This window comes from Diadema antillarum, unplaced genomic scaffold, assembly GCF_040938485.1.
Source record: "Diadema antillarum isolate AM-2024a unplaced genomic scaffold, OU_Dant_1.0 seq00000085_RagTag, whole genome shotgun sequence".
NCBI classification, from domain to species: Eukaryota; Metazoa; Echinodermata; class Echinoidea; order Diadematoida; family Diadematidae; genus Diadema; species Diadema antillarum.
The window spans coordinates 1,531,310-1,592,257 of NW_027271177.1; the positions used below are offsets into that span (position 1 = coordinate 1,531,310).

Sequence of the window (60,948 nt, forward strand, 5' to 3'; positions counted from 1 at the left end):
CCGCAATTGCGGTGCTAGCACCGCAATTTCGGTGCTAACCCCTGCTATTTTGCAGGGCCAGATAGTACCGTACTATTGGTGGGGCTAGCCCACTTTGGCAAAAACGAGTGTAAACAGAAAGTGGGCTAAGGATAGTCCCGTACCAACGGTGGGGCTAAGGCCCCCCCCCCCCCCTTAGCCCCACCGTTGGTCCGGGGCTAAGCAAAAATTTACAAGTGTAAAAAGCCCTTTGAAAGCCTCTTTTCTCAGCAAGCACTTTTCCAGGGTTTGTATATTCTTTCCCTTATTGAGATTAAGTAAGAGTCCTTGTCTGGCGACTTTTTGTTTGTTTTGTAATGCATGGTCACATAATGAATATCACATACAGGAAAGGTGAGAGGGGAAGTGAAATGAAGAGAGAGAACCCCCCCCCCCCCTCCCCCCGAAGAATCATAGTTATTGGGAAACAAGAGTCTTTGAATTGATGCATTAATGTTGCGTTGTCTTCTGTAAACTGCTCTTAGGATGAAAGCGTCCATAAGACACCGGGGGCTGAAGCACTTTCTCTGCTGAGAGGAAGTAGTAAGGTCATTTGGCACTGGGAACCGTAGTTCGCACGCCATGCTTCTCATTAAAGACGGAATGAGTTCTGGAATATGACATGAAAGGGGTTTGTTCACTGCTACACACACGAAGAGTAGGGACCAGCAACTTGTTATTTTTCAACCCGGTGATGGTGTTATAAATACAATAATATCAGTTATCACTACTAAAAACAAAGCGTCCTTCAGACAGTGTAAAAACAATTCCATTCCTCTATAAGACTTACAAGAATGATATACATGAAAAGTATAATTGTATGCCTAGTTTAACGCATCGTTTGCATAGGACATCTTATTATGAGTAAAGGGGAGGGAATGTTACGTCATAGAGTTGTCACGGACTGTCTCACTCTAGGATGCACACAAACACACACAAACATAATATATATACACACACACACACACATATATATATATATATATATATATATATATATATGCGCATGCGTAATTATACATAAAAGACATACACATATTGTTATACAGAGAAATAGATGGACCTTCAATTTACCCGATGATCACTTACTGCATTGGCCTTAATCTGTTAATTATAATTGTCCCTTCCAATCAACTGCACATAGTTTTAGCCCTTCCGTGCCCATTCTGAGAACAATAACTGTTCTTGAAGCTATCTGGTCTGCCTAGAGAGAAGGACAGATCGTCATTGCCTACACATGTAGTTTGCCTTGTCTCTTCATCATTGGTAACAAGACACGTGCGTCCTTCACCTATCTTGCGCTATATGAGAAAACGAGAAAACTGTTTGGGGATCAACTAATCAATAATAATTGAGAACCAGGGCCCCATTTCATAAATTAATATACAAGGATATAGTAGCTCTTGATGGAATGGCAACTTCCAATAGCAACAGCTAATCAGGAAGCTGGATTCTAGTCATTACTATGACCATTACCATTCCGGCAGTTGCTATTATTATCAACTTTTTAAGAAATAGGGCGCAGAACTCATTGTGTAATAATAGCAAAGTGGTACGAATGATGATGTTAGGCTTGTTATTTTTTTTAAATAGAATTCCCCAGTCATGTTTGAGACAACCATTAAAATGTATTGGCCAAATTACCCTCTGACGGATGATGTCCTTTGTCATAAGGACATTCGTGAAAACCAGAACAAATGACAGGAGAAAATCACAATGCGTAGGCCATAGTAAAATTATTGTCTTTCATTTTCCATTTGATTCTTCCTTTGTTCTTCTTTTGAGTCCATAGCATGTTAGTAATCCCTACCAATTCAAACGGGGCAATACCATGGAAATATTAACCACATTGTAATCGAAAATACACCAAGAAACTCATCAAACATATACGTGTATAAGATGTCAAGAAAAAATAAACCCAAGCTCAATAAAATTCTATCTGATCTAAATAGAAACATGCATGATCAGAGATTCATGCAAAGTTACTGACACTCATGTTTAAGGTAAATGTATATTTTTCCCCTGATGGAAAACTTTCGATTATGAATCTATAAGTTGATTTCTCCCTGTTACCGTATAAATTACACTACACAAATTGTCTCGAGCAAGTTAACAAAACTGTTAATACACATGGGAAGTCATTGTGTTCTCGCCTATTCTATTTCTTTTTCATACGGTTGAAATATGCAAAACATAACATCCACTTCGATTCCAGAAGCACATAAATAGCTCAAAAGATAAAGATCTATTTCTGTTTAGTCTTGCTAATTTGGCAATTGGCAATTAATCAAAAAATACATCCCAAGCGATTGCATCCATTGTCAATGAAAAATGTCCCCGCCGACGTGTGACAGGGAAATGCGAATACTAATTTATCTTTATCGGCACATTTGTATTAACCCTTCGAGCTGTTGGTGTGTTATTCTATATTTGTACAATAAACCATATTGAATTGAATTGAATTGAATTGAATTGAATTGTGCGAATTTTCATTCAGTTATTCAGGCGATACGGTTCTTTTTAGATTTAAGAGTCAAATAGGTCTAAATGTATTCCATCATTTTGTTTCTTTGGCATTCTTCATACACTTTTATGCACACTAATCTGCCTAGTACGAGAACCACCAGAGAGATTTTGGACGAGGATTTGTAAAAATAAAAACATGCAGAATAGCAGACTGTATATTGCTCTTACAATAGTAACTGTGGCAGAAGACTTGGAATTATGAATGCAGATAATGTTTGCGAATTGACTACAATGATACATATCAATTATCTATCTATATATATATATATATATATATACAGTTAAACTCGCCTAAGTCGACATCGCATATGTCGAATAATCGCGCAAGTCGATGATTTTAAAAAGTCCCGATTTTTCCCCATTGACTTACGTGTAATAATTCACTCACAAGTCGAATTTTGTAAGTCGAATACTCGCCTAAGTCGATGAAATTCCAAGAACACTTTCACGGAAAAACCATTAAATTCACTGTGCCTAAGTCGAATAAGATTTTATTGTGCAATAAATTACTGTTTTTGTTTACATAAGAACTAGCCCGACCAGACAGGTGACAAAAAATGATCTAAAGTTACGTATCAAAATTCAAAGCGATCGCATGCGATTGTTCAACTCTCTTCGTGTTTGGAGGTCCGCTGGTACAGCCCTGTCGCGCTAGCGCTACGTACGTACAGCGACTGGGCTGTGTATAATATTGTGCGTACAGCGACTGGGCTGTGTATAGTCTGTGTATGTTTGCAGTCTGCGCTGTGCAGTGGATGGATGAAGCTGCTGAGTTTTCAAAGCGGAAAGTAGGGGGAAAGTTCCGGCACGGGTAAATCAGAAGTACACCTCTACACGCATTTCAAGCCACGGTATGGTAAACTGGAATCAATCACTGCTCAAATATCGTTCATATTCACTTCCCCAAGGTTTAACAAGGGTGTAAAGTAATCGGACCTGTGCCAATGCTAATGCACTGCCCATGCAAAGTTAGCCGCGGCCCTGCCGGGCGACCCGTGCTGCGGCACACCTCTCCAGCTCTCGGCTCCAGAGTAGACAACATACATGTACATTATACATAATGTACGTGTGGTGTGACTGTTGTTAAGTCGATTTTTTTCGACTTACGCACAAGTCGAAACTCGCCTAAGTCGATGTGTTTTGCTCAGTCCCGAGAAGATCGACTTATGCGAGTTTAACTGTGTATATATATATCCAAGGCTTCGCGGGATAGCAATGAAGTATACTAGTACAAGTGTAAGTGCAAGGCTGAATCAGAAAAAAATATATAAAATGGATGCTGAAAGATACGTATCCGGTACCACCAACAAATGGCTTTATATTTTGTATTAATTAATTTGCTCTAATTATCAGTCTATTCATTCGTTTTGATATTCGAAGTCGTGGGAGCTGGAGGCACTGAAGTAGAACAGCCATGGAACAAAGCGAAACATTGCTTGTTTCTGGATTTTCATTTTCAGAGGGTTTGTCATATGATCTAGACACATGACACCATGGAAGGATATAAATGTTATATTGACTCAAACATTAAATTTCAGAGGGTTTGTCATGATAGACATAATGACACCAGGGAAGTATATAAATGCTTTATTAGCTCAGATCATAAAATGAAGTTCAAGTATTATGATACCTCGTTGATAGGTTTCCTTTTACACAAAATCTCCTGGTTGGAACATCTTTGGTAGGCTCTATATAGGATGTATCAACTACAAGAGAAAGAATTTCCAACCGTTATTGATAACATATTTATGGAGTGCATATATATATACAGTTAAACTCGCCTAAGTCGACATCGCATATGTCGAATAATCGCGCAAGTCGATGATTTTAAAAAGTCCCGATTTTTCCCCATTGACTTACGTGTAATAATTCACTCACAAGTCGAATTTTGTAAGTCGAATACTCGCCTAAGTCGATGAAATTCCAAGAACACTTTCACGGAAAAACCATTAAATTCACTGTGCCTAAGTCGAATAAGATTTTATTGTGCAATAAATTACTGTGTTTGTTTACATAAGAACTAGCCCGACCAGACAGGTGACAAAAAATGATCTAAAGTATCAAAATTCAAAGCGATCGCATGCGATTGTTCAACTCTCTTCGTGTTTGGAGGTCCGCTGGCACAGCCCTGTCGCGCTAGCGCTACGTACGTACAGCGACTGGGCTGTGTATAATATTGTGCGTACAGCGACTGGGCTGTGTACAGTCTGTGTATGTTTGCAGTCTGCGCTGTGCAGTGGATGGATGAAGCTGCTGAGTTTTCAAAGCGGAAAGTAGGGGGAAAGTTACGGGCACGGGTAAATCAGAAGTACACCTCTACACGCATTTCAAGCCACGGTATGGTAAACTGGAATCAATCACTGCTCAAATATCGTTCATATTCACTTCCCCAAGGTTTAACAAGGTTGTAAAGTAATCGGACCTGTGCCAATGCTAATGCACTGTCCATGCAAAGTTAGCCGCGGCCCTGCCGGGCGACCCGTGCTGCGGCACACCTCTCCAGCTCTCGGCTCCAGAGTAGACAACATACATGTACATTATACATAATGTACGTGTGGTGTGACTGTTGTTAAGTCGATTTTTTTTCGACTTACGCACAAGTCGAAACTCGCCTAAGTCGATGTGTTTTGCTCAGTCCCGAGAAGATCGACTTATGCGAGTTTAACTGTAGTCTGTATATTTCACATAGGACTTATTTATTACTCTTTAGACGTCTAATTTCTTTTGATATATTTTTGCCATCCGTGCAGGCACAGTGACACAAAATGGAACATAGAAATAGTCTTACATAATATTCACACAACAGCACAAAGCTCTCTGAGCAATGTCAGGTATAATGTTCTCACAACTTTCCCGCTTTCTGAAATCACACACGCGGTCATACGCATATATACAATTTAATGTACACACACATAAAGATAGAAACCAATTTTCCCCTCTAACATGTCTAAAGAATGACGCATGAGAGAAATTAGATTGATAGCGTTACCTTGGCAACTTCTTTTTCTCTCATCTTGAAAATTTTACCTGAAATTTGATACCAACTGGAATGATTTCAAGTGCAGATGACTTCAGTGACAATTCTATGCTTTAGATTAATTGTTTCACATTTTCTTTGAAATCATGAAATGTGAAAATGATAGATGAGGCCATGCAACTTTGTTCCCTTCTTTAACGTAGACAGGGAGGTAAAAAAAGAATGTGATTAGATATGAAAAGGAGCAACTTTGGAAAGGATGTCGATCCGTTCACAATGAATTCAATATTCACTTTACAGAGCGCCAAAACAGCGGGTCAGCCGGTCATATTGAAGAAACACTTTCTGCCCGCGAACAGAAACTCACCACTTCGTAGACAGAAACCGGATTTGATTACAAGCAGCTCGCTCAACGTCTTCTCGGTGATGCAACAGGGCGTGTGTCAGGGAACCGTCCGTATCTGTCGACAGAAACCCGATTTGGCGTCGTCTGCTGGTTTCTTCCTCCGCCACTCCGCGCCAGCCCCATATACATTGCTGAATTCAAGGTCAATGCGCGCACATACCGTTCATACCATGCTCTACCTTTACGCTGTGCATGGAAGCGTGGTCCATTTCGTTGCTGGCACGCGCGTGTATATTTAGTCCTGGAGATTCATCATCGAAACTCAACTCTTCTGATGCTACAATGTCATACTAATGGTTTCAAATACTGAACCCGAGGAGAAGGAACTGCAGCCACGCAATGTGTAGCGACTTGCCTCAGTTTAGACAGCCCTATTCGGTCGATAACCTCCGTGGTTTTTTCAAGTGTTCGAATAACATTCTATAGGATTCATAAAACTAGGCTTCATTAAAAATAGAACGGAAAAAGGAAATTGAATTACAAAAGATTAGAGACTGCATTACCCCAAGCATTATTTGTCAGGATTTTTTAAGGTATTGTTTAGAATTGACAAAGTTGTACAGAATTATCAAAATCTGCATGCCATTAGTGAGAAAACACTTCTGTGAATACAAGTTTACGACAATTAAGGTAACATTTACCATTTGAGGTAGTCGGATTTAAAAAAAAACAATGTTCGAGATATCACATTTGATGCATATGTGTAGGCGAATTAGTGGTATCACAAAACATCCTACTATGTAAAAAAAATCTGTAATAAAGCCTAAAATACAAAGAGATATCACTATTTTCTCACTAAATCATACCTCTAGACGGTTTAATCAAGAAATTTTTTTTATTGAAACTTGTTCATATTTGTATATTTAACAATACTTAACATTAGTTATACTGATTCAAATTTTTACATTGGTTGTTTCTATCCCTAACTCACATTTTAGAACTACTTTGAAGTTGTTTCATCTGCAAATGGTGAATTAGGGCTTGGCGTGCTGAGAAAAGAAAAATCCTCATACTCTTACAAACAAAACCCCAACATGTTTCAAACAGAAAAACAAGAGGAGATTAAGTCATCAAAGTTCCCTAGGCGATCTTACTTGCAAAATTTGAAGACACTATTGGTTGGACAAAAGGACTTTCTTTGATATCAAGCCTTTGATTGGTAAAAGCAGAAAAAAATGAGACAATATTCTTTGCTTGGAACAAAATGAAAGTAAAAATCACTCTGTGGATTTCTTTTGGTTATTGCTTAATTGTTCTCCGTTAATTTTGCCTATTTTATACGATTTTTTTAATATGAGTTCGGTATTGTCTCCCGGCAGAGACCTAGAGACCTGCCAAGAAAATGCATAATGATGTTATGGTTAGAAAGATGTACAGGTGTCACATGAAGTTACTTGACTCTGCAGCGTAAAATCAGGGCTCGGCATTGGTCTATTCTTTCGGGGCCACTATAAAAAAAAAATAAAATAAAAAAGATTGATGGCGGGCCACCAAATTTTCAAAAAGCATATCTTCTGGTGGCCTGATCAGGCAACTAAGATTCAAAATAGACTGCTTTATGCTCCATTTTATTCAGCGCGACTACACTACTTTAAAGGACAAGTTCACCTTCATAAACATAAGGATTGAGAGAATGCAGCAATATTAGTATAACACATCAGTGAAAGTTTGAGGAAAATTGGACAATCGATGCAAAAGTTATGAATTTTTAAAATTTTTGTGTTGGAACCGCTGGATGAGGAGACTACTACAGCTTGTGAGTCATATGCGTACAACAGTGTAAAGAAAATGTAAAGAAAATTCAACATATTTTCACTTTTTTCGCACAATAAAAGAGCACTTGACTTGCCTCTTCCTAAAGGCAGGGGGAATAATATTACCCATAACATTTGTCGGTAACGAGTCGGGGGAATGTGTACTTTATTCAAAACATGACATTTTGTGAAATTCTCTTTATATTTTCCTTATATTGTTGTACGCATGTGACATCTAAGTTATTCACAGACTGCAGTAGTCTTCTCATCCAGCGGTTACTGCACAAAAACTTCAAAAATTCATAACTTTTGAACGGATTGTCCGATTTTCCTCAAACTTTCAATGATGTGGTCTACTGATATTGCTACATTCTCTCAATCCTTATGTTTATGAAGGTGAACTTGTCCTTTAAAGAGCCACCAACATTTTGTATGTAATGATTTTAATTGCCCGACCTGGCCACCCGATGAATAGTAAGCGATTTTCCAGTAAATATGAGAGATAAGGAAACCACCATCGCGAGCGATTAAAGGACAAGTAACTTTCACCTTCATAGACATGTGGGTTGAGTGAATACAGCAATATCAATCAGTGAGAGTTTGAGGAAAATTGGACAACCCGTTAAAAAGTTATGAATATTCGAAGTTTCTGCTCAGTCACGGCTGGATGAAAAGACTACTATAGCTTGTGATGTCACATGAGTTTCTCGATATAAAGAAAGAATAAAGAAAATTCAACATATTTCCATTTTTCTCGCATAACAAAAGAACATACCACTTCTCTCTTTCAGAAGGCAGGGGGAATAATATTACCCTTAACATACGTCAGTACCAAGTCGAAAAAATGTGCACTTTATTCAAAAAGTAAAGTTTTGTGAAATTCTCTTTTTATTTTCCTGATATAGTTGTACGCATGTGACATCAAACACTGTAGTAGTCTCCTCTTCCAGTAGTGACTGCGCAGATACTTAAAATATTTGTAACTTTTGAACGGATTGTCCAATTTTCCTCAAACTTTCACTGATGTGTTCCACTAATTTTGCTGCATCCTCTCAATCCTTATGTATATGAAGGTGGACATGTCTTTTAAGCTTGTAATGGATGGGGCCTCCTAACTGTACTGTATATTTCCCACCCGAGGAATAGTAACTGTTAATGTCGAGATCAATTACAATCATGTAACAAGGGGGAGGGGGAATGAGAATGATGGAAATTTCAAAAACACTTTCATCGCACCTTATCATAACAAAGAAATTGGATTACAGAGCAGACTCTTGTTTGGGGAGACTAAGTAAATCAGGCCCGCCTTAATTCCTAAAGCGGTTTCAACAAATTGTACACAGATAAGATCCATTTATGTAAATGGATAGTGTAGAGACCGTTCATTTGCAAATTGACACTGTTGATGGAATTCGACAGAAATTATTGTCGGTGTTTGCTTATGTCCTTTGTCTCGGGCACTCAACTTAATTGCTCTTGCTGAGTGTTCCATATCTTAACTCACTGAGTCCCGGCACCCATATTTTTCATGATTTAGCAGCGTAATTTCTTTTATGATATGATATCAATATTCATTGCTATAGTGTATTAGAAGGTATGGATAGTTTTATGTTAGTCTCTTCTTTGGTCATGTAAAATGTTTGTCGTAAAACTTTTTTTCAAGCCTCTTATCGAATATTATAACTAAGTCTTATATGTTAGATTGGAAATAAATCTTTGAAGATTGATAGTAACGTTTCTGTCTCGAACTGGCAATTTCAAATTTAGTCATGGTTGCGTGCAGATTTGACAAATATAATCAGTTCAATACATTTGAGAAATGCACTGTAATCAGCTGCCTCCATATTAAAGATGACTGGAGGTATACTCTACCAGGGCTTGCGGGGTTAGAATTGTTGTAAGGTATTTGCACACAAAAAGTATGCAACACCTAAAGAATAATGATTGTATTATGATAGTGTTGACAGCCATTATAGACTCTAAAATCTTCCGCTCCATAATTGTTTAGATGTATTAAAGTTAGAAATTACAAACATTAATTGCCTCTCCTTTGCTATAACGTTCATACTCATAATAATGCTCGACTGTTCCTACTCATGATCATGATCTTGAACGGGTGTTGAAATTTCTCATTCGCAGGAAGACGCCTTTTCGCTGTAGGGTCAACCTAAATTTCTTTCGTACAGAACCATAATTGCTTTTGGCTGCTCAGAGGAATATTCCCGCTGGCTTTTCCTTGAGTACTTGCAGATGTGTGTGTGTGTGTGTGTGTGTGTGTGTGTGTGTGTGTTTTGTTGTTGTTATTATGATTATTTAATATGTGTGTTTTATAGCCGACAATATGCGTTTGATTTTATGCTGATACAAATTATGCTTGTTAATAAATACTTTCGAGGTGTATGTTTCAGCATTATTGGGTGTGTAAAATACTCTATGTTTATAAAAATCCATCAACGACGTGTTTTGTGTGTGTGTGTGTGTGTGTGTGTGTGTGTGTGTTTGTTTGTAATGTACATGTGTGCATGTACTTTTATGTATGTGAATTGCGTGTGCGCGTTGGGGCTCATCCGTCTAGCAATTGTAGAGATTGTCTGAGGAACTATATGTTTTCCATACAGCTTACATCAATCGGGCTCAACATCCAATATTATGTTGATACCATGGTAACGCTTACAGGGTTGTGAAATTCTGAATCGATGTAAGACTATGTCGTACTAGTTTCATTCAGACTGGCAAAAGGTTCTGTTTTCCTTTGAAACTCAACATTATTGATCGTATTCTGATTATGATGACGCTCACTCGAAATTCAAACGAAGACAGACTGCCCCTGTCAGTTGCCCGTTACTTATACGTGCTTTGATACCGTTTTGTCAAGGCAATACTTGATTACGTCTGTTCGGGCATGCTTTCAACAAACTTGTTGCTTCGAAGTAGATACTGCATGTACTTTATACAGATCTAATACAATTTACCTCGCATATCATTATGGTCATCAATGCTTTCCTATTCTTCTCTCTCAATGTCTTTGTTGCCTATGATTACTTTCTTTTGTTCCTATCGCGTATACCAGTAGAGTTATTAGTAGTACTTAGCATGCTAAAGGTCAAGTCACGTGAGTGAATCAATAATCAATGCTAACTTGTCAATCATAATCAATAACGAACGGGAAACATGCCAATACAATGTACAAACTCTGATGGAACTCAAGGTATTTCGAGGGTAACATGTTCATATCTGTTTGAAGCTGTTTTCCAAGGTGGTAGCGCATTCGGAGAAAACCGTAACATCCGGGTCAGCTGGAAATCGATAGTTTATGACATTATCCAAAATCAGAAGTGGATCATTAAATCTGTAAGTATCGAAAAGGTAAGGTGTTCGCATTTCTGAACTTCTGAAGAGTCTAGATTGGACCTTAAGTTTCAGCCTGGTCCTTATAAGGCTTTCTCACCATTGATTATAACAGGACTGACCAGGTGATGATGCACAGGATAGAGTGCGGGTACTCTCGGGTATTTACAATGTAGTGCAACATGCACTCGGCTTCGCCTCGTACATGTTTCACAATTGTAAATACCCTCGAGTGTGCTACATCTCCACTAACGCCACGAAATAATCCTGTGCATCATTTGTTTTATAAAATGGGTCGAAAACTAACAGCATTTTCACGTACCTTTGTGGTCAATACCAGTCAGCTACATGTAGCACTAGCTCAAGTCAAAAAGTCAAGATGTCCGAAGATGTTCGTCCCAAACATATTACGCACGTCGCACTCGGAAATCCCGCACATATAAGTACTGTGAGCATGTACGTATGAGAGTATACGTACGCCACATGTATGCACAAGAAAGGCCGGCTGGCAGCCCGAACTAGAAGTTGTTTACAGGATTGACAGCGCGTATAGCAGCGCGCGACGCATTTGTAACAACTGATTTAGTGCGCAATGCTCGTGTAAACATTGTGACGTCAGGCCGTGCATGTTAGTGAGAAATTAATGCACGCACACGTGACTCATTTCAGCGCTTCCAATTGGCTACATACTTGAACCCATTTTATAAAATGGTTTATTGTAACTTATTGCCTGTCAATAAGATTTTTCATTACTATTCCAATACTATGATCACCTACTTTAATAGCTATTTAATATACTCTTCATGAGAGAAATGCATATAACATAGGCTACTACTCTTTTGCACGGATACGCACGAAAGGAAGCAATATGCAAATGCATGAGGAAAAAATAAACATAACTATAAATAGACGATATATTGTATCTATAGTGGGAATTCAAATTACAATTTCATCTTTATATCTAGAGCGCATCTTTATCGGTTTCGCATCATCACGTAGTGAGTTTTGTGTGTGTGTGTGTGTGTGTGTTTGTTTGTTTTTTATTTTTTTTTTGCTCGCTTGTTTGCTTGTTTTGTTCTCTCTGTTCATTTTCTTAATTGCTGTAATTATTTATAGTTTGATTTCACAAGTAGACCTGTCGATGATTAAAAAGAGCAATGGAGTGTCTAACCGGGCGTATAGGCAACTGCGCACCTAGAATACGGTCTTCTTTGAAATCCCTTCAATGTAAGCTCGTGCCACTCCCTAATCAAAATTTCTCACCCACGTGCTATTTTCTTCATAGAGGAGCTGGCAAGCATATCAATTATTTTTACATGACAAAAAAAAAAACTGCGCACGTACCACGTGCCTATAGACTAAGGTCTGCTTTGAAATCCCTCCAACGTAAGCTCGTACCACTCCCTAATCAAAATTTCTCACCCACACGCAATTTTCCTCATAGAGGGGCAGGCAAGCATATCAATTATTTTTACAAGACAAAAAAAAAAAAAAACCCCTGTGCACGTATCACGTGCCTACAGACTACGGTCTGCTTTGAAATCCCTCCAATGTAAGCTCGTGCCACTGCCTAATCAAAATTTCTCGCCCACATGCAATTTTCTAGCATATAAATCATTTCTAACAGACAAAAGCAGCAAGAAGTGAACACCAAAGATCTTTCATGAACACACATGAACTCACGCGAGTGTGCACGCGCGCGCACACACACACGCACCCACCCACGCACACATATTCCCCTTTCGAACAATTTTTATTTGCGTCCATTCAAATAATACCAGAAACATCAGTTCCCTTTGGCATCACTGTACAACGATACAGAATAAATCCTTTTAAAATAGTTTAGCAATTGAAACAAACATCATACATTAAATACTTTTTTTCAATATAACAGACCAGGCGTCCACTAGGGCGCGGACAAGACGCGGACAAGACCCGTAAATGCAAATTTGGTATTCCGCACTCCTTCGGCAACCTGTCCGCACGTTCCTGAACGTGTCCGCTCACTGTCCTAAACATGTCCGGGCGTTTCCGCACCTTCGGGAGAGAGAAAAATTTCCGCGTCCAAATTTTGATCGAGACCAAAATTTGGACGCGGAAATGAACTTCCTGACACCTTCGGCGACTTGTCCTGACGATGTCCTGAGGATGTCCCGCTTGTCCGGAACCCTTCCGCTCCTTCCGCACACGCTCCGGAAAGAATCCCGCGGTGTAGGGAAGCTTCGCGAATGAAAGCGGAAGACACCAGGAATGTTTTAGGACAGCGCGGAGCCGATGCGGATCTATATGCAAGTGTCCGGAACCGATGCGGAAATTTTGTGATCCAGACACGAAAATGTCGACACTTTCCGCGAGCGTCATGCCAATGAAACGCAAAATGAGCAAGAAGGGAGGCGAGGCCCCCATGCAAATATCCCCATCACAGGCACACCTTTCGTCTAGTGATGAAGATCAGGTAAATCTAAGGGAATTTCCGGTCCCAGAAGGCAAAGAAGAAGGTAGTAGAGACTGTGCCAAAAGCAACCAGAAAGAAGTGAAATCAGCCCCCTAACTTCCTAGTAAGTTTATGTTGATTTGATCTTTTCAGAAATTATTTTTAATCTGAGTGACTTTTCTGGTTCCTATTACTTACTATCACATTTTCCTTTATGTTGTTTTCGTATTTTATTTGCAAACAAACTAGGTTGTCCCATGTGACAGCCCAGCAGCTGAAAAATCACAGAAGTAGGTGGAAGTATACACTCAGAAAAAAAGCATAGAATTTTTGGCTAAATGTTAATGTATTATATGAATATGAACAAGTTGTTATTCATACGTGAATGCTTTCTAATGATACAACATTTTAGAACAAAAGACAAATTCATCACATTAAAAAGCATGAATTCAATTGCAAAGATATACCTGTGGTCTCATTACAATGTAATATCTTTGAAGCCCAAAATAACAATGAAAGCTAAAGATGATGGAGGAAAATGAAAAATTTTCTGTCAATTCAAAATCCAAGTGAAATGAGAGAAAAAGCAATAAATTATGAACTCGAAAAAGTGTTACATTTCTCTTTCTTTTTTTTTTCCTTTTTTTGCTGAGTGTATATATTTAAGTACACATTAAACATCACAAATCATTTCAGAAATATTCTTTACCTGAATGATTTTCGTAGATGTTATTACCTAATAATTTTATCTTCTCTTTTTGTTTTAGTTGGAAATTAAATCGATTGTCCAATTTGACAGCCCAGCTGAACCCCCCCCCCCCAAAAAAAAAAAAGAAGGAAATCAGACAAAGTATCAGACAAAAACATGTATACAATACTTCACGATGGATAAAGCACAGGTCTAAAAAAGGGAATAAAGAATACATATACTCTGTAAAAAAAAAATTCGAGTGAAAATATTCACTCTTGAAGGAGTGAATACAAGAAAAGAGTGAATTTAGAGTGAAATTGGAGTGAATTTCGAGTGAAAATGTTCATTTTCACTCATTTTCACTTTATCTCCTTCACTTTCTCTTCCTTCCGCGCCAATAGCACTCTGCAGAGTGGATTTGGCGCTATATAAATCATATCAATTATTATTATTATTATTATTATTTTGGAGTGACCTCAGGGATCACTCGAAGATTTGGGAGTGATCCCTGACAACAAGAAGCATCAATGACGGCTAGCAGTCAAATGAGGAAAAGTCAAAGTCAGCGCCAAATTTATACCTTTCCATTTTCCTGGTATTGTCCGCAGTTTGTCCGCATGCCTAACTTGTGTTGTCCGGAAGGCATCCTGATTGTCCGCGTTCATTCCTGGTGTAATCCTAGATGTTTCCGCGCTGCCCGGCTACGATTAGCATATTCCGAGGTATTTCGCGCTCTTCCGGAGTGATTCCTAGGAATGTCCGCAGTCAGTCCGCGGACAGTCCGCGGACAGTCCGCGGACAGTCCTAGGAATGTCCCAGGACAAGCCGATTCACAAAGTTATTCCGCGTCTGTCGCGGACAGGATGCCGAAATGACACAATTTTCTTCCGCAACCCTTCCGGGGCTTGTCCGCGCCCAAGTGGACGTCCGCCCTATAGCCTTTTACAATGCTAACAGCTTGCTTTTTACCTAAATTTTCAACGTCCAATAGCAGTAGTCCGATGTCCTGGTAATGAAATAAAAATGACTGGATAGAGCAATCCAGATTTCATTTATTTGAAATCTTGAAAAATTACAAGGATTAAAAGATTACTGCAACTCACAACAATAAACGCATACTTACAATCTTTCTCCGGCCATTTCTGCTACGATGTATGAGGGAACAACTTCAAGTTTATAAATGTGTTTGCTGGCCTAAGAGCTAAGTTGAAGAGAACAATTAATCTTCAAGTGACGTCACAAAAGGCGTAACTTCCGACGGTCTCGTATGTCTCTGTTTTTTTAAACCTGTTTTTCCTCGCCAACGCAGAAGGTTTGAATAACTCAATGGGAGGTAGCACTTTTACACCCCTTGCATTTCTCTTCCTCTTCAAAACTGGCGGAGCATCTCTCCCCTGTGTCATCATCAGGGAAAATTCCATCGTATTTATATCTTTTTCGCCTTCGAAGGCAACTGCCTCTCTGACATTGAGCTACAATACAAATGGAGTATATAATTAGCGGAGGCCTATAAGATGGACTGAGAGATGGTGGGAAAAATCAATGAGGGTCATGGGAGAAACGTCATATTTTATACAATATGTCAGTGTTCAGGGAAAGAAGCAGAGTGGTATGTTGGCTGGAGGGATGGTGTAAACAAAAGACGGCTATATGTTACGGAAACATTGTTTCAAAATTAACATGTGTTGGAAAAGTCCTTGGTGCATTCATTTTATATTCATGTATTATCGGGGGCCTATTTGATACGCAACGGCGTGCGAGATTGGCTGGCATCCTATAGTATAATTATGTGATTTCTCTGGATCTTTTTCGAAGATGTTAGGCTCCTTTTCTTTTAAAATCTTCAGACCAATCAGGTATTTCATACTATAAACTTTAATACGAGAGGTCAAGGAGCTAGTCAAGTGTGTCTCTATAATTCCTTCCTCCCATTTACCAACATTGGTGTCACGTAATCCAGAATAAGTTCATATACATGAAAAAAAAAATCGTATACATAGCTGTGAAAATTGCAAAAGCTTTTTCAAACAAATTAGATTACTGGCAATTACCATTAATTATTTTATGTTATTGATGTTGATAAAACAATGCTGTTGTATTTTTTTTAAGAAATAGCATCGTATCTGATGCTGACACCAAAGACACCAAAGTGCTTGTCACAATGTGTTACATGTGAACGAGATTATTGGTCTAGATGAGGTAGTTTGATCACCCGAAATGAAATATATGAACAGATAAGGTACCGTTAAAATCATGTGTGCGTTTATTAAAGTGGAATCACGTCCTCAAATCATACATCCGGTCATACGATATAATAATCTTCTAACATGAGCTCCGAGCTCAGGAGATTATTTTATGTGTAACCATCTTCTAAGCTGCAGTTAGCAGAAGGGCTCTTGCAAGTACAGCTGGCCTAACGGAACCACGGACACGCCAGTGCACCATCACTGCTAGCATCCGGCACGCGCGGCAAGGACACGCGCAAGCAATTAGCCCACTTCTGTTATTGGTGAGTTACCAAATCACGCAAGAATTGCTCACAATTGCGTAAGTAAACATAGGTTTCTAACATCTGATTGTGGGACACCCAGGGTAAAAGTGAGACACTGATAATCTAACTGGTATAAGTGTAATTTGTACTCTCTAAAAAAAAATCGAGTGAAAATATTCACTCTTAAAGGAGTGAATACAAAAAAGAGTGAATTTAGAGTGACTTTGGTGTGAAATTTGAGTGAAAATGTTCATTTTCACTCGTTTTAGAGTGACCTAAGGGATCACTCCAAAATCTTCGAGTGATCCCTGAGGTCACTCCAAAATGAGTGAAAATGAACATTTTCACTCAAAATTCACTCCAATTTCACTCTAAATTCACTCTTTTTCATATTCACTCCTTTAAAAGTGAATATTTTCACTCGATTTTTTTAGAGAGTAGGGTTCATCATAGGTACTAGATGGTTTGATATTGGAAAGGAACTGGGTATGTAAGGAGACCTTCAAAAATTTGTGTAGACATTAGGGAGAAGTTAGAAAGAGACGAACGTCAGGCAAATAGGGAAGATAGAAAGCAGGAGGAGAGGATCCTAGAAAAAAAAAAACTTGAGCTGCCACGCGTACAAAATCAGAGACTTTCTGAGAGTACGGATGGCACGGAGCAGGACAACAGCCGTCGTTGGGCACCATACCCTAAAATCCCCCTTTTTCAGAAGGGAAAGATAATAATTGTGGATGCGTATTTAAGCCGATTTGAGAAATACGCAGAAAGTCAGTCCTGGCCGAGGACTAGTTGGGCAATCAGTCTTAGTGCACTGTTGCAGTGCAAGGCCCTTGATGTGTATAGTAGGCTTCCATTTGATAAAGCCGATGATTATGATGCTCTAAAAGAGGCATTGTTGAGGAGGTTTGAACTTACCGGCGATGATTTCCGCAAAAAGTTTCGGTATACTCTAACCCAGAGCAGGGGGAGACACCCAGCCAGCTTGTAGTTCGATTAGAACATCACTTGAGTTTTGGATAGAATTGTCTGAGACAAAGCAGGCATATATATGAAGGCTTAGTCGACATGTTGTTGCGACAGCAGTTTCTTGATAGGGGGGAACCCCTTTGACATTGTTTCTTAAGGAGAGGAAACCCAAGACTCTTTCCGAGATGAGTAACCTAGTAGACACGTACGTACAGGTGCATGGTGGTCATTTTGGTGTCGCTAAGTTGAGCAAGGGTGACAAGAAGGCTAAACCAGTAGCAAGTAGACCCCCTAATCAGCCTAGTGAAGGGCAAAGTCGTACAGAGAATCCCAGTCAGAGTCCGCCTACGAATAGGCTTAGAGTCGGTCCATGCTTTATCTGTGATAAGATGGGTCATGTAGCTTCTAGGTTTAGACTGAAGCCTCAAGCTGCTAGTCTTGTGAGTACGCAAGGTCATAGAGGTCGCAAGCAGAGCCCGGCTGGGCAGTCAGATAACCCCCCTACGGAGGATACACCCCCCAAAGTTGAGAGTGCTCAGGCGTCGTGTCCGACTTGTTCCCATGCTATGCAATACATGTATAGTAGTCATAGGCGCGAGACAGGCGGGTTGTTGTTGACTTCATTTGATAGCCAGGAAGTGAAGGGAGAACCAGCTCCCAGGGAAAGGATTAAAGAAATCCCATTGATGTGTGTTGCATGTCAGCGTCATTGGCGGAGTCAGTTACCTGTAGTAGATGAATTGGATCCAGGAAGGTAGCTGTGCTTCGTGATACGGGCTGTTCGGGCGTAGTAGTGAGGAAATCTCTCGTGACTTCAGATCAGTTCACAAGCAAACATAGACAATGTCTTTTGATTGACGGAACTGTGCGTCAATTCCCAGTGGCTCGCGACCACATTAGTTCCAGGCTGTTCGTTATGCATGGAGACGCCGGTCTTCGACGTCATAATAGGTAACATTGAGAATGTTCATTCTATTAGTGATCCCCATCCAGGTTAGAAGGATGATGACGTCAAACGTGATGATGGTGCTAGTGTAGGCATGGCTGTGCAGACAAGGTCTCAGAGTCGGGAATCAAAGCGCCCGCAACGCCCTCTTGTTGTTCCATCAGAAATCCCTAACGTATCCCCGGAACAAATCAAACAGGAAACGGCAACCGATCCCACTTTGAAAAAAGCAAGGGAGCTTGCTCAGGTTAGGTTGTCGGATGAAGAGAGGAGAGATACACACTTCGTCTTCGAAGACGGCCAGACTGTTGTACAGGATATTCAAGCCTAAAAGCCAGACTAGTAATTCGGTGAAACAGTTGGTAGTGCCGAGGCCATTTCGAAAGGCAGTGTTGTCCCTTGCTCATGAAGGTATCATGAGTGGTCACCAAGGCATAGGTAAGACTACAGAGAAGGTCTTGTCTTGTTTTTTCTGGCCTGGCATTTATGCTGATGTTGCTCGTTTCTGTCGCTCTTGCGATATTTGTCAAAGGACGGTGCCAAAGGGAAGAGTTCCCAAGTTATTGACACACCTTTTCTCCAAGTAGCTATCGACATAGTAGGTCCTATCCACCCCACGACGACCAGGAAGAACCGATACATCCTGACGATCGTCGACTATACATCTCGATATCCGGAGGCTGTTGCACTACCCAACATCGAAAGTACCACAGTAGTAGAGGCCATGGTCGAGGTGTTTTGCCGGGTAGGTGCGCCTCATGAGATACTAACAGATCGAGGTAGTCAATTCACGTCTGACATGATGCGAGAAGTTAGTAGGTTACTGTCTAGTCGACAACTAACCACCACCCCATACCATCCGATGTGCAACGGATTAGTTGAAAGATTTAACCAGACACTGAAACAAATCTTGAAGAGAGTCTGTGCTGATCGTCCTCACGATTGGGACAGATACTTTGGACCAGTGTTGTTTGCGTACCGGCCCGCCCCCAGGCTTCGCTTATAGTAACTCGCCATTTGAGTTGATCTATGGTTGGCAGGTGAGAGGTCCCCTAGAGATTCTGAAGGACTTGTGGAGTGGTCAGACTCGTGACCCAGAGCTGAAGACCACGTACCAGTCCGTAGTCGATCTCAAAGAGAGGCTGAAGAGTACGCGAGCAGCGGCCCACGAGGAACTACGTATGGCAACATCCAGGAATGCAAAACACTACAATTCTCGGAGTAGGCAGCGTAGATTTAACCCGGAGGACAAAGTACTAATCCTCCTACCCACTGATCACAATAAGCTTCTCTTACAGTGGAAAGGCCCATTTGGAGTCGCACACAGACTTGGTGACAGTAATTATTGTCCTGATGTGAATGGAAGGATGAAGACTTTCCACGCCAACCTGTTGAAGAAATACAGAGAGAGAGTAGACAAGAGTGAAGTAACCTCTAATCATGTGAATGAAGGTTCTGATGTGTATGCTGCAGGGATGTTGGAAGTCATCGCTCAGGCCACGATCGTCGACCAGGATGACGACGACGACGAGGAGGAGGAGGTAGTCGGACCTCCAACCCCCAGCCCCATGACCGTACAAGTCCCAGTCCTAGAGGCAAACGAGACTGTAGAGGACGTAAAGTTCGGACCAGACGTGGAGGCTAAGCAGCAAGGCCAGATAAAGAGGTTGATGGGTGCGTATAGGGACGTCATGACTGACCTCCCGCGTAAGACACACCTAGGCAGCCACTCGATCCGGCTGACATCAGATGACCCGGTCAGACAGAAACCATATCCTGTCCCTTATACCCTCCTCGGCGTGATTGAAGTGGAAGTTGAGAAGATGGTCGAGTTGGGAGTTATAGAAAAATCTAACTCCCCATACTCTTCCTCAATTGTGATCGTGAAGAAATCTGACGGCAGTAATCGCTTCTGCATCGATTTTTGACGGCTACATCGCGTCACTGTCTTTGACGCCGAACCTCTTCCCAACGCAGAAGAAATATTCGCCGGACTGTCAGGATCACACTACTTCTCCAAAGTGGATTTGAGTAAGGGATACTGGTAGATCCCTCTCTCAGATGACGCAAAGAAGAAGACAGCATTTCAGACTACAGTTGGGCTGCACCATTTCCGCGTAATGCCTTTTGGGCTAGTCAACGCTCCGGCCACATTCAGCCGAGTGATGAGGAAATTGCTGGCAGGCATGAAGCACGTGACAAACTACTTGGATGACATCCTCATAGACACACGGACATGGGAGGAGCACCTCGATACACTACGCGAGTTGCTTCGACGACTGAGAGCAGCAGGACTGACTGCTCGCCCCAGCAAGTGTCAACTTGGGTGCAAACAAGTAGAGTTCTTGGGGCACCTCGTGCAACACGGAAAAGTCCAGCCCATGCTAGACAAAGTGGAGAAAATCCAGAACGCGACTAGGCCAGAAACCAAGAAACAGCTGCGAGCTTTCATAGGTCTGGCTAGTTACTACAGACGCTGCAGAGCCTTGTCTAGCAGTGATGCCTCAACTGGGGTGTCTACGGCTGTTAAGGGTATAGTGGAGCTTCGTCCACATGGATAAAGTCTTGAAGCTCGCACAATCACCGGGTCGAGACTCCACAGGTGTCTCCTGTCCAGCCGCTGCCTGATCCGTTTGCCCGGATTTCCCTCGCCGAGTTCGAGACACACCCCCTCCACAATAACGCTGGTTACACGGGGCTGGATCCGTCGCCTTCGCTGAACCGCGGTCGACCGGTCGAAGGACTTCGTTGTCGCCCCGACGCATTCCCCAAACGCTCCGCGTTCGCCGTCTTCAAGGACACGAGGCTGTCGTCACATATATGGAGAACGCCGATTCGCGAAGCAAAATCAGTATAATAACATTCCCCATTAATTGATAAACCGGAACCACAAGTTTGGACTGAACCGAATTGAACGCTGAACCGACATTATATGGTCAGGGATATGATTTGTTTAGGCAAGCCACATCCCCACGCCGTCTCATAGGTCAATATTGTGAGAAGTATTGTGTCACTTGGTTACTTAGTTAGTTTAAAAGTTATAAAGATTGATATTGAGAGTATTAGTCCTGGAGTTAGAAGGTTGTTAGTGTTCGACGCATGGAAGAACAGTCATTTGATTTGGAAGATATGTGTAAGCTCTGAGCTCAAATGATTATCATATTGTATGACCGGATGTATGATTTGAGGACGTGATTCAAGTTTCAAGTTTCAAGTTTATTTCATATTTCCACTTTCTCAGTGATGGGATTACAAAATGGTTGACAATAAAACAAAAGTACAAAACATATACAACCATATCTTATGTTTGAAGAAAAAAAGACAAACAAACATTACACACAAATATAAATGGTCATTTTCACCTGAGGATATCATAAATAAATATCAGAAATATGATGGGGCCTACATAAAAGCAATGATGCTTGTAAAAACTGTAGGTTCCCGAATTTATAGGCGTGAAATTATACGGAGAACGGACATGTTTATCTCGACCAACTTAAATTGTACCAGTGCAAAATCAGTATCAAAAACGGTCTATCGAACCACATGAATACTTTAGTACCGCTTAAACGAGACTGTACATATTTCGCCGTGTTTACACACACATACACACACACACAAAAGTGCTATAACGGTATCGTCAAATAACTTGGAGCTGCAGACAAAGACAAAAGACTGGGGGTATTAAAAAAAAAAATGTTGCTAAGAGCCGGGTAGTGTGTATCCACTAAGTAATAGCCGTTTTAGTTTGCGTTTGAAGGTGAATAAGGATAAGGAAGAAGTAATATCTTGAGGGAGGTCATTCCAGTATCTGGGTCCAGTAAACATAATTGTTTTCTTTGCAAAAATAGTGCGAGTACGGGGAAGGTGATAAGCGTCACTCTGACGAGTGGGGTAGCAATGAATAGAGCGATTTCTTTTGAACATGTGAATAAAAACGGATGGTAATTCATTAGTTGTTAGTTTATACATGAAAATTCCAAGATTATAATAAAATAGGTCTGGAATTTTCAGAATTCTGAATTCCACTTTAATAAACGCACACATAATTTTAACGGTACCCCCATCTCTTCATATATTTCATTTCGGGTGATCAAACTGCCTATCTAGACCAATAAGCTAGTTCACGTGTCACACACTGTGACAGTGCTGTCTTGTACCTTGATATTCCAGACTTGACTCTCTTACAGAAATGTACATATAGATATAGAATTTATAGATTAAATTGCAATATCTTTGATAGTATTTTCATTTTACACTGGATGATTTTCAGAAGAAGAGTGTCTTGAAACCTGAGCGGGTTTATTTCAAATTCAAATTCTACAGAAATGTTTATTTCGAAAAGCACACATCTGTGCTGTCTGTGAGATATGAATTGTAATAGTTCTGTCTTGATTTTGCGTATTTCTTCAACGTGACAATGGTTTGAAACACATTTTGAAGTGACCAACTGATAACTATTTTAGTAACGACAAGCAAATTTCTATTGCAAAATAATACAGGCGATGGCAGGGAGATGATGGGTTGAACGAACATTTCTAGATTCATGTAGATAGTTTGATGATACACTGTACTGCTATCTGTAGCGACTATACCACAAGTATCCAGCGAGGATATTAATTTCTGGTTTATGATATTGATATTAATTGGGAAAACATGTTGAACAGTTAGCTCGTTTAACGACCGGGTATCGTAAATAATCTATGCACGTAAGTTCAAAAGTTTATAGGCATTTGAGTATATGAATATAAGAACGACCCAAGTCCAATTTTTGGCCAAATTCAGTTTGATATGGGAAATTATAGCTTATGCAAGGACTCATCTTGTGTATAAATGATAAATCCTAATTACCCCCGGAAATGCCTGAAATGAATGAGTTAAATCTTATATTAATGTAAGAATGAAGGACTTGGGTCATTCTTACATTCATATAATAGCGCCCTCTCTCATCCTTCTCCCATCTCTATAGCAGAATATCATGTATATGAATCAAAGAACGACCCAAGTCCATATGAATCAAAGAACGACCCAAGTCCACCACACAAAATGGCCTCTCCACAATTAATGTAAATGTTAATTGTCATTATAATATATGTTCTAATTTGTATATACAATGTTGCCTTCCCATCAATGTTAAATAGAATGTTATTGGACAAATAAAAAAGATATGACTTTTTTTTAGTTTACTCGAAATGATCTTCCATGGACTTGGGTCGTTCTTATATTCATATACTCATTTACATGTTTCAGTCGATTTTGCTTTGTGCGATGATATTTCATTACTGAAGGCCATGATGAATTAGAAATAGACGAAACAAGGCATGTTTTGCAATATTAAACTAATTTTGAACAAATAGCGCTCATATGAGATAAGTAATATGCAGCTGACTATTTCATTCGAAACAGCAGACTGTAAAGGAATAGAAAAAACAAGCATGCGGATCAATACAAGGAACGTATAATCTGTACAGTAATAAACTGATGAAATCAATTTCCTTTGTCATGTTTGTGGCAATAAAGATGGTTGCTCTTCACCGGATTAAAATCAAACATCAAAAGCGATTTTCGTGTAATTGCGCACCAGCAGATCGTTGAACTTGTCCAAATATCAATAGTGGTAGCAATATTGAATGTTTGGCGAACATTTCAAAGTGCAGAGTATTTATATAATAATTATTATGATGATCAAATTAGGCGCTTCATAGATGTTATCAAAGGCACGTTACCATGGTGATTCGATGCATCCAGCCAGTTTTCAACACGAATCTCCATCCATCCTGCTTTCCATCTCTCCCTCTGTCTTTCTGTCTTTCTCCCATTACTATACAAGTTTGTATATATTTTTTTTTTCTGGTCTATCTATCTGTCCTTCTCTACTCTCCACCTCTATCTTCCCATCCATCTCGCTCGAGCTCCTTCCCCCACCCCCCCCCCCCTCCCTTTCTCTCCCTCTCTGATTACACTGATCTGATGAGGAACCACTTCAACTAATGAGTGATTAATCCTTATTTCAGGGGCCCAGAGTTTGCGAATATATGGAGACAATGTATCCTGCTGATAAAAGTATATAATACCTATCCCTAACAGAGGGTGCTCCTTTGTGCGTGGGTGTGGGTGTGGGTGTGTGGGTGTGTGTTTGTGTGTCAGTCATTATGAGTCATGACACATGTCATTTTTTTTTATCAGAATTAAAAGGTTTATTTATCAAAGCCATATTTTTAACCCAGAAGCTATTGCATATAACTTCATCACTTCAAATTGTACCATAAAATAGACTGCACACAAAATGACAAAATGAATAAATACATAATAAATATTCATACAAAATATCATGGAATAATCAAATGGGAACACAGTTTAATATTCAAAACAGGTGGAAATCAGAAAAAACTTACTTGTTGCGTTTTTAATGTAGAAATAAATACAAACTTTTATATGATTATAAATCATTAGACATACAAGTACAGTCAAACCTGTCTATAGCGGCCACCCATGGGAAACGGAAAAAGTGGCCGTTATAGACAGGTGGCCGCTATAGACAGGTAATCCATCTTTGTGTACATTGCCTAAATGCACATGTATTATCGTTGTATACATCTATAAACACTTACATGTACATGTATGTGTGTACGTATGCACACGTGTGTATCATGCATAAAACAATGTCGGTGTTTATGAAATTGTTGACAGTAACCGTAGCATGTGCACAGTCATGAAGAAAACTTAACACTAGTGCATTATTGGGACTGAATAAGTGATGAATGCAACGGTGGCGATTACTGAACGTTGCCGAGGAATGACTGGCACGGCTAAAAAGCAAAAAAAAAACACACTGAATTATCGGCTCGGCTACGGCTCCATCAGGTTTTTGGCCGCTATAGACAGGTTAAAATCTACCACGGGAAACAAAATTTGTGGCCGCTGGCCGCGTTAGACAGGTGGCCGCTATACACAGGGTCTTTAACATGGCTTTTCTCTCGGGGGGATTTTTCAGTGGCCGCTATAGAGAGGTGTGGCCGCTAAGGCAGGTTTGACTGTATTCAGTTGATGCGACTGCTTGAATTTAATTAAAAAAAAAAGAAATTCAAATTGAGCTGAATGATATTACTGATCTTGTACAATAAGAAACATTAAGTTACAATGTGCCAGAAGGATGACCTATGAGGAAAAGGAAGAAAGGTAATGAGGTAGCTAAAGGTCATCATGATTATGTTGAAAGAAAAAAGTCTTAAGTGGCAGACAAGAGGATATGATGACCAACTCACGAATAGCATATACGTTATTGTCTGATCGGTAATTAAGAGACTACAATCCCTGTCCCTTTGTACTCGCATTGCAATGTTTATCTTAAGTTTAGTCTTGTGTACAAGTCAACGGGGACATGTAAGGCTATGACATCACTCCTCTTCTATAAATAACTGTCACATTCAAAATCGTAAACTTCCGAATTTGTTGAAAAGTTCAAAAGTCTAAGTTGCTTGATTTCACTCCGTTTACTCTTAACGCAGAACTCTAATGTTACGTTTACACAGAGAAAGCATAATAGGTCTAATACACTTTTCATTATGACTATTATACATCAAGGGTTTAATTCCACTTTACCGTTGTTCTTACCTTGTTGGTTAAAAAGCCGTTTGCTCTGAAGTCTCATTCAAAACACTCCCCTCTGCTGAACGTTAATCTCCTAGGCGGGCGCCATTCAAACTGAAATACTACATGTATTATAACATTGCTTAGGACTCGAGTCCGGCACTGATAATCAGCTGATGTATACCAACTATCTCACTACTATCATTATCGCGCGTTTATGGTGTATTTTTCTTTAAAATTCTTTACTTTTTTTTAAATAGGTCAATCAAACAAGATCTTTCAAAGCAAATTGCTCATACATGTAGTTTGCGAGTTAGGAAGATGTTTAGCTTTTCATTTTTCTTTCTTCTTTGTAGGCCTATATGTATTTGCTTATTAGTGTTTGTGGTTGTCATGGCATCTGATCGCGGCTATTGACTTTCTTTCTGATATGCATAAAGCATTGTTATATCAACATCACTGTAAAGTAGCACATTGGCAAGAACACACACTACGTAAATTCACAGGCAAAAAAAAAAGAATAAAAGGTAAGCACAAAGAAGAGAAAAAAACAAAACAAAAAAAAAACAAAAGAAAACAAAACAAAGCAAAACAAAAGAAATACACACAAAAAATACTACAGCCGTACTGAATTGAAGTCGACGGTATTATGACTATTATTGGACAAAAGCTGTAGTGTGCATTACCTGTGGTGGGGGGGGGGGGGGGGGAATGCACCCTATACAAGAACGGCTTTTAGTTTTAGCATTCCCCTCTACCTCCAGCATTCTGCATACTTAGAATATTCTGTAAACCTATCCTTTGTTATAAATTTTGATGAAATGTATGTACTGTATTCAATTTCTGTAAAATATTTCTATGAATGTATGATTGATTGAATGAATGAACGAATGAATGAATGAATGAATGAATGAATGAATGCATGCATGAATGAATGAATGAATGAATGAATGAATGAATGAACAGATATACAGAGAGAGAGGGAGATAAAGAGAGATAATGTGATAGAAGGAATCAAGCTAACATGGGGGGGGGGAACATTGCAAGAAATACCACAGATTTTATATGCAGAGCAAGATGACTAATCTTGTAATGTAACTCTGCGTGCAGGGCTTGCGACTACATGTATATAGACAGCTGCAGCGATGCAGTACATTGTATACAGCCACCTTTCTTCTATATGGCAACGCGACATCACGGGCATCTCGTTTCGGACGTGATAGATGGCTCACTGTATGTGATCCATAGATTTTCCGCGCAAAGTGACATGCGTAATGTACTTGACATTAACGGCTTCAATCAAGCATTAGATGGTCGAATTTATCCATGAGACCACTTTGAGAGGGCTGTAATTTTGTGCTCCAAAATAATGCAGCCTATACCTGAGTGAACATCAAAAAAGCGTGATGGGGTAGATTACCTTGGATTTTAAGAGTAGGAGGTATCCGGGATGATGGTTCTGAATGATGCGTTTTAAATTGGTTATGGAATTTGGCGATCCTCCTCAACTGCGACCTACAAAGTAACTCCCCACTGGCGATTACTTTACAAAGCGCTTAATCGAAACTGCAAAATTAAGTGCAGTGTTCACGGTGTTTGGGGTATAAACAATAGGCAGACTGAAAGAGAGAGATAGAGAGAGAGAGAGAGTCACAGTATGTTTGGAAAGATACAGATCTTTGTTTCGGAGGATAAACAAATCAATGAAACAAAGCAAAATGCATCACATTAAAAAGTCATGACATTCCTACCTTGCAACCCTCCTATTGGTTTGTACACTAATGATAATGGTTAAAATCAAGTATTACCTTTGATTGATGAACATCGCTGAAGTCACGCTACTGAAATAGAACCTCTACTAAAATAATCTGACAAGTAAGCTGCCATATTCTTATGAAAACAATAAAAAAGAAAGGGTTGGCGTGTAGTTTAGCGATAGACATGTGAGGTGATTACCATCACCATCACCGGAATTCTGCATCCGTGTGATATTTCCACATCTGTCGCTGCACTTACTCTGTATAAGCTGTTATTTTCGCGTACAGATATTTTTGGCAAATGAGGAGGTAATACACATTTTCGCGAGATGTTGTTTTCGCGAATTGACACCGAGACAATATTGTATATGCGCTATTAGTCTAACGCATGGCAACATTTTCGCGTGTTGTTAAATTCGCGGTCCAACTGTGCTTCGCGAAATTCGCGAAAATGAAACCCTCGCGAAAATAAAAGCTTATACAGGCAATATATTCAAACACCTAGCCCTGGCACCGTTTCATGAAAGTTGTCAGCCCTGACAAATTTTAGGTCGCTGACAATCACCATGGTAACAGTCAGTGACCAGAGCTTCTCAGCCAATCAAAATCAAGGAATTCATTGAAATTGGCAGAGACTGACAACTTGTCAGGGCTGAAAACTTTCATGACACCGTGCTCTGTCTCTCTTGTGTATTAAGAATGACCTCAGACTGCCTGTTTTAATAGTACGCCATTTTTGTAGCCACCTCCAGGAATCCCCTTTCATGTCCCGGATGAACACGTTTCGTTGCAGTCCTTGCCTTGCTGTCGTTTCTCACTGCAGCATCTTCTAAAATTCAGAAGCTATAAGCCATGGAGTTATAGGCTACTGGCGTATTCTAATCGGCCAAGCCCAAACTTGGGGATGAGATGCAAGCGCAATAACCAGACTGTGAGAATGGCAGGGCGCCGTCTACGTGTGATTATGAAACAGCGTGAAATCGGACTGACGAATTTTTTCGACAGAGGTAAGACAGCGACAATACAACGGGTAACAATCGAACATCACGACAACTTGAATCAAGCGGGCGTGTAACACATCATCATCTTTTGCTTCTTTGAAAAAAAAAAAGTAATGTCAGAGTTTGGTGTCGTTCTCTTCGAGATTGACGTGCGCAGCGAAAGGAAGTGTATCCTTGTCCATTGAACCACTCCTGCGGTGCAAGTCCTCCGCGTCCTGCACGGTCTGCGGCTGAGTTCGGCCGAGAGTCTCCGGGAGAGGGAGCACGCTCAGTCCGGCGAGGACGGAGAGAATGCCAAATATTGACATCGGCAGCCACAACGCCACGGATTCATCCTGCAGGAAAGGGTACAAATAATGCAGAAAGAAATAAAGAATGAAAGTCTTCCATGATCAAGACGATATCGTTTTATGTAGCTTGTTTGAAGTAAGCTTTTAGTCTCTAACCCTTCCTATCTGCCTCTCCCTTCTCTCTCAATATACTCCCTCCCTCCCTCCCTCCCTCACCCCTTTCTCTCCCCTCTTTCTTTTTCTTTTAACTCCTTCCACGATCCCAAGAGGGGACCAAAAAAAAAAAAGCTGTGTTAATCAGAGACACGGCTGGAATGGAGTGACTCATTGTTCAGTCTCGTAAAGAGTACATTAATGATGTTTGTCAATATTTTAAGTTAATGATCAACTTCATGGTCTTTAACTTTGTTTCCCGAATTGGATGGAAATGAATGTATATAAAGTTAGAAACATACAAAGCATACACCAAGATCTGATGGTTTGCCTGTCTTCAATCACCTTGAGTGCACCATCTTCTGATGTTTTATTTTTGTTTTTTCCACTTACATGTATAACGCCCTTTATCATAAGTCTCACCTATTCACACATTCTCAGGTTTAAGTGTAACTGGCAACTGGTACTAAACAAGTTAATGTTCTCATCTTAGTTTTCACTGACTATTGTGGAGTGGGAGTTATCGACAGTAATTCTGTACACATCTACCAAAGGCGCCATGTAATTTTCTGAATCAACCAAACTGTGCATACGCTTTCACTTGCATACAAACTTCGCGTATGAAATTTGCACACGAATTGAAAAGTCACTGATACTGTTATTACATAGCCACAACTTGTCGTCAAAAATAGGGCAACATAATCAAAAACCTATTTCAGTGTTATCCGTTTCTTGGCTATTTCTTAAATTTGCTACATGTCGTAGTAATGATATTGACAATGCGACTTATGTTTACTGGACCCAGATACTGGAATGACCTCCCTCAAGATAATACTTCTTCCTTATCCTCATTCACCTTCAAACGCAAACTAAAACGGCTATTACTTAGTGGATACACACTACCCGGCTCTTAGCAACATTTTTTTTTTAAACCCCCAGTCTTTTGTCTTTGTCTGCAGCTCCAAGTTATTTAACGATACCGTTATAGCACTTTTTGTGTGTGTTTGTGTGTAAACACGGCGAAATATGTACAGTCTCGTTTAAGTGATACTAAAGTATTCATGTGATTCGATAGTTCGTTTTTAATACTGATTTTGCACTGGTACAATTTGAGTTGGTCGAGATAAACATGTCCGTTCTCCGTATAATTTCACGCCTATAAATTCGGGAACCTACAGTTTTTACAAGCATCATTGCTTTTATGTAGGCCCCATCATATTTCTGACATTTATTTGTGATATCCTCAGATGATAACGACCATTTATATTTGTGTGTAATGTTTGTTTGTCTTTTTTTTCCAACATAAGATATGGTTGTATATATTTTGTACTTTTGTTTTATTGTCAATCATTTTGTAATCCCATCACTGAGAAAGTGGAAAAATATGAAATAAACTTGAAACTTGAAACTTACAAGTAGAAGTATGAGAGGCGCAACAATCCCTCCAACTCGGGATGAAAACGAAGAAACGCCTAAGCCGAGATTTCTAGAAAACAATGAGAAAGATAACACAAATCTATGACATAACATCACATGTGAAGCTACACTGAGCTGCTTTTTTTTTTGTTTAAAGATAATAACGTTAGAAATCATTTCAAAGATTTCTGCTTTACTGTCGCACATAAGAAACAAAACAGACAAAAAGGAGTCAACAGATAGGCAGTGCAAAGTTCGCTATAGTACATGCTTAATAAGGAGATACGCGCCATCTTGTTCATAATTGCTGTTTTGCTGTCTTTGGAGATAATCTGCAGCTCGGTCTCAAACTGATGATTTTCATTCAGATAAGACTGTAATCTATTCAAGAAAGGAATAAAAATATTCTAGTGTTCTCTGTCGAACTCTTACCGCACAACGGTTGGAAACAATTCGGATGCGTAAAGGAAGACAATTGCGTAAGAGGCAGATATGCAGAATTTCCCGACCATCGCTATGGTAACGATGAGCGCGGACAGGTCATTCCCGCTTTCTGAAATGAAGAGAGAGAGAGAGAGAGAGAGAGAGAGAGAGGGAGGGGAGAGAGAGAGAGAGAGAGGGGGGGGGGTTAATAACATGAATGGAAATTGTTTCGTTGCAACCAATCAGGCACTGCAAAGTGCCTTTAGCCTGAAAAGTATGATGTCACAACCATAACCGAATGAATGTTTATCTCGTGAAGGAAATTACGCTCTTCTCGTATACCCATTATGTAGATGTCAGTCTGGCAAAGAACACTTTTCATCGTTGATAATCATAATCATGTCAACTCGTTTTCACTTTCCCGCCTTTGTGACACTTTCTTCAAAGGCAGATCGTGCTTAGTTTTGTGACCTTTATCCATCATTCCATTTTCCTCTTTCTGGATTATCTAGATTCTTCTCTCAACCCCCCCCCCCCCAAAAAAAAAAAAAAAATCTTTTTGCTCTTAACCATCTCTTCTTTCGGCACCTCATCAAGACGTGTGCTACTTCAACCCAAATAATGTCGCCGGTGAGTCTTTTAAAATGTCGTAGGTAATGACTTCCTTTTATAGCTGTTGTCGTTTGTCTCTCTTTAAACTTTGTCAAGCCATCCCCGTCTATTCTATCACTTGAGTCTTTTAGCCCATACGCTTCCTATATAAAACCATCTTTCAAAAATCGTCGGCAGTGCAATATCACAGTTTTAAATCATTATGTAAGAGAGAATGCTCTTGGTTAATTGAGGCCACTGTCATAAACGGATCAACAACTAATGACCCTTATTTAACTACAAGAACCAAAAAAATTAATCGTCACCATTCTTATCATGAGAAAAGGAGAAGGGGGAGAGCAGTGGAAAGAATGGATGGAAAATACACTACGTGTAACAGTAAAGTGCAGAAGTGCAAATATCAACTAATGAATAAATACGGTACTTGTTTTATCTGGTATGAAGACAGTAGTAACGCAGGCTACGCCCCCAACGATATGGAATACGCACAGTGGTAGTCTTCGTCCAAGCCTTAGAGAGAGCAAAGATAGATGGAGGAGAACAAAGTATAACTGCATAAAAAATGGAAAGAAAGTCATTGCCACTCCATTGCTTCGACAAATAAAAGAAACTGCCTGATTGATACAATTGTGAAAATAAACAAATACCTGACAGGGAAATTGTCAAAAATATGACGACATATTATTGTAATGCTGATGTCGTTGGTCAAGGTATATAACATCCACGAAGGATAATTATTGTTTTGCACGCGTTGTTTGATTGCCTGTTTGTTTGATTTATGGGAAGTTTACGAAAAAGGAAAGAAATTGTGAAGGAATTAGAAGTAAAAGAGAAAGTCTCTCTCTCTCTTTCTCTCTCCCTTTGTCTCTCTGTCTCTCTGTCTCTCTCTCTGTCTCTCTCTCTCTCTCTTTTCTTCTTTTGATGAATGTTAAGACAAAGGAAAAATACTCACCACCTGACAACCAGCACAGCGAGAATGTAAGCTGGTACCTCCACGGCACCACTGATGAAAAAGTTTAGATAAGGATTCCCAACCAAGCTATCCGTGTTTAGCGACAGCCCGTAGTATATAACGCTATTCACAAACCTTACATGAGAGTGCAAAAGAATAATAAAGATAATCAAAATGTGATTTCATCTTTGATGAAAGCATCAGTACCAAGTACGAATGATATAGGGGCAATTCATTAAAGCAGACCTTGCAGTTTTATTGTTCAATCTTGCTATATCCAATCGATTTCACCTACAAACACACACAATAATAATTATGAAAACCCAAATCTAGCATCAATGATGTGAATACTATCACAATCATGTGAAAAAAGCAATACAATTGCATCTATAGTACATTACATCATATGCACGTAACCTAGTGCACTAGATTACTTAAATACAAAGTGTAGTTCAAAAATATAAAGCATATATACATTTAGAGGACTATCATTATCAGTTCAGTGACTTTATCATGATTCGACTTCTATTGTTTCCCCTTTTGTTTGTAAAAATTCTTATACCGGTCGAAAATCATCAGACCCATTTCAGAGAGAGAAAGAGAGAGAGAGAGAGTGGGAAATATGTACCCTCATTTCGTCATGCGAAACCATAACATCAGGTTATTGTTTTGTTTTTGTGAGAGAAATATGATCGGAAGCGTGGCAAATTATTTTCGCAAATATGGTTGTTTATTGTTTATTATGCCGAGGTGTTTGCTTACAAGAAAGGCTGATATTACTGACCAGACAAAAATCATGATGATGGTCAATTTTCTCATCAGTGTGGTCCGAAACAAATCTATGAGAGTATGATGCCTTTCTTCGAAATGACCATCGCTGTCCGCCGTCGACTGTAGAGTATCGATACTGTATTCCTCAACAAGAGTCAATGTCTTGGTATCGCCATTCGGTTTATCGTATTGATCCGGGTCCGATGTCACCGACACCTGACGCAGCTTGGCGTTAACCTTTGTGGGCCTCCAACCATTCCATACGTTGTTGTCAGACGACTTTGCGATATTACCGTTTGTCGTGTCTTTCGATAGCACAGGTTGAGGTAGCTCCTTGCCGTTAAATTTGGCAAACTTCTGCAGGATTTGCTCAGCCTCGTCCGCCCTCCCTTGCGATAGCAGCCACCTCATCGACTCGGGTATTATTCTGTGGAATGAAGTAAAATACATGTATGCCTGCAAATCATGATCGATCTGATAAAGAGAAGAGAACGACAATTAGAAAACATAATCACTTGGTCTCAAAACACCATGTAAACCGAAATTATGTTTACAAATTGCCTCGGCTTGGTTTGTTATCTATGAGTCTTGGGCACGTATCGTAATGACTAACATTCTAGCCGAATAGATATCGACATTTTTAATCTTTTATTATCAAAAAAGGTGATTTGATAGAATGACGTAATGAGGAAATTAAAGCGAATTATTTAGAATTATTTAGTGGACCCCTATGGAAACCAGCTCTGCTGATCAGGGTGTTCCACCCCATGAAGTGGCAATAAATTCAAATCAAATCAAATCAGAATGCATAATATTGTAACTATAATTGTCTGCAATAAACACAGCGGATTCTTAATTTCTTGACTGATCTCGACTGAAAAAAAAAACATCATGAACTACTATAATCATTGACTTAAATGAAAGGCGTAGCAACATTCATTAGCCAACAGACGCGCGATTGATTACAATAATATTTCAGTAAGTCTGTGCATTCAAGAATGTCATCATAATTTCTGTATCATTTCAAAGTTCAATAAGCAATGATTATCGAGGTTTCTTTTCATGTTTTTTTCTGTGGTTTGGATTGTTGGTTTCTTTTCCTTATTTTTCCAGCCCCCCCCCCCCCCCCCCCATCTTCGCCTTTCTTATCATGTTTTTCCTCTTCTGTTCCAAGGAATTGCCCATATCCTTTATATAGTTTGCTTTCAAGTTCCCTTTCGGAATTTAGCTACACAAGCTTCGCTTTTGAGTAAATTTACATCAATAAGTCATAATTTTTGAAATAATTTGCCGTTTTGTATGATGGTAACTTACTAGTATTTCGTAATTCATTTGTGTATAATGGGACAATAGAATATTATGTTTCAACGACTGTTTACTTCATTTGAAAGGACTGAGAGAGAAAACAACAATGGTAACGTAGTAAAATAAAAATCACGACACAATTAATCATTACGTCACAATGAGGAGTGTGAGGACGTTCGGAAGGGTAATGGCTAACTGGAGGTAGCTCCAGTCCTTGATGAGATATGCTAGGCCGGGAAGAGACATGATTCCCGCTGCCCAGAACATCGTCAGCAGAATCCCGGCGGGACCACGACGGCCGGGCGAGAACATCTCCGTCACCATGACGTAAGAAGTCAGGTCAACGCCCTACATGATATAAAATGATGTAATGATAAAAAAAATTCAGAGAATGACGTTTTATCACCAATCCAAGCAGATTTTCTTTTCTAAACAAATGGTATAATAGCAACAACGACTACTACAAGCACTATCAGCGGGAAAACTAATAGCGGAATAAGAAGAAAAGAATCACTCATTTTTTTAAAATAATAATAATAATAATAATTATAATGATAAATATCATTTATAGAGCGCTTATTACAATGTTTCTAAGCGCTGAGCGTCTCGAAAAAAAAAGAGAAAAGATAAATCCAGTCATGGAGTAGATACAAATTGTAGTACCATGAAACACTATACAAAATACATAGAATACACATTGTAAATTATAACTTAAAGAACGAACGTAACATATACAAGTGTATATATATATATATATATATATATATATATATATATAATAAATCAATACAAATTAATTTTTAACTTCATTATGTTAGCATATGGCAGGGTTGGTCAAGTTTTGTTTCCTGCGAAGAACTTCTCTCTTTTAGCAAAATATAAGGGAGACAAACATTAATTAGTTCGTGAATAACTTGCTCATGAATTTCCAAAAAGAAATAGATATTGCTCGTGCAAGAAAACTTGTAAGAAGGAAAAGCTCGCAAAGAAACAGGAAGTGCACTGTATTAGCTTCGAGATGACGTGAAATTAATGATATTACTGTATTCAGAAAACTAAAAGCCTTGCCCCTATAGCCAAATCATACACATAACAGATACTACACCGTCTTTCAGTCCTTTACCCCAGCCATACACATAATTCCATTTCATAATTCCAACTATGAACTGCTCTGCGCCCCATCCCGATTCCCCAATACGTACGCATACACGCACACGTATCATGCAAATTCATCCATTAATCATGAAACCTTTCCTCACACACACAAACACACACACGCATACACATTATACTTTGTATAGGCCTACATAGTATCATAACATTGAGTATGTATGTAAAAGAAATTTATACGGATACACTGCTATTGGCGGAGTCGTATACAATTACCACTATCACATTCTACCGTTGTGCCTCACTTGTTCAAAGACCCCGACGACGAAGCGCAATGCCACGAACGTCCAGTAGTTCGGCGAGAATGCCACGCCCACTCCGAATAGGACCTGGGCCCAGATGGATGCAAACCAGATGGGTTTCCGTCCGAAGCGGTCCGAGAGCTGTCCGAAGAGGAGCGAACCCACCATAACTCCGGCCATGAAAATGGACGTGGACAGATCAACCCGATTAGCGTCATCGCAAACAAGATCCCACTAACATAGTGGGGGGGGGGGGGGGGGAGAGAATATAAAAAGAAGAGAATCAAACAAGGGACACATAAGGGAAAGGAAGGGAAAGCAAATATAATGGGATAATCACAACATAGCAAACTGCACATTGATGACAAATGTGACAATATCTTAAAAACAGTATAGCCTTATTTTCGTAAAAGTAATGATTTTACAGACAGCTGGGGTTGGTTTTTTTTTTTTTTTTTTTTTTTTTTTTGGGGGGGGGGGGGGGTTGGTGATTTTTATCTAACCACTATCATCTAACCAACGTGTTTAAATCAATTTCCTTTATCATAGGTATGCTTTAAAAAGACCTAAAATGTAATGTTATAGTCCCAAAATCTCGATACTCGAATCTTTTTCATCATCTATGTAAGTTAGAACAGTGTTAAGAGGTCATTGATTACAAAGATCATAATCATTATTATTACATGTATATGAATTACCAAACATCGGCCATTACAAAGGAACCATTATCACGTTCATCTCCTACCACCCATCCCCCCCCCCCCCAGTTTTGAATTATACTTTAACAGCGACTCGTCGAACTACTCATTAAGTAGTCAAATCCAGTGTTTCACAATCCCTAATAAGCCTAGCCTGTAGAAACATTAAGCTTAACCAAGTAGGTTAACGAATCTCCTTTCTACCTCCCTGGCAGAACACTTTTCAGCGACGCCCAATGTTAAAGATTACGTATAGACACATTATTACGATTGAATTTTCTTTCCTTCCTGCCTCTGATTTTCTTCCCTGTAGCTTATAATATAACAATAATTTTCAAAATAAAAACATAGTGGAACGGGCAATTAACCAAGAGAATTCAACACGACATTCTCGGCGTTGACTACACTGGTATGTTATTATCACGTCGCGGGAGATAAATTCGCATACATTGACACCAGCTGTGTTGACCTTTATACGCACTTTACTTCTGTGTTGTGTTCATTACGTACACCGTGGGACAAAGATGTGCGGTACGGTTTCCTTGTGTGAAGAACAATTAGGCACACAATTAGTATACCTGCCCTCAATTAACATAGCTTACATCATGTGAGCGTGAGGTGTGAAACTCATTGATGAGATGAAAGAGTTGTTTGAGATTTACTAATTACTCATTGACTCTAATTGCCATGATCATGATGGCATAATGCATTGAAATTTACACTGTTTTCCCATTCCATACTTAGTTCTGAAATCCCCATAGACTTAAATACACAGGCCACCAGGTTCCCGTATTGAACGGGTTAAGTGCATTTCGTAATCATAGTAATTTTAGCCTTATATCCATATGTGAAGTCCATTCAGCACACATAGGATTTTCAGTTCTTAAACGTACTGTTATTCGATCTGCCGATGTATATTACGACTTTTGTGAAATATTAATAATATGAAAATAAATGAAATGATCTGCCATTCCATCATTTTATTTTAGACATATAGCATTGGGGTTTCACTTCTGATTCTGGGTGTAAATGGAGGCTTACGGAGCACATGTAAAGTCCGACTGTTGCGATCAAATGTTGATGAATTATGGTATTTCCCTAGAACTATTGTTTGCATTATTTCTGTTGATTAATGGTGAAAATGTTGATTGTTAAAAGCCGATTAGATTGAGTTGCTGACAAGTCACAACGTGACGACTTATTGAATGAAGTTGCAAAATACAAGAAAGTCAGTTTGGGAAAATATTAAGGTTCTTCCATGTTTCATACATGAACAAATTCTGTCAATTTTTAGTTTGCGATCGATGGAAAATGAAAATACAAAATAATTTATATCATATTGAGCTTTCCGAGGGTATACTTTCAAATTACAGCTGAAGCATTAATTCCATATTAAATCAAAAGGTTGAGATTTTTTTTCTTTGAGCTTTGCGTGACTATGGACAGGGAAAAAGGTGACAGTTAGTAAAAAGGGATTACTTTGTCTTGAATTATACTTATAGATTGTGAATCAATGTTGCATATTCATCTCATTTAACAAAAAAAAAATAGCAATTTGAACTTATTCTTACGATCGCACCGAGGTGACCAATCATAACAGTTAAGATTGGCCCCAACGTTGAACTTGAAAGTCACGTCCAATCACCCAGGAATGTGATGAATGTGATGAATTGATGAATATGATGAATTTTTACCAGGCTGCCCCCTATACAGTGTACCTTACCTCGGTTGCGATGGTAGTGCCGTATTCGCTATTGTTGTAAGTCCAATCACTGCATTTCTCTGTCGCATTGCTCACGGAGTAGTTGGTAAACAGCTCACAACTGGAGTACACCGGAGTATCCTCCTCACCCCCATCCCCGAGAGAGTCGGGTTCGACCGGGTAGAGTTCCCATGGCTCCCCGTCGAGGTCGTCGCTCGAGCAGCGGTGGTCCGGCACCGCCCCCAAGAAGCTGATGGCGAGCATGTGCCATGACTGCGTCCACTGGCCGACGAGGCAAATGAGCACGTACACGATCGACTGGTAGCAACCGAAGTCGCCAAGAAGTTGCAACGCCTCGTCCAGCTCCATGACATACTACGATTTCGAACACATATCGCTGCAATTAACACACTACTACTACACTGCAGGCAGGTGTACAGTATAGTTATGTTGACAAGCAAGACAAGACAGAATGGACTGTGTACACAAGTGGTACACAGATTTATTACATGTACATGTACTATCAAACTAACTATTCTTATCATAATTGTGTGTGAGGCCAGCACACCGCGAACGTACACACGTATACTAGTAAACACTGTACTCTGCTCAAACACTACTGGGCAAAGTCCTGAAGACTGTCAGAAGAAATTTCGGTCTCTCACCTGCTCTCTCCTTCTGTCTCTCTCCTTCTCCCTGTCACGTAAATTCACGTGAACCATTTCTTAACCAGGTCAGTTAAAGAAAGGTTCCACCTCCATGACATCACGGTTGTGTCATAATGATCAAGTTCCTTCGACGTTCAATTATTATTAAAATACGCGATTATCAATCATATACAGCGTTTGAATATCCATTGATGTTATTAAAGCTTAACATTCTTAATCGTAACATTATGTTATCATGTATACCTTGAATGTTTCAACTTCCAACTCATACCAAACTTTTTTTCTCTCTCTCACGTTCGAATTATGGATGAAGTAAACTAAAGCAGACAGACAGAGCACGGACGTCTAACCTTGATGTGATCATAGGCGATAATTATTATATAATTTGTTTTGTAACACGTTAACACATTAGTTACCTTTCTTACTGCAGAAATATAAGAATACATCAGACAAGTTTGAGGAAATTTGGAAAAGCAGCGTTGAATTGCAAGAGTTTAGATCAACTGTTTTGTTTTCTATCTATAACATTACATACATGCAACTGTACGTGATATAAAGCATTAAAAATATTCTACAAAGCTTATACTTTATAAAAAGTGCACATTTTAATGGTGTGTTATTTTCCATGCTTTCCGAAAGCAAAGGCAGGTGCTATTTCATTAGAATCTATTGCGGCTCTATGAGTTTCCTTTATTTGATTGTTGGTCTAACCTGCGAATTCTAATTGTTATGTCTTCTTTTCCAATAAAGGCGGCACATGGATTTAACCAAACTTTGAAGATTTGTAACTGTTGAACGAGTTTCCCGATCTCCTTAAAACCTCAATGAATGCATGGCATCCAGCTTTGGAGTAAATTCTCGTTATCATGCTTATGGAAAGAAATATAATACTCTAATAGCGCCTTGAACAGCGACCATTACACATGATGCGCTGTGAGTTGTAGTTGAACCTGAAATACCTCTGCATCGAATACCATATCGGTCCCAGTATTTGTATTCAATATTAGCAAGGTCAAAGGGCGTAAGAGGTCAAAAGGTTTGAAATTCCAGTCGTAGAGAGAGAGAGAGAGAGAGAGCGGGAGAAATATAATTATGGATCCCTGAGCGTATATTTAGGTATATACTGCACAAAATTGGGCTGTAAACATTGAAAGATGTATATGATGGGGTATTTACGATATGGATATACAATAACCAACAGCTCTTTCATGCGGCATCTTAAGCAAGTGGTTTGTTTGTTTGATTGTTTGTTTGTTTGTCTTTAAATCTACCAGTATCTGATTTGTGCGTTTAGCATGTCTGTCAGACAAAATGCGGTTATAAGGGCGAGTTCGCCTAAAACTCCTCAGTTAAATTTTTGTCTGTGTTTTGCATTTTTGAAAGCGATAACATCACAACGAGTCGCTAAGGAAAAGAAAGTGAGATTTTAAAAGGCATTAATATCGTGCTCATAGTGTGTAGGCTATAGCCTAGCTACTGCTACTCGCATAAGAACTGTGAATAAAGCTGTATTCTGCGATACTGTAATGGAAAAAGAAAATTACATGAACTTTGTTCCATTTCTTAGAATGCAAGCAATGACTTATGAGGGAATGCATTCTATGTTATGATGGTTTTGAGCTCTCACGCTTTGACGATATTGTTATACGTTGATTTTGAGCACTTCTTTTTTTTTTTCTTATACACGTATCGGTAAATTAAAAATGGCTGATATAATTGAATATGAGTGACGAACGTAAATAATAAGAACGTAAAATTGTCATTTTGCGGCAAATTTGGGTGGGTTTTTTAAATTCAGCCAATAGTGTGTAATGCATTTCCATGTTATTTTTTTTTTCGTCGCGCCGTCTAATAACAAATTTAATATTCTACCACTGCTATCACCTGTAGTACTATACCCTCTTCCGTAAATCACATTTTTTTTATTGTACGATTAATGCAAATATTATGGTTAATTTCTGTCAGACGGCACTTCGTATATGTTTCATAGCTTCACTCTGGTATATTACACACTTCTAGTAATAATGGGATGACGATCTTATAACATGACACTTCTTTTGACACTTCTCATGATTCTTATACCGGCCTTTCCTATACCACTATACATGTACGTTACTACCCGCAGCGCTGAGATACTGTTACTATATAATGTTCCCACTGTACTAGTCTACAATCACTATAGTTACAGAAAATTTAAATGTCTACAGTCTATATAATGGATTCTTATAATGAAATACTATTTGACAATGTTTTCTCATTATTATATAAAATCATATATTCTATCCTCAGCCACTCGAGTAATTCCCGCTGTCAAGAAGTTTTTGAAGGACGGTGGTAATGAAGTCATCGACTTTGCATATCTGAATCAGGGGCGGATCCAGGAATTCCGTAAAGGAGAGGTGTCTTTACAAAATTAAAGGGGGGGGGGCACATTCCCCCCCCCCCCACACACACACACACACTTTTTTAAATCTATATTTCTTTTGTTATAACAAAAAAAAAAAATGAGGGGCGCCCGATGCGCCCCCTCTGGATCCTCCACTGAGAATGACATCCCAAGTAAGGATATGTCGGACGAAAACATCAGCAACATTGATGGAATTAGAGATCCTTAAAGGCATTCGAGAAACTTTAAGAGTACCAGAGTATCAGGGTGAGACCACTGAGGGAGAAGTTGCTGAAACAAAGGTGGAATGTGGGAGGAAAAAACAAGATAGACCACTGTTGACGAAGGGGAAAACGGCTGGGGATAGTGTGGTAGACAAAGAGGAGAAGTCTGAGATAACAACCGCGATAGAGGACGAGGCTGAGCAGTGGACTGAGGATGCTGCACTGCATGCTGCTGCTGCTGCTGATGATGATGATGATGAGGAGGAGGAGGATGAGGATGAGGATGAGAAGGAGGAGGAGGAGGATCTATATTCAATTGGATTTTCGCCCTTGGGAAGAAAGACGAGTTGGAGAAATGCACATCCCATTGTATATAAAGGCAGCATTGCAAGGGATGTAGTATCCGCAAACGAGGAAGTGGCAGATGTGGAGCAGAACTTGAGCAGGTTTCATGGCAATGAAGAGGTGATCGTTGCAGGGGATAGAAAAGATGATGAAACAGTAGAATGGAGGTGAACAAAAATACTTCGCGTGCAGTGTGAAAGGGAACAGGTGTTAAAAATGAAGAAGCAAATCAGTTTTCCAGAAGATGCAAATGGGGGGGGGGGGGGGGGATGTATCCTCTGAAAACCCGGAGATGGCTGCGGCACCTATTACCGGAGAAGACGATACAAGCGTGCACGGCGCGCGGTGTCTGAAATAAAGACTATTAGACAGGATAGGCAGATAGATGGGAAGGATGGGAAGGATAAGAAAATGGAAGCAGCGAAAGAGTGCAAATAGGATGAGGAAGAGGAAGCAGAGAGTAAAAAGCGGGTGGAATGCGAAGATAAATATGGGCAAGAGGACACTGAGGGATAAATATTGTGGACAATGATGGACTTGCCGATTTCAACGTGGCAGCTTCCAACAGAGGATAAACTCGGAGAGTTTGTGTGGCCGGTGGAGACTGTTGAGAAGATTATAATAGAAAATGATACCTACACTTGTACTACATAATTGACAGTAGCCCCTCTCCTTCCACCCTCTCATCCTATATAGGCAAGGCTCGACACTAACGGTGGCCCGGTCGCCCGGGGCCATCAAAAATGAAAGTCGGGCCACCAAATTTTAAAAAGGGCAAATTTGGTGGCCCACCTCGAGGAGAGTAGATAAGATTATGTCCAGCTTCCAATTCTTACTATGATAAAACCAAATTTTTCACTCATAAACAAAAAGTACTTTTAATGTTTTTATTGTTCTTTTCGGGTCACCAAATTTTTCTCTCGGGCCACCAAAAATTTTGAATTGATGATTTTGGTGGCCCCGTCGGGCCACCAAATAAAAAAGTTAGTGTTGAGCCCTGCTATACGCCTATGTATAATTAAGTGCATCAACATAAATGTAGGCCTTATTCCCTCATCTCACCTCCTCCTATTTAACCCTACCAATCCCCCCGGCCCCCCTCATGTAGTTCATCGCGATACACGTATACACTTATTTTCAAATCAAATAAAAGAACGTTTGTTTCGTTTTTCATTTACCCGGTGTGTTCCTCATACCTGCTCGTCGAATTGAATTATATTGAATTTATTTCATTTCATTTACATTTACATTGCATATATTGCATTGATGTTTACATATTGACACATAATACTACAGTAATATATCAGCATGAATTAACAGAATATAGGGTACTTATACAAACGGAAATTGAAAAAGCATAGCTTGTAAAATTTGTAGGTCACCATGACGAGTAATGCTCATAATCATGTACAGAGTAAATGAGAATATAACATATATACAGACTCCTGAAACATATTTACATAACTTGTACATACAGAGACTCCAACCCCAAGCACCTTCTGATCAGGAGATTCTCCCGCCCGAAACCCCTAGCAAACGGGAGACTCCAAGTTGATGTGTGCGAAGCGCGAACTTCCTAGGATTCTAGATGTTCTCTGGTGCTGTCTTAAGCTTATTTTTTCAACATACGATAGAAATAAGTAAGAAATCCTTTCCACCGGGAGACACAGAGCTAGGGCGGGAGAAATCAAATCTCAAACGGGAGAACGGGAGATCGTGCAAAAATGGGTTTTCGGCGGGAGATCTCCCGTCGAAAACAGGAGAGTTGGAGTCTCTGTACATATTACATCTTAAAGGTATGGTAAACATATGAATGAGAAAGAGAGGGAGAGAACGAGAGAACGAGAGAAATAGGAGGTAATAAAGTGAGAACCAAAGGGGGGGGGGGGGGAGGGGGCCGGAGAAAAAGAAAGAAAGAAAGAGAACAAATAAACAGTGGAATTAAAATGAATAGGAATTCCACATGAATAATATAACATGTAAACATTTATATAAGATTACTTTATAGGGTAAAAGTGTCCAGATATCTGGTATAGGATTATAAAAACTAGTTACATCGTAACATATTTACTCAGAAGACTTAGTTTCAATTTGTATTTGAGTGTTTTGAGGCTTGTGGTTTGTTGAAGAGAATATAGGCTATTGAAGAATTCAAATATTTTGGTCCAGCGAAAGCAAGTGTATTGTGTTTAAAGTTGGTTCTAATGGATGGCAGGTGGTAAGAAGAAGACTGCCGAGTGTAGTAATTGTGCACTTGTTCATTCATAACAAAAAGTGACGAAATAACCTGTGGAAATTCAGAATCCTTCGAGCTGTACATAATGGATCCTAGATTCATAAGATATATTTCCTGTACTTTTAGAAATCTATTTTCATAGAAGAGTTCATTAGTGTGAGAACGTGATACGTTGCACCAGAAATAACTCTCACTCCCCGTTTTTGGAGTAATAATAATTATTGACACAGAATTCAAGCCAACATCGCTCACTATAGCAGGATGAAGTGTTTGCAGCATCCTGTTTGGATTACAACACGTGGATGGCAGCAGCTGCTTTCAAGCTTCCCGCCTCCTCTTACAAAGCTTTCGATGCATGTGTTCCTGATTATTTTGTGCTCTACACTCTGTCTCGATCTCAGCGGCTAACTGGCTATGGGCGCAACAAAAGGTGAAAGGTCAGCTTGCAAAAGATGGCTCCGATTCGAACGAAGTTTGCCGAAGGTTAGTGTAACTTGTTTTCTTCTTTGTGTGCCTTATTCTAATTAACTCATGTTTTGGTAGGAATTTTGTGTTTCAGCATTTCGTCTATATCGTCACAATATATTTTTAGAACGAGAAAGATGTCTCTGACAATGTTTTGTGAGCCTGATTTTCGTCCTATGCCCTTTTTCGCTTGTGCCCAGGTTTATTGTGGTCCCACATGGTTAAATCGATGTTGTAGATTTGTTTCCCAAGACTAGTGGTGTCAGTCGCGTCGCATGCGGTATCTACGACCCAGTCGCAGAACGTTCGGCAGTCTTCTTGTATCTTGTCATAATACAGGGCTCGACACTAACGGTGGCCCGGTGGCCCGGGGCCACAAAAAAACGCACGTCGGGCCACCAAAAAAGGTCGGATGTTTGCCTTTGCCATTGCTTCGCTGGGCCACCAAAAATACAACTTTTAAAAGTTAGTGTGGAGCCCTGCATAAATATAATAATGGCACCGCGTGCCTGATTGGTACCGTTGTTGTTGTTGTTGTTGTTGTAGATCTTCTTCGACATCGACGATACTGTCACTGTCTAACACTCCAGTGATGAAGCGCAGGGGCCAATTTACTTTAATACTCGAGCGCGAGCGTGAACTCAACTCACTGTCAACATTTTGCTGGGTCTAGAATTACTTTGCATGGAGCTGTTACTTGGTAGTGAATAAGTACTAATACATCACATGCCTGTACCCAGTAGTTCTTGCTGCTCATGTCAGCATGTAGGACTAGGAGTGGAGGTCTAGGATTAGTAATAGTAGGCCTACTATAGTAGGAGACAGACCCCCTGTCCGGTTGGCCCCCTGGCCTCCCCCTTCTTTATGGTGTTGTTGGACAGTAACACAGAAGAAGAAGAAACAAATCACAAGAAAAGGGAAAAACACCAGATAAGAGCAGGGTATCCTTAAAATCTGGAACAAAGTCATAGATCTACAGTGTCTTGAGTATGTTACAGAAGAGATGGAACTTTTTCTTTGTGTTTTTGCTTGCATTTTATTTCATGGTCATTATGTGTGTGGTTGATTCATTCTTGAGTCAAGTGCATTTTTTTTTTCTCTCTCTCTCTTTCTCTCTCTCCTTTTGCACAGGTGAACGAGTTCTCTGTTTCCATGGCCCTCTGCTCTACGAAGCAAAGGTCTGTGTCACAACTAACTTTTAAGCCTTTTTTGTAGGCATTGCAGTCAATTCTTTTTTACATAGTTTTTTGTTTGTTCTTCTTTTTTTTTTGCTTTTATATTTTTATACAGTATATAACAGACAAATCAAGGTGAGGGATACAATCAATTGAACTCTGTTAAGTATCAGAGAGAATGCGTAATTTCATTCATATTATTATTGCAGCCAAACATGACAAAATACACATTGGCCTTACATGTAGTACTGATGCATAAACAAACTATAGACTACAACTGTATTATTTCTAGAAGTGTAACTCTGCATGACATCCATAGATGCTGCAGTTAAAGGGAAGATAAACCCTGAGAGCAATGTGGATTGAGTGAAAGCAGCAACATTAGTAGCACGCATCAGTGAAAGTTTGAAGAAAATCGGACAATCGATGCAAAAGTTATTGATTTTTAAAGTTTTGGTGTTGGAACCGCTGGATGAGGAGACTACTAGAGGTTATGACGTATGAGTGGACAACAATACAAAGAAAATATAAAGAAAATTCTACAAAAATCAATTTTTCATAAAAATTACAAATTCCGTCAACTTGATACCGACATATGTTAAGGGTAACATTATTCCCCATGCTTTCTGAAAGCGGTTAGTCAAGTGCTCTTTCATAATGCTAGAAAAATGAATTTTTGTTGAATTTCTATTATATTTTCTATGTATTGTTGTCCTCTCATACGTCATAACCTCTAGTAGTCTCCTCATCCAGCGGTTCCAACACCAAAACTTTAAAAATTCATAACTTTTGCATCGATTGTCCGATTTTCCTCAAACTTTCACTGATGTGTTCTACTAATGATGCTGCTTTCACTCAATCCACATTGCTCTTAGGGTTTACCTTCCCTTTAATGTATCTAGCATGGAAGAGAATAGATGGCGTCCACTTCAACTGTATGTTATAAAATTGTGACGTGAATGTTTGTCCCTGCAATGTTCTCAACCGTTTCCCATCATTGTCTCCCTTGTGTAGTGTGTTAAGTCAGAGGTGAAGGACAAGACAATCCGGTACTTCATACACTACAATGGCTGGAATAAAAAGTAAGTACAGTATGATTACACTGTAGGGACTTTTCCATCAACCACACACAGAGACTTCATAAGGGTTGAACAGAGAAGTTACAGTATGATCTACACTTGCAGTTTCTGAAATGACCTCACAGTGTTTCTTATACTCTTGGATTTATGGCACCAGATATTTCTAGTGTATTGTATTGTAAAAAGCAGCGTGAGAAAAACAAAAGCATGCTAACCAAGTTTACCACCATTCAGATGAACAAATATTTATTATGTGTAACTCATGAATAGAACAAATTTACTTTCACCACACAACTTATGTACACAATATTGAGCAAAAAGTCAAAACAGAGACTTATTGAGCAGAAGCAACGATAACACATATACTGTAGGAGTCATTTATGGTATACCACATAAATGTTGAGAAGTTGCATAATTTAAAAGGGAAAATTTTAAGTTAAAAAGAATAAGAATTCAAACACCTGACTGTGTCTGTTTCTGTTATGTGCTTTGATAATGTGCTACAAGCTGAAACAGTATTTTAGAAGCATCTCATTACACAACTAGAAAAGCACTAAAAAACTGCAGACCCCTTGTGGAGCTCATTCCCCTCATTTTAATGGTGAAAATGGCCCTATTTCCTAATGGCAAAGAATCCTTTCTAATGAGTCTACCTTAGCTTCGTGCTGCACCGAGAGCACATGCGAAGTGTGTGAATGTGCACCTCAAATATGTGCAGCTTGTAGTGTATTACCTTGGTAGCCCTTTCTGCCAATGATAAAGGATCCTTCAAAATATTAAAAGAGAAAATTCTGGGTCCAGATGGTGATCCAAATCATCGGTTCCTTGTGTCAGTATCAACTTTCCCTGTAAATTTCATTCAAATCTGTTTTAAACTTTTTGAGTTATTTTGTAACAAACAGACAAACCAATGACAGCAAGAACATAACCGCCTTGGTTGAGGCAACAACGTAGATAGTAAGTATGATATAGTAATATTTATTTGAGAGAGGAATTAGCTTTCAAACTTAATATCAGCTTTCACTTTTGTTCAATGTACTCTTCAGCTGGGATGAGTGGGTACCAGAGAGCAGGGCTCTAAAGTTCAACGAAGCCAATCTACAAAAACAGAAGGAGCTGTTTGCTGCACAGAAAGTGTAAGTAACAGGAAAGTCTTATGAAATTGAAATCTATAATGCACCACACCTCTCACTAGACAGTGCAGGTCTTTTAAGACCCATACCTTTGTCTTTTAGATGTGAAAGAGAAGTGTAATTATTTTATTTTTCAACTACCTTGGTAAAAGATTGATGTGCCCTAAAGAATCAATTTTAGAAGTCCTCAAAATCTTTACATAAGATGTGTTGATAAATGAGTGTTCAGCTTATTACAACAGCACTCCACCCCATTGGTAAAATGTCCTTTGTTATTTGTTCACAATATGAATCACTGTGAAGAGATTATAATTACTGTGTCAAAGACAATGCTAAGATAAGTTGTAGAAATGCATGTCTACTACACACAAAGATTGACATTCTCGATGTATCTAGTGGGTGTAGTGCGTATCAGGGCAATTACCCCCTGCCCCGGCTGAATACTTAAGGTTCATGATTAGGTTTAGGATAAGGGCCAGGGGAAGGGCCCGCGGTAATTGCCCAGGGGGCAATTGCCCTAGACCCTAGGATATGCCTAAGGCCATCATTTTTGGCTGCTGCTCTCAGTTCTTTTAGTGTTTGTTGTTGTTTTTAATCGATGTGAACAGGAAACAAAAGAAGGCCAGAAACCAGAAGAAACCTGACAAAGAGTCCAAGACTCCAGCAGCAGCAGAAAAGGCTTCCAAGAGAGCCAAAGCTACAGAATCAGGTGAGCTATCTGGGTTTGAATACTAGTGGTTAAAACACAGAATAGAAGGAAAACAGATGTGTCACTTTGGTTGAAGTTGCTACCATCAGACTGACAAAAGGAAATTTGACAATAGAGTTGGATTTGGGGGCGATGTATACATATTTGCACCCCCTCCCCCCCCCCCCCATCTTTCTGAAGGAGCCATTTGAATCCCCCCCCCCCCATCTTACGAGAGATAATCATTGTAATGCTCTAGAGTTCAAGGCACAAAAAGTACCGGATATCAATACAATAAACTCTTGAAGATCAATGGAGTCTCCACAGTTGGCATTTGTTGATCTGTTGTAAAGACTTTATTTTTTTAATGTATTTATTTGTTTGTCTTGTTAGTTAGTTTTTAGTTAGTTATTCATTTATTTATTCACTTATGTATTTTATTCATCCATGTATATGTTATTCATTCATTCATTCATTCATTCATTCATTCATTCATTCATTCATTCATTCATTCATTCATTCATTTATTCAGTATTCTTTTCCCAGGGTAGCCCCATCAGTGGTACATACAGCTGTATACTGTCATTCTTGGGAGTACTGCAACAAAATAACAATTAATTCAAGATGCACAGAGGAACAAATCAAAGGACATCTAGTTAGTACATAATAATGCACAAACCAAGGTGATGCTGTGTGTAAATAGTGTAAGATAAGTCTTTCTTGATGGTGATGGAAAAATACATTACAGTATCATTAAAAAGAGGGTGATACCTTGCACAATATACACTGTAGGGATGTTGAGTTTACCCATTTCTACTCTAAGAATAGTATGTATGCTCTTTATATGAATGTTTGAAAGGAAGTGGCACTTTGGACATCTCAGTGGGGAGCAGATTCCAAGGACATGTAGCATAGTGTGAGAATGATTTTTTTTTTTAGTTCTAGCTTTTGGGACTACAAGATCATGATTGTTCTCTTTTGAAGAGATAATCACAATAAATTACTACCAAGAACAACCCATTCACATTTTGTCCACAGCATCCACCCCTTCCTCAGCTGCTGCCTCCCCTCAACCAGTCCCTGAGGAGCCTCCCCCAGCACCTGTCACCCCAGCCCCTGCCCCAGCAGCCGATACTCAGAGGAAGAAGAGGTCTAGGCCTGATGCCACAGTAGAGAGTGTGAGTAAACTTGTTTCAGGTCTTGTGTTCACCAATGTCAATCCTTTAGTCCTTACCTTGCAAGTTGTTTCATTGCCTTTCAGTGTAGAATACCCTCATTCAAATATACAGTATATTTAATAGTGTGGCAGTTCTACACATATGCCTGCATGATGTAAATAATGACTACAGTGTAATCCCTATTTGGAGAGAGTTTTATTACACCTATACTAATCGACAAACTGATCACAATGTCAGAGAGAAAGTATTCAGGGTTAAGGAAAAGTCACCATGATGTGTCAACATGTGGTTTGCATATAAGCAAGAAATAATGCTTGTGAAAAAGATGCATTATGCATTGTCTCGCTGTGATATTCTAAGTAAGTTTTGTAATTTTTTTACATAATGAAATTCATTTTGCTCTTCTATATTTGCTTCGTACATTATCTTTCTTCAGTCTGGTTATACCTTCTTACGGTGATTGTAGGTGACGCTATTTGACCAGTACCAAAAAATCACTGCTGACACCCAAAGTGCTGTTACCATGTCCAATCGAGCAAGGTTCAACCTTGGATTTAATGACAGAAATAAAACGACAATGAGCATCTGTATTTCATCAAATGTATTTCATCAAATAAATAAGTTTGACAATGACAGACAACAACATAACGTGTCATGTGTGAAATAAACTCGCATGTATAAATTACATGTGTATAAATTACTTGTGTATAAATTAGCAAGCTGACCAAAGGGACAACTAACTCTACTTGTTTGGTCATGAAATATAAGATATTGCACTGAACTAATAAATGCGTAATTAGATTACTGTAAAACATGATATATTCGCGGCATGAAATTTTCGTGAATTGGAGCCGACAGCCTTTTTCGTGGCATGAAATTTTCGCGAATTGCCACTGGCATTCAATGCATGTAGTGTAGACAAAAGCTTTCGCGTGCATTTTAATTTCGCGAATTTTGGCGCTCGCGAAATTCGCGAAATTAAAGTGCACGCGAAAATTCCTTGTTTTACAGTACACATGGCTGAATTGCACATAAACTAAAGACAAAACAATGTAATGTCATCCTTGCAAATCCAAGTGATCTTTGTATACAGTTGGAAACTCCTTCTAACCAAATCCTTTGAACCACAATTATTGTTTGTCAATTCCGATGTCTTTCTGCATCAATGATAAATAAACAATATCTAGGAAAGGAAATTAACGTGGCCGTGACCGGAGAAAATAGTTTGCAATATCAGGCATTTTGTCCTATTTGTTCTATGGAGGTTCCACTGTACCGAGCTCACTCTAATCATGAAACCCTTTGTCATGCTATGGATATCATAGGCCAGCTAACTCAGTGACCTTTTGACCTACTTAATACTTTCACACCTTTATCATTCATACATCTTTCATTTGTTACTAAATTTCTTTCTCAGTCGAGCCCAACGGTGCTACGACTCTCGTACATAATCATGTCAACAACTTCCATAAGTTAACTACACCGAAACCGCACTGCACCGTAACCTATACACATCTCTCATTGACTCCTGTGCATTGCATGTACTTTACCACTGCACATTATTCAGTCACATTTGTATATCAATTTTCAACCAAATATTTTAGAACTTAAATTACAGCATTTTTACCATGACTATAATTACACAATGTATCAAACATCAAATTTTCATATCCAACCATAATTGTCTACTTACAACATTGGGCTGACGTAAAAACAGCGAATTAACAGTGACTTCTGGTGGCGACACAACTCTCTCGTTTCACGTGTCTTGAGGCTGCGAAATGCAAGCGCCCTCTACTGCCCAAGCTATGTTTTGACTAATCAGAGCTAGGCTCTCGCCTACGACATCACTGGCATAAATCAACGTCTGCTTCAGTGATAGCAGCAGCATGACAAACCATAAAACAGACAAACGAAGGAACAACCAAAAGTAAATGACTCCCATAGCATGTGTGTAAGCATAGCCATATTGCTACAACTCAAGGTTGTAAATTTGGCACCATGCCAGCTCTTCAGGTTGGCTTCTGGTCAATTTACCTCACTGATGATGCTATTAACCCAAACCTCTCTTTCTGCTCTTCTAATCAGGAGGAATCATTCTTGAACAAAGTAGAAGTGAAAGTGAAAATTCCCGAGGAGCTGAAACCGATACTGGTTGATGACTGGGATGCCATTACTCGACAGAAAATGGTGAGATGCAAAGTTTATGATTTAAAGTTACCAATCATGGACACACAAAAGGAGTGTAGGCCTATCATTGAAGCAGTAACCCCCCTTGTGTTACAGTGTTTCAGTCACTTAAGCCATGTGCTCGAGGCAAATAGGTTGCACAGAGTTGCTAACCTGCCTTTGCAGACAATTCACTAATATACAGTAGATGAAAAGAGAAAGAAATATTTGTTTGTGTCCTTGAAAGAAAAGCCTCCCTATTTGTGAGTGTTGTTATTTTCTCTTGTTGATATGTAGTATGCTAACCCAGCTTTATTTTGTAGAGTGAATGGTGACACCACTTGTCATAATCATCATAAATGACCCTGTCATAGTGTGGTGATGGCATGCAGGAAAAAAAGTTACTTTCTGCATAATAACTTTCGCTTTGGATTCGTGATTAGAGGTAAATTATTCTAATTATAAGAGGTTATTATTGGACCAGTCTGCATATTAATTAGCATTAGCGAAGCATTTATAATTTATGTCGATGACATCTTTATCATGTGCTTGTTTGGGTCTCATTTTCCATCTTGTGTATATTCTGTTGACTTTCATCTGTGATACACATTGCTTAATGCTGAGAGCCAAAAGGACTCTAATCCTGTGCAGTTTTTGTGATCATTACAATCTTGGATTTTGCTTCACACTAACTACTGAGTGGTTGCATAGTGATACAGTCAGTTAGTTATGTTTCAGTACCAGCTTTCCCCACAAAGAGAGAAAAATTGATATCTTCCAGTAAATAAATGAATACCTGAAAGAATGATCTTTGTGGAAAGAGTTAATCTTTGGTCAGGGTTGTAGCTGCTTTCTGTGCATGTGGTGTAATAAGTATTAGTGCAATACACTATAAGTTGTTGAGTCATGTTACTGATGTGCAGGTGTACATTCATCCAAAGGGGTCATACAAGTTTCCTGCCATTAAATGCATATCATTTCTTGATGACATCAGTTACTTTAGGAGTGGGTTATCACTCTGAAAACTACAGCAGTCAGATAGACCTCTCTATTTACCACCTTAGAGCAGCTGCCATAAGATTTTCATGACTTTCTTGCTTTTGTCTAGGTTTTAAAAGCCATAAGTTATACTATTATATATCTCTGGTTCATTTATGCTGATTATTGCTTATACAGTTGGTCCACCTGCCAGCCAGGACCACAGTAGACCAGATCTTGGAGGACTATGTGAAGCAAAAGAAGAACAAGAAGGACATGACTCCTGCCAAGTAAGCATCAACATTCTAATGATTCAGTCACCAATACCATTAAGAACTGCTACGAACGCAGTAGGAATGATTTTTAGACAATTTCCTAAGATCTTAAGAAGGCCGTACAAAACCAGCGTTTGTAGACCATTCATAAGTTCATAGTGTGGTCGATGGTCTTGTCCAAGATTTTTTTTTAACTTCGTATGAAACCCTCTCTTCGTGAGGCGGCCGTACGAACTCCAGAATTCATACAAACAGTGACATTTGTTTGAACGCATCGTTTGTACGAACCTTTGTGACCATAGCTTTAAACATTTCAACCTATATGAGAATGCTGTGGTCACACCCTTTATACTTTGTTATGACACGTTTTTACTCAAATTCCTATTTTGTATTACGGCTTAGCCAATGAATTTAATGATTACAAGTGGAACATTGAGTTGTACTTGAGCAATACTGTAGAATTCTTTTTGAGTGCAGATCATTGAATACTTCTCAAATGCAGATCAAGGAATACTTCTCAAATACAGATTATTGAATACTTCTCGAACGCAGATCATTGAGTACTTCTCGAGTGCAGATTATTGAATACTTCTCGAATGCAAATCATGGAATACTTCTCGAGTGCAGATTTTGAGTTGTATGATCCCTTCCTTGGTAAACTACTAGTATTATAACAGATTCGGATTGTGATGCTTATGTCAAGGAGAAGCATAGTATGGTCTCAGCAATTGGAAAATTTCTTCTGTTGTGTCTCATGTGCAAACCAGAATTATGCTCAGCATCTAAACAGGTGAAACAATCTCATGGTCATTATTGAAACAACCTTGCCTTATAAAGCAAAGATGAACGTTATACTTTACATTCCTTCAGCTTAAAGGGACTGTACAGTACTGGTTGAGGTAGGGATTCATGTTTTGAACATTCCTAAGTGAGATAATGAAAAGCCTCTTATGAAATATGAAAGAGCATGTAATTTTAAGAAGGATTCAACATTTATTTGATGAAAATTGGTTTTCAAATGGCTGAGATAGCCAAAAAAGTGTTAATAATAAAAGGCGACATGCCACAACTTTATTAGGATCTCTTTGTTTCACCTTGTTTTTGGATATCTCAGCCATTTCAAAACCGATTTTCATCGAATGAACTTTTGATACCCCTTAGAACTCCATTCCCCCTTACATCTCATAGAGTGGTTTCTGAATATCTCGCAAAATGTTAAAAGCTAAATCTACACCTCCACCAGAACTGTACACGCCCTTTAACATTTTAGTGTACTGTGAAAGTAGACACTTTTGCACCAACAATATGTCATGATGGACCAACATTAGTTAACTTCACTTCAGTTTTGCAAATAAGGGTGCAAATTTTGTTACTTTCCAAATATTGTGTCTGTATCCTTACAATGTGAATATTTGTGGTAGTTCAGAAGGCATGAAATTTGTAAGAAATGTCCACGCCTTGACATATTTTACTTTAACAGTAACTCACATGAAAAGTACAAAGAAATTTTGCATAGACTGTATAATTTTATAATATCCTAGTTCAACTCTATACACAGCTTGTTTTTGTTCCCCCCTGTGATCCTTTTCACATGACATGCCCGAGGGGTTGCCCTCTCTCACCCATTTTTCCCTTTTGTTTTCCATTCACAGAGAAAGTACCATTGTAGAGATCACTCAAGGGCTGAAGGAATATTTTAACGTCATGCTGGGCACACAGCTTCTCTACAAATTTGAGCGACCACAGTTTGCTGACGTAAGTTTTGCAATGAAGCTTCACTCTTGATAAAAGACTTGCAGGACAAATTTTTATATTTGTAGTATGATGTTGCACATGATTTGAAGTGTACATGTACAGTTTTTGTGCAAAAGTTACAAAGAGGGTTCTGTCAACTTTTGATCTTCTTGTCTCTTAGGAGAGGAGCCTAGTTTGTGATAAGAAATAGCCATGTCTTGTATTTGGTTCCACTCATTGTCGCATAGCAAGAAACTGAATATCATATCACTAAACAGAATTTTAAAAAAAAATGGCTGTGTATGAATAGCCTCATCTGCTGTAAACATTTTCTTACTGTATATTAAATTTCAATGATTTTAAAACAATGCCAGCACCCTTAAAAAAATTGTCATGTCCAGATTGAGAGAGCACCATATGGCATTTAACTTTTTTCTTATGTGCAATTATTGAGGAAAGGGCATTTTTCATTCTGTTCTTTTTTTACATTGTCAAAAGTAGCAAGCTGAAGTATTGTTGCTCACCCAATCAGAGACAAATTGTAGTCGGATGTTTTGATAAAACTTAATTCACTAAACCTTGTCATATATTCTACTTATTTTCTTGAAGATGTAGCTGGGTGTACTTAAGATTCTTGTTACATGTATTGTTCATAGTTCTGGTGATGAGTGTATTCAAGCATGCATGTACATTATGCATATGGTGTGTGTGCTTGCAGTAGCGCCTACATTATGCTCATAGAGTTCTATTAGAGGCAGTAATGTACAATTGTATATAAAAAGTCTCACCACACTGTTTTTCTCGTCCGCAACAATAGATTTTGGCCACACGGTCAGAAGAGCCCATGTCCAAGGTGTACGGGGCTGTCCATCTCTTGAGGCTCTTTGGTGAGTTTGACCTCTTGTGCACCAACAATTCAAAAGTGTAGTCATGCATCTGATCATTCATAATTCTACTTTCTATCTACACTTTCATCATAAGTGTATGTGATTGATCAGGAAAATCTTAATGCTGTGGTTCCCTTTGCGATTGTGCTTTATATAAACCAAGCGGTGGATTTTCTTTTCAACGACCATTTGTTACACTTCCAAGTGAAAATGTAGATGAATGTACAGATGTATGAGAAAGTATTGTCTCATTTTTATTTTTCATTCACTCTTGTGTCATAAGATTTACTAACATCAGAGTGAATTTAATATATATCTACAAAATCTGAAGTGCTGACTTTCTCATATCATTGTTATTTCAAGTAGTTTCAAGCAAGGACAAAGGTCAAAGTATCAAGATGAATATTGGTAGACAGGATGGACATCAAAAGTGATAATGTGCTACATTGGTTGGTATTAAAGTTGAAAGGGTCAAGATGAATATTGAACAAGAGGAGCCAACAGTCATTTCACTTTATATGCGGACATGCTTTGTATTAAGAACAATGAAACAGTTCATTGGATAAAAAGTGGATCGAAAGAGAGGTGCAGTCAATCTCACCTGTGTTCACCTCACACAAGTCAAAATATTAGCTAATCAAAGAAAAATTCTACCTGAGATGGAAAAAGGCAATTTTGATTCTATTGTGTTAATCAAAGCTAACGCGAGTCAAATAATGTTTTTGTGGTCCCTTTCGATTTGACTCACTGAGATTGACTAAACATGTATATGAAAATGAAGATGTACATATTCTATGCCAGCTGATTTGAAGCATGTAACAGTCAAGATGAGAAATAATGGAAACAGAGGGATTTCAATGTGAAAGTGTAGGCCTACTATGCTGACCAGCGTTGAGCTTTGAATGATCATCTTGACTTCTTTTCATTCCCTACGTGCCACTGTAGTCAAACTTGGTGGGATGCTGGCTTTCACACCGGTGGACGAGAAGAGTATGCAACTCCTTTTGACCCACGTCAACGATTTCCTCAACTACCTGAAGAAGAACGCCTCCACCCTCTTCAAGCCCAGCGACTACGAGGCTGCCCCTCCCGAATACCATCGGAAGGCTGTGTGAGATGTGCTGATGTGCCCTTGGAATTCTTGAATTTGCCAATTTGATGATGACGTACATGTACTGATGACAAGGAACTTATAAAGAGTTTTTCACCCCTCTACCCTCTGCAGCGCTAGTGACTGTAGTCTCGTCATTGGACACTCCACCGAATTTATGCGTAGCCTTGAATCTTCTTCCCATGTGTGGACATTGTTGAAAAGACCGATGCGTAAGATGGTTGCTATCAGTGAATAAAGTGGAGATGTAAGCTGAAGTGGAATGAGCATCTCTCTTCATGATGGCCGCTCTCCTTCCTGACCACCTGACAAGTTATTTTCTGCTTTTTATGTCCCATGTGATCTGCAGCAGTGACTGTCAAGGGGGCAAGAAAAATTATGTTATCCGTGTTGGACTGATGGAATCTATTAGGGGAATGGTGTCGTCACCAAAAAAATATGCCAGTAGAAACTCAGTGAAATTGGGTGTAGCTGAAATTTTCTTGTGTCAGAAAAAACAACAACAAATTTAATTAAACAGAATGGAAAAACAATAAACAAAATGGAAAAAGATAACAAACAAAATAGGAGAAAATATTTTTGGTAACTCATTTCCAGGCCATCCTGTCAATTTTATTAGCATTCCTCCTGGCAGTGCTCTACATTGCTCAGTGAACTGAAAACCAAGGGTAACAAAAGCTAGTGGTAATTTCTTACCTAATTGAAATTACAGTACATTTTCTCAACAAGTGATTTTTAGTAGCATTATCTCAAAGCACATGGAATTAATGTGCTTGTGGCTTGTGTGATGAATACAAGAAAAGTAGAATAACTGGAAAGTTTTCTCTCACGTATTGTATTCGTCAGGCTTTGCTGCACATCACGCATACTTCACGGAATCATTAGTCATGCTCAACAGTTGAAGATGACGGTGGTATGAGTGTGCGCTTGGATGAATATAGATTATGCGTTGTCAATAATAGGTACCACTTGTAATAGTGGAATTATTGCTGCGTAGATGTCATTATTCTGCAAATTGTATGATTTGTAGATGGTGAGAGCGCATACTTTGACTTCTTAGCATATCAGGAATATGAGACATGTTTGTATCAAGTTCAGTATCGACGATAGTTTTTGTGATTAAGAATCAAAGGGTGTTCAGTTCACAGACGGAGTAGCATTCATTCCCATCATGCATCTGGTATATGACATGGCATGTCCATATTTCAAATTACTTTGCTTGCCCTGAAATTTGTGAGCAGTCAATGTGAATTCAATATCATGCTGAAGTAAACTTTCTCTACTAGAATATGTCATTTTGCGAATAAAGTCTTTTTATCATGAGCAAAGAATACAGGGTGCTGAAAATGATGGGCAGCATGTTCTTTTGTGAGCAATATCCATTGGATTCATCAAATTTATGAAATCAATTCCTACTCGATATTAAAGCAATGTGATGTTACAACACTTGGCTAGAGTTGTATCTGTTAAAGGTATTAGCCCACATTTGCAAACCCACGAAATTCAAAACTGCATAAAACAGGTCCAATATGACTTCAAGTACAAGTTATAACAGTAACATACCTCACCTGTTGCTCTTTGTCTATACCATTCGATAAAAGAGAGAAAATCATCGTTTTAAAATCAATTTTCAAACCGGGTCAACCCGACCCAAAATCGAATTACGAGCGCGGGCTAGCTTCGTACATGTAACTTACACATGTATCGCATGCACGTACGTGGACCAGAGCTAGCGAGCGTTATACGCATGCATATGGTGCATTTTCATTTATTTTTATGAAAGTAATGGACTAATTGGAACGAAATTTTGCACAGGTGTTACTGCAATCATACCCAAACTCCATGCTAACTATGAGACCAATTGCTGCAGGTTTACAAATGTGGGCTAATACCTTTAAGCCCTCTAGGATGTATGCAGGAAAGAAAAATAATGTCTTGTCAAAAATGTACCACACAGCAGAAATGTGGGCAAAAAGTAATTCCTGGACATTTGGCACCTGGTGATTTGTGGTGACCATATTTATTATTATGACTCTGTTACTGCTGAAAAAGTGACATCCGCAATCCAATTTTTCTTCTTCTTCTCTTTTTTTTTTTTTTTTTTTTGGGGGGGGGGGGGAGGGGGTATGTTTAAAACTGTTAGTGTGTACATGTATTGTGGGCTCCTTGCATAATTAACTCTGCTTTAAAATACTGCATACAAGTCTAGTGTAACAAGTGTACAGCTGTCCACAGTCCTATGGTGGTGAAAAATCAGAGTCAATATCTTTACATGTATTTATCTGTGATAAACTTCATTGTAAATTTTGCAAATCTGGTCAATCTATGTATAGATTTCTAGTCTTGACATTGAACCCTCACTCAGCCCCACCGCACCCCATTTACCTCCCATGTTGTAGAAAGGACTTCATTGCTCATGATGGTCTTTTCCTCCGGCAATGTTTTTTAATAGGCCCATTGAGTAATCATAACTATGATAAACTTTCTTGTGCAGAAAACTGTGGATAGGATTGTTGAAGAGTGTAAATACTATTTTAACATTTGTTTTTTATTTTGTAAATCAGCAGTCCAGCATTTCCATTCATTTCATCATGTTTTGAACTTGCATTCTAAGCAGCTGTATGACCCAAAACTGTTCAAGCTGGTGGAATGTTTGTCGACCACATTTCAGTAACAGCATCGTTTGAAGGTCTGTACACTTTAATCCTGTACAATATTGTGTGTCAGACTTCTAAATCTTTCCCTTGTGCATGTTGTGGGTCCTGTGTTTCAGTGACAATTCACATTTGCAGTTGCCATGACAACAATTAATGATTAGTCGGTTGTGAGCTTTGTACCTGTTGCTATAGCAATGGAGGAATTGCTGCTGAAGAAAGAAAGAAAAAAAAAAGGACAAATACCATCCAGATCCCTGGATGCTGCTTTGCGAAGTATTTCCAGAGATGCACGATGAAATTAGTCACATTCTAGCACTTTGCAAGTGCTGACAAAAATTCCTGCTCTGTGTTTGATGCAATGACTCAATATTCGACTCAGTATTGGATGTAGATAATGTACAGAATGACTATTATTGAGCAATATTGGCATTTTTGTTTTACTTTTTTTAATTGTTGCTCCAAGTCGGTTTGTCTGTATTCAGTTTTTTGTTGTACAGCTGTACAATCTTGTACATGTGTATCTGTATTGTGAGTAGGAAAAAGCCAGGATATACAAATCATGGACAATTAAACTTGTTTGTGCTGCAAGGCAAACTGGTGATATTGATTCATTATCTTTTAAACTGACCAAGTCCCAGGAACTACATTCCATGAAATTGTGGGGTGTTTTTTTTTTACTGTTTTTGTTCTTTTGTTAACGTTGAAGTGATGTTTGAAGTTCTCATTCATTTGAGCTCCTCGTTGTTCAGAATCATAATTGTTTCTGTTTTGCAGAATTTTTCAAAAGCCTCTTAATTGTTAAATTGACAACTAACCTATAACTTGGCAACATAATCAGAAGGGTGAAGTTTCTGCTTCTCTCTCAAATTGGCCATTCATTATGATTTCATGCAAATTCAATGATAATTCTAATATTCT

The 60,948-nt window shown here is 39.1% G+C and overlaps 2 protein-coding genes across 2 annotated transcripts; one reads left to right on the forward strand and one right to left on the reverse strand.

Annotated features, from left to right (window-relative positions):
* Positions 1–28,611: 28,611 nt before the first annotated feature.
* LOC139726491 (organic cation transporter protein-like) lies at positions 28,612–39,018 on the reverse strand. Its single transcript, XM_071637445.1, has 9 exons — positions 38,664–39,018; positions 36,246–36,476; positions 34,982–35,178; positions 33,539–33,952; positions 32,755–32,889; positions 32,227–32,312; positions 31,200–31,320; positions 30,765–30,837; positions 28,612–29,243 (listed from the first exon to the last, which is right to left on the reverse strand). Exons 1-9 carry the CDS (start codon positions 39,009–39,011, stop codon positions 29,025–29,027), a joined length of 1,824 nt encoding a protein of 607 aa, XP_071493546.1. The 5' UTR covers positions 39,012–39,018; the 3' UTR covers positions 28,612–29,024.
* Positions 39,019–44,953: 5,935 nt separating this feature from the next.
* On the forward strand, positions 44,954–57,775 carry LOC139726474 (mortality factor 4-like protein 1). The gene is made up of 11 exons (XM_071637428.1): positions 44,954–44,984; positions 46,098–46,144; positions 47,156–47,223; positions 48,267–48,356; positions 48,962–49,062; positions 50,080–50,219; positions 52,308–52,409; positions 53,565–53,656; positions 55,294–55,396; positions 56,193–56,262; positions 57,208–57,775. Exons 1-11 carry the CDS (start codon positions 44,954–44,956, stop codon positions 57,375–57,377), a joined length of 1,014 nt encoding a protein of 337 aa, XP_071493529.1. The 3' UTR covers positions 57,378–57,775.
* The last annotated feature ends 3,173 nt before the right edge of the window (positions 57,776–60,948 follow it).

What these genes read in the sequence shown, in the direction of transcription:
- LOC139726491 (XM_071637445.1), bottom strand. Translation starts at nt 39,011, where the DNA reads ATGGAGCTGGACGAGGCGTTGCAACTTCTTGGCGACTTCGGTTGCTAC. An exon ending in GCACTACCATCGCAACCGAG is followed by an intron (nt 36,477 to 38,663) that starts GTAAGGTACACT and finishes CCACTATGTTAG; the next exon opens with TGGGATCTTGTTTGCGATGA. An exon ending in ATCATCATGATTTTTGTCTG is followed by an intron (nt 32,890 to 33,538) that starts GTCAGTAATATC and finishes CTCTCATGTAAG; the next exon opens with GTTTGTGAATAGCGTTATAT.
- LOC139726474 (XM_071637428.1), top strand. Translation starts at nt 44,954, where the DNA reads ATGGCTCCGATTCGAACGAAGTTTGCCGAAG. An exon ending in TCGAACGAAGTTTGCCGAAG is followed by an intron (nt 44,985 to 46,097) that starts GTTAGTGTAACT and finishes CCTTTTGCACAG; the next exon opens with GTGAACGAGTTCTCTGTTTC. An exon ending in CCATTACTCGACAGAAAATG is followed by an intron (nt 52,410 to 53,564) that starts GTGAGATGCAAA and finishes TTGCTTATACAG; the next exon opens with TTGGTCCACCTGCCAGCCAG.